The following is a 72,089-nucleotide window of genomic DNA, read 5'->3' on the forward strand; positions in this document are numbered from 1 at the left end:
TTCACAAAAAAACTGTCAAAAATGTTAAAAATGACAAGAGACAGTTTTTGACAATTCCTTGGCCCTTCTCCCCATCAACATGGGGACAAGGTGTTTTGGGGGGCTACCCCAAAGCACCCTCCTAATGTTGAGGGCATATGGCCTGGTACGGTTCAGGGGGGGGGCGCTCTCTTGTCCCCCCTTTTTTCCTGCGGCCTGCCAGGTTGCATGCTCGGATAAGGATCTGGTATAGATTTTGAGAGGGACCCCACGCCATGTTTGTTTTTAATTTTGGCCAGGGTTACCCTTAATATCTATACCATACCTGAAGGGCCTGGTATGGAATTTAGGGGGACCCCCACGTCATTTTTTTTAAATTTTGGTTCGGGGTTCCCCTGTGGGGAATTCCCGTGCCGTTTCTATCAATGAACTTTTATGTGTATTGTCGGACCGACAATTCATTAATAGCCGCGAGTAGTTTTAAATTACTTTTTTTCCTTTGAAATTACATTTTGCTGTCAGACTGTTCTAAAAACGGTAAACATGCGCCCCTTTACAGGCATACTATAGACACCCCCCAGGTACGAAATTTAAAGGAATATTACACTTTTATTGTTTCACTTTAAGCATTATTAAAATCACTGCTCCCGAAAAAACGCCCGTTTTTAAAACTTTTTTTTGCATTGATACATGTCCCCTGGGGCAAGACCCGGGTCCCCAAACACTTTTTATGACAATAACTTGCATATAAGCCTTTAAAATTAGCCCTTTTGATTTCACCCATAGACTTTTAAAGGGTGTTCCGTGGCTTTCAAATTTGCCGCAAACACCCCAAATTGTTCGCTGTTCGGCGAACAGCCAATGTTCAAGTCGAACATGAGTGTCATGGACAAATACTCACCGAGGCCGAGATGCCGAGAGCGGCTCGCCCTTACGACCACGCGCACCCAGACCCCCGAGATGGGTACAGGAGGCTGAGGGCACGTGGAGGCACGGGCTTCCGGGAGGATAGTAGGCTCCGGAGCTGGAAGCGGGTGTCCTGGGATCCGTAGGGAGCAGGGCTGAAAGTACAAGCAGAGGTTAGGGTACAAGCAGGTGATAATCAGGGTATCACAAGATCCAGCAGTGCCGTGGTTAAGTTGGCCAGGGTTTGGTGCACAGATCGGGCAACTAGAATCAGTATAGTCCAGCAGAGTAGTAATTAAACAGGCCAGGGGTTTGGTACACAGGTCAAGCAGGTTATAGGTAGGATTGTCCAGCGGAGTAATGGTTAAACAGGCCAGGGGTTCGGTACACAGATCAGGCAGCAGCACAAAGGGTTAATCCGGGAGAGTGGTAGTTAAACAAGCAGCAGAGGTTCGGTACACAGATCAGGCAAGTAGCACAAAGGGTTAATCCGGGAGAGTGGTAGTTTAAACAAGCAGCAGAGGTTCGGTACACAGATCAGGCAAGTAGCACAAAGGGTTAATCCGGGAGAGTGGTAGTTTAAACAAGCAGCAGAGGTTCGGTACACAGATCAGGCAAGTACAGGGTAAACACAGGCTCAGGGAACAGGGAGAGCTGACGACAAACCAGCAACCCGACTGGGCGCTGGAGCCGTCAGATATAGTCCCCCTGCCCGGCGAGCGCGTCAGTGTGACGCGCTACCGGGCACCCGCACGGGCTACGGCGCGCACACGGGGACCGCCGTGCACCCGCACGCGCCGCACCATCAGGCCGCGGACGGGTGTGCGGCGAAGTGCTCGTCCCGTGCGCATGCGCACCGGAGCCCGGCGAGCGGAGACGCTCCCTGGCTCCTGACAGTGCCCCCCTCCTAAGGGCGGACACTGGACGCCAAGGCTGGTCATCAGTTCCGGATGATCTTGATGAAACTTTCGAATTAACTGTGGAGCATGCAGATTCCTGGCGGGCTCCCAGGAATTATCTTCGGGGGGGTACCCCCTCCATTGAATCAGGTACTGTAGCTGTCTGCCCCTCTTTCTGCAACCAAGAATGGATTCCACTTCGAATTCAGTCTCGCCATCGATTCTGACTGGCGGAGGAGGGGGTTCTCCTCTTCCCGGGAAAGGACTGGGCACCACAGGCTTCAATAGTGACACATGAAAAACGGGGTGAATCCGGTATGTCTTGGGAAGTGTCAATTCCACAGCCACAGGGTTGATAATCCTCCTGACTTGAAAAGGCCCTATGAATTTAGGCCCGAGCTTTCGAGAAGGCAGCGGTAATCTCAGGTTAACGGTGGACAGCCAGACCTCGTCTCCTACATCGAATTTTGAGTTTGCCTTTCTGCCCCGGTCGTACTGTCTCTTGTAGTCCTCCTGGGTTTTGCGTAGTGTGTCTTGTATCTTTTGAACGTTAGCTTGTAGTGAATTTATCCTATCCTGGACTGCAGGAACTGCCGTTTCGGGGATGTTGTTAGCGAAGGATGTGGGATGGAACCCACAATTGATCCAGAAAGGGGTCTGGTTGGTGGAGGCATGAATAGAATTATTGTACGCAAATTCAGCGTAGGAGAGGAGGCTCGCCCAATCATCCTGGGATCCCGAGCAGAAGCAGCGGAGGTATTGCTCTAGCGTCTGATTGGTCCTCTCTGTCTGACCATTGCTCTGGGGATGATAAGCCGACGAAAGACAAATGTTGATACCCAAGGCCTTGCATAGTTCCCTCCAGAATTTGGACGTGAACTGGACGCCTCTGTCCGACACGATGCTCCTTAGTATCCCATGGAGCCTAACAACCTCCTTAAGAAAGATGTTGGCCGTGTCTACGGCAGAGGGAGTACCCCTCATGGGCAGAAAGTGAGCCATTTTGGAAAGGCGGTCGACAACAACAAGGATGGTAGAGAAATTCTCTGAGCTGGGTAGATCTACGATGAAGTCCATGGAGACATCAGCCCATGGTCGTTCCGGAATGGGCAAAGGTCTGAGCAGGCCCCAGGATTTTGTGTTTTGGCCCTTGTTTCTCTGACACAGGGAACAGGAAGCCACATATTCTTTACAATCCCTTCTCCATCCCGGCCACCAAAAAGAACGAGAAAGGAGTTCAGCCGTCTTCTTGTTCCCAAAATGTCCTGCCATCTTATGATCATGACACATCTGAAGGGTTAAGGGCCGAGTCACTTGTGGTACGAATATTTTTCCCTTAATCCAGAAAAGATCTTCATATCTTCTCAGGGAATGCACAGTTGGTTCTGTACAAGTGCCTGATGAGGATTTGATGGAGGATATCAAGTCTGCTTGAGTTAGTCCGAGAAAATTTTGAGGAGAGAGGATCGTGCTGGGTGTTGGTATTTGGGAGTCTGCGGAAAACATCCGTGAGAGGGCATCCGCCTTCCCGTTCTTCGCCCCCGGTCTGTACGCTATATGGAAATTAAAGCGTGAGAAGAAGAGTGCCCAACGGGCTTGGCGGGGTTTTAAGCGTCTTGCTGTTCTGAGGTACTCGAGATTCTTGTGATCCGTAAAGATCATCACTGGATGAACTGCCCCCTCCAGCAGGTACCTCCATTCCTCCAAAGCAAACTTTATAGCCAGCAGCTCTCTGTCACCCACGTCGTAATTGAGTTCTGGTGGGCTGAGTTTCCGAGAAGCGAAAGCCACTGGGTGTAGAATGGCCTTTGGTCCCTGTCTCTGGGAAAGAATTGCTCCGGTTGCGATTTCCGATGCGTCTACCTCCAGTATGAAGGGCTGAGTCGGGTCAGGATGGCAGAGGATTGGAGCGGAACTGAATAGTTCTTTTAACTTAAGGAAAGCCTCTTGAGCCGCTGTGGACCACTGAAAAGATTGATGCTGCCGAGTTAGTTGGGTAATAGGTGCCACAATGGCCGAGAATCCTACGATAAATTTTCGATAGAAATTGGCAAATCCAATGAACCTCTGTACTCCTTTTTTATTAGATGGAGCCGGCCATTCCTGAATTGCCTGAATCTTCTGAGGGTCCATGGCAACCCCATTGGTAGAGAGTATGAACCCCAAGAATTGTATGGTGGATCTCTCAAATTCACATTTTTCGGCTTTCAGGTATAGCTTGTGTTGTAGCAGGATAGCAAGCACCGTTTTAACGTGCCTTCTGTGCATCTCTAGCGTAGGGGAGAAAATAAGGATATCGTCCAGATATACCACGAGAAAGTCATCTAGATATTGTCGAAATATATCGTTCACTAGATGTTGGAAGGTGGCTGGGGCGTTGCAGAGACCGAAAGGCATCACTAAATACTCGAAGTGACTGAATCTAGATCTAAAGGCCGTCTTCCATTCGTCTCCCGCCCTGATCCTGACGAGATTGTAAGCCCCTCGGAGGTCGAGTTTAGAGAACACCTTGGCTGATCGGAACCTCTGGAACAATTCAGGGATGAGCGGTAACGGGTACCGGTTCTTAATTGTAATGTTGTTTAGTTGTCGGTAGTCTACGCAGGGTCTCAGGGTACCATCTTTTTTCCCGACGAAAAAGATACCCGCTCCGGCGGGTGAGGATGAAGGGCGGATGAACCCCTTCTCAAGATTTTCGTCTATGTACTGCTTCAGGACCTCCAACTCGGTTTCAGACAGGGGAAATATCCAGCCAAACGGAATCTCAGATCCAGGAAGAAGGTCAATTGGACAGTCGTAGGCCCTGTGAGGTGGTAGGCGGTCAGCCATTTGTTTGCTAAAAACTTCTTGAAACTCGAGGTACTCGGAGGGGACATGTTGCAGATTGCCTGGTGGTACCGCCATTGTGGCACAGACTTTGGAATCCGGGAGCAGGCAGTGCTGAGAGCAATACTGCGAAGAGAAGGATACCGACTTGGTGCTCCATTTGATTAGTGGATCGTGAGCTTGTAGCCATGGTAGGCCAAGTATGATGGGGAAGATGGGTGAACGGATTAGGTCAAGCCGTAAGAACTCCCGGTGGCCGGAGTCTGTGACTACTGGAATAGGTTGGGTCTCCTGGGTGATGGGACCAGAGCACGGAAGGGATCCGTCGGCCAAATGGATTTGTAAATTCTACTCTTTGGTTTGTAGAGGGATCTTCAATCTGTGTGCCAAGGTGGAATCTATGAAACAGCTGCAGGCCCCGGAATCAACGATGGCCTGCAGGCGAATCTCCCTTTCCGGAAGCTGTAGAGAAACAAACAACATCACATAAGCCTTGGGAATGTTATTGTTTGGAAAGTTCAATACGTTTGATTGAGGGAACTTACTGGGCCTGATCGGACAGCTGCGTAGGAAGTGTCCAGTTCCTCCACAATAGAGGCAAAGGTTAGACTGCCGTCTACGTTGCTTCTCTTCGGAGGTTAACGGACCTCGGACCAGACCGAGCTGCATTGGTTCGGCCTCAGGGACCGATGCAGAGGAAACTGAAGATGCATTTGGAGGTACTGTGGAGTGAGGTCTAGGTGACGCCCAGACAGGGCGAGGCAGCTGAAACCGTTCTGAGCGCCGCTCCCGAAGACGCCGGTCGAGCTTGGTAGCTGCTTGAATGAGTTCCTCTAGGGAAGCAGGGGTCTCCATCCTGGCTAACTCGTCTTTGAGTAATTCAGACAAGCCTTGACGGTATTGATAACGTAAGGCCGGCTCATTCCAGTTTGTGTCAGCCGCCCACTTACGGAACTCCACTGTATAGTCCTCAACAGGTCTTCTCCCTTGGGACAGGTGGTGCAAGATAGCTTCGGCTGTGGCCATGCGTTGCGGATCATCGTAGAGCTGGGTCATGCTCTCAAAGAAGGCCTCGATGGTGTTCAGGGCAGGATTGCTTTGTTCCATCAGGCTGTGGGCCCACGCCTGGGGTTCTTCGGATAGCAGGGAAATCACAAACCCCACTTTGACGATTTCTGAAGAGAAGGTTCTCGGCTGTAGAGCGAAGTAGAGGGAACATGCGTTTTTGAAAGCCCTAAACTTCTTACGGTCCCCCGAGAACCGTTCAGGTATAGGGACCCTGGGCTCAGGAAGAGCCATGACCACAGTGGGGTTGGCCGGAGCTTGGGGAAGTGAACCCCCACCGCTGGGTGCAGGAGCTGCGGCTGCGGAAGGTAGTAACCCGGTGATCTGTTGCAGACGGTTATCAATTTGTGTATAACCTTCTTGTAACTTCTGTACGGAGTCCGCAAGGGTAGATACTTGTTGACACAGGATCTCCAGAGGAGAGCGCGCTCTGTCGGCCTCAGACATCTGGCTGGTTTGTACTGTCACGGACAAATACTCACCGAGGCCGAGATGCCGAGAGCGGCTCGCCCTTACGACCACGCGCACCCAGACCCCCGAGATGGGTACAGGAGGCTGAGGGCACGTGGAGGCACGGGCTTCCGGGAGGATAGTAGGCTCCGGAGCTGGAAGCGGGTGTCCTGGGATCCGTAGGGAGCAGGGCTGAAAGTACAAGCAGAGGTTAGGGTACAAGCAGGTGATAATCAGGGTATCACAAGATCCAGCAGTGCCGTGGTTAAGTTGGCCAGGGTTTGGTGCACAGATCGGGCAACTAGAATCAGTATAGTCCAGCAGAGTAGTAATTAAACAGGCCAGGGGTTTGGTACACAGGTCAAGCAGGTTATAGGTAGGATTGTCCAGCGGAGTAATGGTTAAACAGGCCAGGAGTTCGGTACACAGATCAGGCAGCAGCACAAAGGGTTAATCCGGGAGAGTGGTAGTTAAACAAGCAGCAGAGGTTCGGTACACAGATCAGGCAAGTAGCACAAAGGGTTAATCCGGGAGAGTGGTAGTTTAAACAAGCAGCAGAGGTTCGGTACACAGATCAGGCAAGTACAGGGTAAACACAGGCTCAGGGAACAGGGAGAGCTGACGACAAACCAGCAACCCGACTGGGCGCTGGAGCCGTCAGATATAGTCCCCCTGCCCGGCGAGCGCGTCAGTGTGACGCGCTATCGGGCACCCGCACGGGCTACGGCGCGCACACGGGGACCGCCGTGCACCCGCACGCGCCGCACCATCAGGCCGCGGACGGGTGTGCGGCGAAGTGCTCGTCCCGTGCGCATGCGCACCGGAGCCCGGCGAGCGGAGACGCTCCCTGGCTCCTGACAATGAGTTCGACTCGAACTCCAAGCTCACCAATATTGGGCAGGTTAAATTCCTTTTGGAGGTCAGCCAGCCGAGTACTGGCATTATATGACCTGCGGAAATGCACACAGACTTTCCTGGCCTGCCTCAGGACATCCTGTAAGCCCGGGTACCTGCCCAAGAACCACTGCACCACCAAGTTAAGGACGTGAGCCCATTGTCCCTGTCTGAGGGCGGAGAGGAGGTTGGTGCCATTGTCGCAAACCACCATAACTGCCTTAAGCTGGCGTGGCATCAACCACCTCTGAACCTGCCCCTGCAGAGCTGACAGAATATCTGCCCCAGTGTGGCTCCTGTCCACCAAGCACACAAGCTCAAGCACCGCATGGCATCTTTTGACCTGCGTGCTTGCGTAGCCCCTTGAACGGCACCGCTGGTTCCGAAGACAAATCAGCACAGGAAGAGACCATGGAGGAAGAAGAGGAGGGGGTGGAGGAGAAAGGTGTGGTAGAATCACCACTAGTAGTATTTTGGAGGCGTGGTGGCGGAACAACCTCCAACACTACTGTACCCTGTCCTGCATCCTTCCCAAATGCCAGAAGAGTCACCCAGTGTGCGGTGAAAGATAGGTAACGTCCCTGTCCATGCCTTCTGGACCATGAGTCAGCGGTAATATGCACCTTACCGCCCTGTCCAGCGAGGCCAAGACATTGCCTTCCACATGCCGGTAGAGAGCCGGTATCGCCATTCATGAGAAAAAGTGGTGTTTGGGAACCTGCCACTGAGAAACCGCACATTCCACAAACTCACGGAAGGGGACAGAGTCTACCAACTGAAAAGGCAGCAGTTGAAGTGCTAGCAATTTAGTCAAGCTAGCATTCAACCGCTGGGCATGTGGATGGATGGGAGCGAACTTCTTTCGGCGGTGCAGCAGTTGGGGCAGGGAAATTTGCCTGGTACAATCTGACGTCTGTGTACCGATAGCAGATTGCCCCAAGTACTTGGCTGTGACACACCTAATTCTACACCTTCATTCCTCTCAGTGCAGGTCTCAGAGAGGACTGAAGGTATAGTGGGGTTGGAGATCCCAGCTGATGAGGAGCAAGGAGAGGTCCTCTTTGTTCTTTGGTGTGGGTCTTTTAGGTACACTTGCCAACGAACTGCATGGCACGTCAACATATGTCTGGTCAAGCATGTGGTGCCCAAGCAGGAGATGTTTTGGCCACGCGAGATACGCTTAAGACATATGTTGCAAATAGCAGCGGTGGGATCTGATGCACTCATCTCAAAAAAGGCCCACACCAAAGAACTTTTGGAACAACGCGCAGAGACAGCAGAACACCACCAATTTTCTTCAGGTGGCTTTAGGTGCACACTGTGCAGAGGACACACTACACTAACTGTAAATACTGCAGCTGCCTGTGGTACTGTACTAATAGGATCAGAAAAACACCACTAATTTTCTTCAGGTAGCTTTAGGTGCACACTGTGCAGAGGACGCACTACACTAATGCCCTGTACACACGGTTGGAATTTCCAATGGAAAAAGTGCAATCGGATTGTGTTGTCGGAAATTCCGATCGTGTATGGGCTCCATCGGACTTTTTCTGTCGGAATTTCTGACACACAAAGTTTGAGAGCAGGATATAAAATTTTCTGACAACAAAATCCGATTGTTTAAATTCCGATCGTGTGTACACAAATCCAACGCAAGTGCCACGCATGCTCAGAATAAATTAAGAGACTAAAGCTATTGGCTACTGCCCCGTTTATAGTCCCGGCGTATGTGTTTTACGTCACCGCGTTCAGAACGATTGGATTTTCCGACAACTTTGTGCGACTGTGTGTATGCAAGACAGGTTTGGGCCAAAATCCGTCGGAAAAAATTAGACTGATTTTGTGGTCGGAATGTCCGTTCAATGTCCGACTGCGTGTACAGGGCATAACTTGTAAATACTGCAGCTGCCTGTGGTACTGCGCTAATAGGATCAGAAGAACACCACTAATTTTCTTCAGGTAGCTTTAGGTGCACACTGTGCAGAGGACACAGTACACTAACTGTAAATACTGTAGCTAATAGGACTGATAGGATCAGAAGAACACCAGCAATTTTCTTCAGGTAGCTGTAAATACTGTAAAAACAACTGCCTGCCTGTTAGTAGTAGGAAGAGAATAACAGAAAGGGTTCTAGCTAAACTGAATACAGTGTATATATATATATAACACCTTGGATGCATATATATACACAATACACTGTAAGTGCAGCTAACTGACTGACTGTCCTGTCTAATCTATCTAACTTAAATCAAATGACACTGTCTGTCTCTCTCTCTGTCTCTCTCTCTCAACGCCGGAACACACTACACAGGGCCGCCATGTAGGCGGCCTTATATAGTGTGGGGCGTGTACTAAATCCCCTGAGCCATAATTGACCAAAGCCACCCTAGCTTTGGCCAATTACGGCTCTCTGTACAGATGGTGCTTTGATTGGCCAAGCATGCGGGTCATAGTGCATGCTTGGCCAATCATCAACCAGCAATGCACTGCTATGCCGCAGTGAATTATGGGCCGTGACGCGCCACTCGAATTTGTCGCAAACGACCCACATCATTCATAATTTGGCGAACGGTCGAACACGCGATGTTTGAGTCGAACATGGGTTTGACTCAAACACGAAGCTCATCCCTAGTAGTGTGTGTGTGTGTATATACTGTATGTATACTGTGTGTGTACTGTAGGTGTACTGAGTTTGTGTGTGTGCGTGTATACTGTGTGTGTGTACTGTATATATACTGTGTGTGTGTATACTGTATGTGTACTGAGTTTGTGTGTGTGTGTATATACTGTATGTATACTGTGTGTGTGTATATACTGTATGTATAGTGTGTGTGTGTGTATATATACTGAATGTGTGTGTACTGTATGTGTACTGAGTTTGTGTGTGTGTATATACTGTATGTATACTATGTGTGTATATACTGCATGTATACTGTGTGTGTGTGTATACTGTATGAATACTGTGTGTGTACTTTATGTGTACTGTGTGTATATACTGTATGCATACTGTGTGTGTGTATATACTGTATGTATACTGTGTGTGTGTACTGTATGTGTACTGAGTTTGTGTGTGTGTGTATACTGTATGTATACTGTGTGTGTGTGTGTGTGTATATACTGTATGTATACTGTGTGTGTGTGTGTGTGTATATATATATATACTGTATGTATACTGTGTGTGTGTATATATACTGTATGTAGACTGTGTGTGTGTGTGTACTGTGTGTGTGTATACTGTATGTATAGTGTGTGTGTATATACTGAATGGGTGTGTACTGTATGTGTGTGTGTGTATATACTGTATGTATACTGTGTGTGTGTGTATATAGACTGTATGAATACTGTGTGTGTGTACTTTATGTGTACTGTGTGTGTATACTGTGTGTGTATATACTGTATTAATACTGTGTATACTGAATGTATACTGTGTGTGTATACTTTGTGTGTATATATATATATATATATATATATATATATATATATATATATATATATATATATATATATATATATATATATATATATATATATATATATATACGGTATGTATACTCTGTGTGTGTGTGTGTGTGTATATATATACTGTATGTATACTGTGTGTGTGTGCGTGTGTGTATATATACTGTATGTATACTCTGTGTGTGTGTGTGTACTGTATGTATACTGTGTGTATATACTGAATGTATATTGTGCATGTGTATACTGTGTGTGTACTGTATGTGTACTGAGCTTGTGTGTGTGTATATACTATATGTATAATGTGTGTGTGTGTGTGTGTGTGTATATATACTGTATGTATACTGTGTGTGTGTGTGTATATATATATATATATATATATATATATATATATATATATATATATATATACTGTATGCATACTGTGTGTATACTGTATGTATAGTGTGTGTGTGTGTGTGTGTATACTGTGTGTGTGTGTATATTGTGTGTGTGTATGTATACTGTGCATGCGTGCATCTGTGTGTGTATACTGTGTGTGTGTGTGTGTATACTGTATGAGCCATGTGTGTGTGTACTGTGTGTGTGCTGTGTGTGTGTGTACTGTGTGTGTGCTGTGTGTGTGTGTACTGTGTGTGTACTGTGTGTGTGTATACTGTATTAGCCATGTGTGTGTATACTGTGTGTATGTATACTGTGCATGCATGAGTGTGTGTGTATACTGTGTGTGTACTGTGTGTGTGTGTGTGTATACTGTGTGTGTACTGTGTGTGTGTGTATACTGTATGAGCCATGTGTGCCCACTGCCTCTCAACAGAAGTCGATCAAACAATCCCATGAAAAATCCACTTGTTGCCATTTGGAGGCAGCTGATTGGTGCACTGCTGAGCTTGGCCTGAGATCAGGTAGTGGGGCAGGTCTGGGTACACACCTGTGCAGTGACATCATGGCACACATCAAGCAGGGCTTTTACCCACATGCCCCACTACCAAATCTGAGGCCAATCACAGCAGTTCACTATTCAGCTGGCTCTACGACTCACTTGCACAGTCCAGAGGCTGCAACAAGTGGGGTTTTTTTCTAATTAAAAGCCTTTTCCCGCCAGTTGCCTGTCACTTCAAGCACTAAGGTGCAAAGATCTGTGTAAGGGGACACTGATGGAAGGTGACACTCTGGGGACTCTGTCATAGGGTGGCACACTGGGGGACTCTGTCATAGGGTGGCACACTGGGGGGGGGCTCTGCTGTAGGGTGGCACACTGGGGGGCTCTGCCGTAGGGTGGCACACTAGGGGGGCTCTGCCATAGGGTGGCACACTGGGGGGGCTCTGCCGTAGGGTGGCACATTGGGGGGGCTCTGCCGTAGGGTGGCACACTGGGGGGGCTCTGCCATAGGGTGGCACACTGGGGGGGCTCTGCTGTAGGGTGGCACACTGGGGGGGCTCTGCCATAGGGTGGCACACTAGGGGGGCTCTGCCATAGGGTGGCACACTGGGGGGGCTCTGCTGTAGGGTGGCACACTGGGGGGGCTCTGCCATAGGGTGGCACACTGGGGGGGGCTCTGCCGTAGGGTGGCACACTGGGGGGTTCTTCCATAGGGTGGAAAACGGGGGCGGGGTTCTGCCATATGGTGGCACACTGGGGGATTTTCCATAGGCGGGTTCTGCCATAGGGTGGCACACTGGGGGGCTCTGCCATAAGGTGGGACTCTGAGGACTGTGATGTATAGGGAGAATGTTGGGACTTTGGTGTAATGAAGGACTCTGATGGGAGTGTAGCGCTCATCCTGACTCCTGTACTCTATATGTTGTTTTACTTGTTAATTCCTCCTGACCCCCGCACTCTGTACATTATACTGTACTGTACATAGACCTGACCAAGGTCTTCATTGTCTCAACAGTTGCTGGTCTTAATTAAGTTCTTCTGTAAGGTAACCTCAGCAAGACAAAAATATCATTTTTTTGTGCATAAAAAACATATATAATGGAAAAATGTATTTTAAAAACAAATGATCCTCTGACTGAGATTTATTTGTGTGGTGAGATGATCAGTTGTGACCCAGTAATTGGAGATTTATGGGTAGAAGGTCTGTGGAATGTTTGCATTGTATACAGCAGATGCAGATTCTGTTCAATCCTCCTTTAACCTTTATTCGACAGCCCGCCATCGTTTGACCCCTGTGCAAATCACCGCAGCTGTACGGCGGGTGTTTTAAGAGTATAGGGAGCGCCCATCGGGTCACTGAGGAGCCAATGTGCGTGCCTGGGGGCCGCGATGTCTACCGGGCACACGCAATCGCTCATGACAGAGCAGGAACAGGGATCTGTGTGTGTGAACACATAGATCCACGTTCTGTCAGGGGAGAGGAGACAGATTGTGTGTTCCTAGTATATAGGAACACCGATCAGTCTCCACCCCCAGTCAGTCCCATCCCCCCACAGTTAGAACACTAAGTGAGGGAACACATTTAACCCCTTGATCGCCCCCTAGTTTCAACCTCTTTCTTGCCAGTGACATTTACACAGTAATTAGTGACTATTTATAGCTCTGATCGCTGTATAAATGTCAATGGTTTCAAAAAAGTGTCAAAAGTGTCCGATCACCGCCATTAGTAGTAAAAAAAAATGGCATAAATCAATAACCTATTTTGTAGGCGCTATAACTTTTGTGCAAACCAATCAATATACGCTTACTGCGATTTTTTTTTTACCAAAAATATGTAGAAGAATACATATCGACCTTAACTGTTTTTTGTTTTTGAAATTTGAATATTTGCTACAGAAAAAAGTAAAAAAATATTGTGTTTTTTTTTCAAAATTGACGCTTTTTTTGTTTATAATGCAAACAATAAAAAAAACGCTCTATTTGTAGGGGAAAAAAAGACGCCAATTTTGTTTGTGTACAGCGTTGCACGACCGCGCAATTGTCAGTTAAAGCGACGCAGTGCCGTATCGCAAAAAATGGCCTGGTCAGGAAGGGATGTAAATCCTTCCGGGGCTGAAGTGGTTAAGATTCTCCCACTGGCCATGTCCATTGTTCTCCATGGTGCACTCTGAATGCCGCAGGTCATCATCTCCCTGGTAGTGGTCCCAGTGCAGTATTTTGCCCAGGTGCCCATGATGCTGTTATGGTGGCACTGCCCATGAGAGGCTCCTGGTGCCTTTACTGGGTCACCAGCTCTAAGTCTCCTGCCACTCTGCATGTCGCCCAGCTTGGTGCCCCTCCCCTTCACATGGGTATGCCCACATTTATGTTGCATAAAAAATATGGCCGCCTGGGGGCCCTATTATCTTCTATTGCCCGGGGGCCCCCATGAGTTGTCAGTCCGCCCCTGGTCCATAGGGTTCAATATTGAGTTGGCCCACCCTTTACAGCTACAACAGCTTCAACTCTTCTGGGAAGGCCATCCACAAGGTTTAGGAGTGTGTCTATGGGAATGTTTGACCATTCTTCCAGAAGAGCATTTGTGAGGCAAGGCACTGATGTTGGATGAGAAGGCCTGGCTCGCAGTCTACACTCTAATTCATCCCAAAGGTGTTCTATCGGGTTGAGGTCAAGACTCTGTGTAGGCCAGTCAAGTTCCTCCACCCCAAATTTGCTCGTCCATATCTTTATGGACCTTAGCGTGGGCCAACTCAATATTGAACCCTACGGACTAAGACTTGTATGCCATTAAAGTTCATGTGTGTGTAAAGGCAGACGTCCCAGTTGGGGACAATATAGTGTATATAGAAGTGATAGTTCTACTGCCTCTGTAAATTTATCCTGGAGTTGGGCTTTAAGTTTGGCTACTTTAAAAGTATTTGTATTACTTTTATTACAACGTTATTGCTGAATCTAAAGGTTGATAGAGAAATGTGAGCATTGCTCTGGGCCATAGGCGGTGTACAGGAGTGAGAACTGCAGTGGATAAGAAGATAATAGCAACAAAACTTCCATCTATATTACAGAACCTTCTTCAAAAATCACAAGTCCATTATTTACTTTATATGTGTTACATTTATTATTATTATTATTATTATTATTATTGCTATTGTATCTTTAATTATCAAATACATTTTCTAAATATTTTACATACTAATAACAATTATATTATTTTGTAATTTTTGTATCTACAATATATTCAGAATATATTAAAATAAAAACAACTAAACTTTATAAGGATTATTTCTCTCGGCATTTCTACCTCTAACACAATCTGAACTTGTTAAAGAATATATAAAGCTGAAGACAGCAGATATACAAGTAAAACTTATGTAGGGAGATTTGTTTAATCTCTGTGTATCATCTGAGGCTGTTCACCTCACTGGGTATATGGAGGGTTTACATCCCCTTTAACCTCCGTGACATTTCCAGAATTTGCCCCTTCCTAAATAACGACACCACAAAACAATGTATTTACTCTTTGGTTATATCCCACCTTGTCTACTGCAAGTGTCTCCTCACTGGAGGACCTTTACACCTCCCCCCTTCAGTCTATTATGAATGCTACTACCAAACTAATACACCTTACTAACCAATGAGTGACTGCTGCCCCTCTCTGTTACCTCCTCCCATGATCAACTTCAGGACTTCTCCAGAACCTCTCCCATCCACTGGAAGTCCTTACCCCAGTATGTCCAGTTAGCTCCTACCATTTTTATATAATCCTGTATAAAAATAATCTAATTTCTCTATTGATATGATTTGGTAACGAGAGTTTGTAGGCATGAGTGAAAGTATCAGCACAACAACAAAAATGTATTAGTAAATAGTAAAATGACTAAACAGCAATACATTTAGTTACAGGGAAATTATTACAGAAAGAAATGATGAAGCACGTGCTAACATAGTATTAACCACTTCAATAAAGGGCACCTATACCCCATTCCTGCCCAGACCAATTATCAGCTTTCAGCGCTCTCACACTTTGAATAACAATTACTCAGTCATGCAACACTGTACCCATATGAAATTTGCGTCCTTTTTTTCACATAAATAGAGCTTTCTTTTGGTGGTATTTAATCACTAGGGATGGGCCGAACACCCCCCGGTTTGGTTCGCACCAGAACATGCGAACAGGCAAAAGATTTGTTTGAACACCGTTAAAGTCTATGGGACACGAACATGAAAAATCAGAAGTGCTAATTTTAAAGGCTTATATGCAAGTTATTGTCTTAAAAAGTGTTTGGGGACCCGGGTCCTGCCCCAGGGGACATGTATTAATGCAAAAAAAGTTTTAAAAACGTCCGTTTTTTCGGGAGCAGTGATTTTAATAATGCTTAAAGTATAATATTCCTTTAAATTTCATACCTGGGGGGTGTCTATAGTATGCACTATAAAGTGGTGCATGTTTCCCATGTTTAGAACAGTCCGAGAGCAAAATGACATTTCTAAAAGGAAAAAAAGTCATTTAAAAGTACTCGCGGCTATTAATGAATTGTCAGTCCCGGCAATACACATAAAAGTTCATTGATAAAAACAGCATGGGATTCCGAAACAGGGGAACCCTGCACAAAAATTTAAAAAAAATGGTGTGGGGTCCCCCCAAAAATCCATACCAGACCCTTGTCCAAGCACGCAACTTGGCAGGCTGCAGGAAAAGAGGGGGGACAAGAGAGCCCCCCCTCCTGAACCGTACCAGGCCACATGCCCTCAACATTGGGAGGGTGCTTTGGGGTAGCCCCCCAAAGCACCTTGTCCCCATGTTGATGGGGACAAGGGCCTCATCCTCACAACCCTTGCCTGGTGGTTGTGGGGGTCTGCAGGCAGGGGGCTTATCAGAATCTGGAAGCCCCCTTTAACAAGGGGACCCCCAGATCCCGGCCCCCCCTGCCAAGTTGTGTGCTCGGATAAGGGTCCAGTATGGATTTTTGGGGGGACCCCCACACCATTTTTTTAAACATTTTGGCATGGGGTTCTCCTTAAAATCCATACCAGACCTGAAGGGTCTGGTATGGATTTTAAGGACGACCCCCACGCCATTTTTTTTCAATTTTGGCACGGGGTACCCCTTAATATCCATACCAGACCTAAAGGGCCTGGTATGGAATTTAGGGGGAACCCCACGCATTTTTTCTTAAATTTTGGTTCGGGGTTCCCCTGTGGAATCCCATGCCGTTTTTATCAATGCACTTTTATGTAGCACGCCGCACAGCCGTTTTTTCCTATGTTATGTTTGGTGCACATGAGCACCTTATAAATGTGAGTACCCCATGTGGGGATTGGATGTGATTTTAATAAAAGTATCCTACGGTATTATACTATATTAGCCTTTTTCTTTTATATGGTCTGATGTGAGTGGAGCCATAAAGAATCTAGTATGGGAATCAGCTGTACCTAATACTGAGCCCAGGGGTGGCTCCAAAAGCGTGTATTGACACAATTAAAACCTGTGTCACACGCTCCAAGGTGAGCGCAATCACATTGGGGGTCACCAAGGCACTTCACAGCATGTTTTTCTTTGGGCACGTTTGATTCAAAACCGGAACTTTTTCTTTGAACCATCACCATTACACTGACTTTTATTTGAACTTGGTCACTTTATGTTATTGGATTGGAAGATTCTTTCACGGATGTGATTTGAACACTTTTATTAGGGCGATTATAGTTTCAATTCGCCCATGCATGTGATTGATTTACTCTGTTTGTGTCTTACAAATATATATATTGTTTTATTTAATTTTTTTCTTTTTCATTTTAATCACAGTGTATCTACATATGTGTAACATTTTTCAGCATATACACCTTATTAGGAATGATTATATTTTAATCACTGTGGATTGTATATTTATCTTATTACGTTTTTCTATGCACATTGCACTTTGTGTTTTATTGCACTAGTTATTTTTTAGTGTGTTTGGTCATAGGATTCACACAGCAGGTGATCTTAGTAAGTGATCAGAGCTTTAGGACTCACACAGCAGGTGATCTTAGTAAGTGATCAGAGCTGTAGGCTCTATTTGATTTGCACGCTTTATTATCTATGATTTGTACTTAGATTTACAGTTATTTAGTTACACCCCTAGGCGCGGCGCATTTTTTTCATATATCACTTTTATGTGTATTGCCAGGACTGACAATTCATTAATAGCCTTGAGTAGTTTTAAATGACTTTTTTTCCTTTAGAAACGTCATTTTGCTCTCGGACTGTTGTAAACACGGGAAACATGCACCAATTTACAGGCATACTCTAGACACCCCCCAGGTTTGAAATTTAAAGGAGTATTTCACTGTTAATTTTTCACTTTAAGCATTATTAAAATCACTGCTCCCGAAAAAACGGCCGTTTTTAAAACTTTTTTTGCATTTCTCCCATAGACTTTTAATGGGTGTTCCTTAGCTTTCTAATTTGCCGCAAACACCCCAAATTGTTCGCTATTCGGCGAACAGACAAACACCCCATGTTCAAGTCGAACTTATGTTTGACTCGAACATTGGGACCATCCCTATTAATGACTAGTGGGTTTTTATTTTTTGTGCTATAAAAAAAGACTGTGAATTTTGTGAAAAAAATGCCATTCTCTTTGTTTCTGTCATAAAATTTTGATAATTTTTATCAATTTTCACTCATTTTTTTTTCTTTAGAAATGTCATTATTGCTGCAGCAGGTTCTATACATGGTACAGGTGCGCCACTTTACAGACAGACTAAGGGGACCCCCCCAGGCACTATATTTTTCATTTTTATGGTATTACTTTAAGCATCATTAAAATCACTGCTCCTTTAAAAATTACTGTTTTTTTTTTAATGTTTGCATTGATACATGTCCCACAGGGCAGTACCCGGCCCCCCATACCCCTTTTAATGGCTAATTACTTGCATATAAGCCTTCCAAATGGGCACTTTTGATTTTTCCAGTTTGGCTCCCATAGACTTCAATGGAGTTTACTGCTGCTTAACAACCAGCAATTCTTCACACAGAATTTTAATTGTTCCATAAATTTGGAATTTGTTAGCAAATGAATGAACAAAACAAACTTTAACGAATTTCAATGAAATTCGTTACTATCATTCGGAGATTTGGATACATCTGAATCTCCGAATAACCAAAAATTTGTCCGAATTTGTATTCGATCCAAAACGAATTGAACGTGTCTAATTAGTGTGATAGCCATTGGGAAGAATGATCCTTACACCCGTGGTCATTAGCCCCTTACAGATAGCCAAAATGATCAATTGCATCAGTGGAAACTTATCTGAGAGGCAGAAATTGCTCATCGCTAAAGGAACCCCTAGCAACCTCTGGAGGAACCCCTAGTAACCTCTGGAGGAACCCCTAGTAACCTCTGGAGAAACTCTATTTGAGAGCCCCTGATATAGACCATAGTCAAATATTTTAGTGCTTTGTCCCTGTTATTATTATTATTATTATACAGGATTTATATAGCGCCGACAGTTTAGGCAGCACTTTACAACATTAGGGCAGACAATACAAGTACAATACAATTCAATACAGGAGGAATCAGAGGGCCCTGCTCGTTAGAACTTACAATCTAGGAGGGAAGGTCAAGTTATACAAAAGGGTAATAGCTGTGGGGGATGAGCTAATGGAGAAAATAGTGCAGTTGTTAGATGGAGGCAGGATAGGCTCCTCTGAAGAGGAAAGTTTTCAGGGATCGCCTAAAGGTGGATACATTTGGAGACAGTCTGACGGATTGGGGTAGGGAATTGCAGAGGATGGGCGAGGCTCGGGAGAAGTCCTGGAGGCGGATATGGGAGGAGGTGCTGAGGGAGCTAGAGAGCAGGGGGTCTTGGGAGGAACGAAGAGGATGATTAGGTTGGTATTTTGAGACTAGGTTAGTGATGTAGCTGGGGGCAGAGTTGTGGATGGCTTTGTAACTTATTGTTAGTATTTTGAATTTAATTAGTTGGGTGAGTGGTAGCCAATGGAGGGATTGGCAGAGAGGGGTAGCAGACACTGAGCGGTTTGTAAGGTGGATGAGTCTGGCAGCCGCATTCATGATGGACTGAAGGGGGGAGGAGTCTATTTGAAGGTAAGCCAATGAGGAGTGAGTTGCAGTAGTCAAGGCGAGAGATAACCAGGCAGTGAATCAGGAGCTTTGTGGTTTCATTGGTTAGAAAGGGACGTCGTTTAGAGATGTTGCGGAGGTTGAGGCGGCAAGCTTTGGAAAGTGATTGGATGTGGGGCTGAAAGGAGAGTTCAGAATCCAGGATAACACCTAGCACCCTGAAAAGGTGGGGATGGGTGGATGGTTTTGCCATTGCTCTTAACAGAGAAGTCAGGTGAAGAGGCACGTGGGGGAGGAAATATTATAAGCTCGGTTTTGGACAAGTTGAGTTTGAGGAAGTGGTGTGACATCTATACTGATATGTCGGTTAGTAAGTTAGTGATGCATGAGGAGACTGATGGAGTGAGTTGAGGGGTGGAGAGATAGATTTGTGTGTCATCAGCATAGAAATGATATTGATAGGGATGAGCTTGAACATCGTCTGTTCGCCCATTCGCCGAATTGCGAACGATATGGGCCGTTCACGCCAAATTCGTGTGGCGCGTCACGGCCCATAATTCACTGCGGCATCGCAGTGCATTGCTGGCTGATGATTGGCCAAGCATGCACTATGACCCGCATGCTTGGCCAATCACAGCGCCGTCAGTAGAGGGAGCTGTAATTGGCCAAAGCCAGGGTGGCTTTGGCCAATTATGGCTCAGGGGGTTTAGAACACGCCCCACACTATATAAGGACGCCTGCACGGCGGCCCTGTGTAGTGTGTTTCGGCGTTGAAAGAGAGATAGATAGACAGAGAGACAGTGTCATTTCATTTGAGTTAGATAGATTAGGCAGGACAATCAGTGAGTTAGCTGCACTGTGTATTGTGTATATATATGCATCCCAGGTGTTGTGTATATATATATATATATATATATATATATATCTCTATTAGGGATGAGCCGAACACCCCCCTGTTCGGTTCACACCAGAACATGCGAACAGGAAAAAAGTTTGCTCGAACACACGAACACCGTTAAAGTCTATGGGACACGAACATGAATAATCAAAAGTGCTAATTTTAAAGGCTAATATGCAAGTTATTGTCATAAAAAGTGTTTGGGGACCTGGGTCCTGCCCCAGGGGACATGTATCAATGCAAAAAAAAGTTTTAAAAACGGCCGTTTTTTCAGGAGCAGTGATTTTAATAATGCTTAAAGTCAAACAATAAAAGTGTAATATCCCTTTAAATTTCGTACCTGGGGGGTGTCTATAGTATGCCTGTAAAGGGGCGCATGTTTCCCGTGTTTAGAACAGTCTGACAGCAAAATGACATTTTGAAGGAAAAAACTCATTTAAAACTACCCGCGGCTATTGCATTGCCGACAATACACATAGAAGTTCATTTATAAAAACGGCATGGGAATTCCCCAAAGGGGAACCCCGAACCAAAATTTAAAAAAAAATAAATGACGTGGGAGTCCTCCTAAATTCCATACCAGGCCCTTCAGGTCTGGTATGGATATTAAGGGGAACCCCGGCCAAAATTAAAAAAAAAAATGACGTGGGAAGCATTTAAATAAAGGAATTGTCAAAAACTGTCTCTTGTCATTTTTAACATTTTTGACAGTTTTTTAGTGAAATGGTAGGGGTAAGTACCCCCTTACCATTTCACACAGGGGGGGGCCGGGATCTGGGGGTCCCCTTGTTAAAGGGGGCTTCCAGATTCCGATAAGCCCCCCGCCCGCAGACCCCCACAACCACCGGCCAGGGTTGTGGGGATGAGGCCCTTGTCCTCATCAACATGGGGACAAGGTGTTTTGGGGGGCTACCCCAAAGCACCCTCCCAATGTTGAGGGAATGTGGCCTGGTACGGTTCGGGGGGGGGCCGCACTCTCGTCCCCCCCTTTTCCTGCGGCCTGCCAGGTTGCGTGCTCGGATAAGGGTCTGGTATGGACTTTTGGGGGGACCCCACGCCGTTTTTTTTTTTTTTGGCGCGGGGTTCCCCTTAAAATCCATACCAGACCTGAAGGGTCTGGTATGGAATTTAGGGGAAACCCCACGTCATTTTTTTTTTAAATTTTGGCCGGGGTTCCCCTTAATATCCATACCAGACCTGAAGGGCCCGGTATGGAATTTAGGAGGACTCCCACGTCATTTATTTTTTTTTTAATTTTGGTTCGGGGTTCCCCTTTGGGGAATTCCCATGCCGTTTTTATCAATGAACTTCTATGTGTATTGTCGGCAATGCAATAGCCACGGGTAGTTTTAAATGAGTTTTTTCCTTCAAAATGTCATTTTGCTGTCAGACTGTTCTAAACACGGGAAACATGCGCCCCTTTACAGGCATACTATAGACACCCCCAGGTAAGAAATTTAAAGGGATATTACACTTTTATTGTTTGACTTTAAGCATTATTAAAATCACTGCTCCTGAAAAAACTGCCATTTTTAAAACTTTTTTTTGCATTGATCCATGTCCCCTGGGGCAGGACCCGGGTCCCCAAACACTTTTTATGACAATAACTTGCATATTAGCCTTTAAAATTAGCACTTTTGATTTCTCCCATAGACTTTTAAAGGGTGTTCCGCGGCATTCGAATTTGCCGCGAACACCCCAAATTGTTCGCTGTTCGGCGAACTTGCGAACAGCCAATGTTCGAGTCGAACATGAGTTCGACTCGAACTCGAAGCTCATCCCTAATCTCTATATACACTGTATTCAGTTTAGCTAGATCCGTTCCTGTTATCTTCTTACTGACAGGCAGGCTTGTCTTGTTACAGTATTTACAGCTACCTGAAGAAAATTGCTGGTGTTCTTTTGATCCTATTAGTACCACAGTCAGGCAGCTAGACTATTTACAGTTAGTGCAGTGCGTCCTGCTCACAGTGTTCAGGTAAAACTACAAGTTAGTGTATTGAGACCACTGCACAGTGTTCATCTAAAGCTACAAGTTAGTGTGGTGCGTCCTGCTCACAGTGTTCAGCTAAAACTACAAATTAGTGGGGTGGGTCCTGCTCACAGTGTTCAGCTAAAACTACAAGTTAGTGTGGTGCATCCTGCTCACAGTGTTCAGCTAAAACTACAAATTAGTGGGGTGGGTCCTGCTCACAGTGTTCAGCTAAAACTACAAATTAGTGTGGTGCGTCCTGCTCACAGTGTTCAGCTAAAACTACAAGTTAGTGTGGTGCGTCCTGCTCACAGTGTTCAGCTAAAACTACAAGTTAGTGCGGTGCGTCCTGTTCACAGTGTTCAGCTAAAACCACAGATTAGTGCGGTGCGTCCTGCTCACAGTGTTCAGCTAAAACTACAAACTAGTGGGGTGGGTCCTGCTCACAGTGTTCAGCTAAAACTACAAGTTAGTGCGGTGCGTCCTGCTCACAGTGTTCAGCTAAAACTACAAGTTAGTCCGGTGCGTCCATCTCACAGTGTTCAGCTAAAACTACAAGTTAGTGCTGTGCGTCCTGCTCACAGTGTTCAGCTAAAACTACAAGTTAGTGCTGTGCGTCCTGCTCACAGTGTTCAGCTAAAACTACAAGTTAGTGCTGTGCGTCCTGCTCACAGTGTTCAGCTAAAACTACAAGTTAGTGCTGTGCGTCCTCCTCACAGTGTTCAGCTAAACCTACAAGTTATTTTTTTGCGAGCTCTGCACAGTGTTCAGCTAAAGCTACCTGTAGAAGGTTGGTGGTGTTCTCATACTACAGGCAGGCAGTTGATTTTGCTAGCTGCAGTATCAGTATATATATATATATATATATATATATACACATATATATATATATATATATATATATCCCAGCTTAGTGCAGCTACAGGCCATTAGTATCTCTGGAAGGCCAAGAAGGAGAGGCAGACAGTCACAAGCCAATAAGAGAGGGCAAGCAGGCTCTGTGTCTAGTGCTGGTCGTGGAGATGCTGTATCCTCATCAGCACGTGGCCGTGGGACACGCTTGGCCTTTTTTTCGGCAGCTGGCCGTGTTGAGCCGCAACCTGCGGAAGACTTGGTCGAGTGGATGACCAAGCCGTCCTCATCCTCCTCATCCTCTCTCACCCACGCCCAGGGTACTTTGTCTGGCAATGCAGCGGCCTCTTCCCTCGGCTCAATGTCATCAGTGACTCCTTCCCTAGCCCCACCATGTCCTCCTGAGGAGCCCCTCGAACTGTTTGACCACAGTGTTGGGTACATGCTCCAGGAGGATGCCCAGCGTTTGGAAGGTTCTGATGATGATACTGAGCTCGATGAAGGCAGTAACATGAGCACGGACAGAGGGGGTGCCCAAGAAGGACAGCAATCTGGCAGTCATACTCCCCCTGCTGCAGCATACTGCCAGGTTTGCTCCAGTGATGAGGAGGGAGGGGATGATGAGGTCATTGACTCAATGTGGGTGCCTGATAGGAGAGAGGAGGAGGAGGAGGCGGCACATCACCAATGAGGCAGGATGCCCTCCAGGGGCCAGCCTAAGGGAAGCACATTGACTGCATCACACCCTAAAGCTCCACATGTGCAGGGCGCTGCAGTCTCTGCGCGTTATTCAAAAAGTTCTTTGGTGTGGGCCTTTTTTGAGACGAGTACATCAGATCGCACCGCTGCTATTTGCAACATATGTCTCAAGCATATCTCGCGTGGCCAAAACATCTCCCACTTCGGTACCACATGCTTGACCAGACATATGTCGACCTGCCATGCAGTTCGTTGGCAAGCGTATTTAAAAGACCCACACCAAAGAACAAAGAGGATCTCTTCTTGCTCCTCATCAGCTGAGATCTCCAACCTCACTATACCTTCAGTCCTCTCTGAGACCTGCACTGAGAGGAATGAAGGTGTAGAATTAGGTGTGTCACAGCCAAGTACTTGTGGGCAATCTGCTTTTGGTACACCGACGTCAGATTGTACCAGGTAAATTTCCCTGCCCCAGCTGCTGCACCGCCGAAAGAAGTTTGCTCCCAGCCATCCACATGCCCAGCGGTTGAATGCTAGCTTGGCAAAATTGCTAGCACTTCAACTGCTGCCTTTTCAGTTTGTAGACTCTGCCCCCTTCTGTGAGTTTGTGGAATGTGCGGTTCCTCAGTGGCAGGTACCCAAACGCCACTTTTTCTCACGGAAGGCGATTCCGGCTCTCTACCGGCATGTGGAAGGCAATGTCCATGCCTCGCTGGACAGGGCGGTCAGCGGTAAGGTGCATATTACCGCTGACTCATGGTCCAGCAGGCATGGACAGGGATGTTACCTAAGTTTCACGGTGCACTGGGTGACTCTGCTGGCAGCTGGGAAGGATGCAGGACAAGGTGCAGTAGTGTTGGAGGTTGTTCCGCCACCATGCCTCCAAAATGCTAATGATTGTGACACACCTCTCTCCTCCACCCCCTCTTCTTCTTCTTCCTCCATGGCCTCTTCCTTTGCTTTGTCCTCAGAACCAGCGGTGCTCCGTAGCTGTTCAAGGGGCTACGCAAGTACGCAGGCCAAAAGATGCCATGCGGTGCTTGAGCTGGTGTGCTTGGGGGACAGGAGTCACACTGGGGCAGAGGTTCTGTCAGCTCTGCAGGGGCAGGTTCAGAGGTGGTTGACGCCACGCCAACTTAAGGCAGGAATGGTGGTTTGCAACAATGGCACCAACCTCCTCTCTGCCCTCCGACAGGGACAAATGACCCATGTGCCCTGTTTGGCTCACGTCCTTAACTTGGTGGTGCAGCGGTTCTTGGGCAGGTACCCGGGCTTACAGGATGTCCTGAGGCAGGCCAGGAAAGTCTGTGTGCATTTCCGCCGGTCATATAATGCCAGTGCACGGCTGGCGGACCTCCAAAAGGGTTTTAACCTGCCCAAGAACCGCCTAATCTGTGACATACTCACCAGGTGGAACTCAGCGTTGGCCATGCTGCAGCGGCTGCACATGCAGCAGAGGGCCATCAATGAGTACCTGTGCGACTATGGCACCAGGACAGGGTCAGGGGTGCTTGTTTTTTTTTTTTTCCCCTACGCCAGTGGGCCATGATCAGGGATGCATGCACTGTCCTGTCGCCATTTGAGGAGGCCACGAGGATGGTGAGCAGTGACAGTGCATGCATCAGTGACACTGTCCCCCTTGTCCACCTGCTGGAGCACATGCTGCATGGAATAATGGACAGGACACTTGAGGCAGAACAGAGGCAGGAAGAGGAGGACTTCCTTAGCTCTCAAGGCCCCCTTTATCCAGACAGTGTTCCTGCGTGCCCGCTGATCACACAGGAAGAGGACGAGGAGGAGGAGGAGGAGGAGGAGAAAGATTGTGTCAGTATGGAGGTGGAGCCTGGCACTCAGCATCAGCAGCAGTCTTTAAGGGATCAGTCCCAAGAAACACATGGACTTGTACGTGGCTGGGAGGAGGTGGCTGCGGACCATGTCGTCCTTAGTGACCCAGAGGACTCCGGACCGAATGCCTCAGCAAACCTACGCTGCATGGCCTCCCTGATCCTGCAAAGCCTGCGTAAGGTTCCTCGAATTCGTGGTATCAAGGAGAAGGACCAATACTGGCTGGCAACCCTCCTTGATCCACGTTACAAGGGTAAGGTTGTGGACCTTATCTTGCCATCGCAGAGGGAGCAGAGGATGAAACATCTTCGGGAGGCCTTGCAGAAAGGTCTGTGCAACGCGTTCCCAGAGACTGGGAGGTTACAAACTCCTGTTTCTGGACAACGTGTTGCTGAGGCTTCGGTCAGTCAAAGAAGGAGCGGTGGAGAAGGTGGCCGTCTGACCGATGCGTTCAGACAATTTTTTGGTCCGCAGCCCCAAGGTATGATCGGTTCCAGCAACCATCGCCAGCGTCTGTTTTACATGGTGTAGGAATACCTAGGGGCAAGATCTGACTTGGACACCATTCCCACCGAAAATCTTCTGGGTTACTGGGTCTTGAGGCTGGATCACTGGCCAGAGCTTGCACAGTATGCAATTGAGCTACTGGCCTGTCCTGCATCCAGCGTTCTTTCGGAACGCACATTCAGTGCTGCTGGAGGCTTTGTAACCGATCACAGGATGTGTCTGTCCATCGACTCGGTCGATCGACTGACCTTCATAAAAATGAATCAGTCTTGGATCACCACCAGCTACCAAGCACCTGATGCTGATGTAACCGAATAGTTTTTTTTGAAATCTCAGATCCCTTCAAAGACTGCCTATGCTGATGCTGAGTGACTATCCCTGAGTAATTATCCTCTTCCTCCTCAATGATCACGCTGATAGCTTGTAAGAACTTTTTTGGTTCTGGGCGCCACCACCAGTGCCTAAGGCCCAATTTTTCAGCCCCTGTTTAACAGGGGCGTGTAATTACAATATTTGATGCAATACTTTGCAGCAGGGCTCGTTTCTGTGTTACAACTAGAGTATCTGTGAGGGGTTGCAGTGTTGTGGCACCAGCACCAGTGCCTAAGGCCCAATTTTTCAGCCCTTGTTTAACAGGGGCGTGTAGTTACAATTTTTGATGCAATACTTTGCAGCAGGGCTTGTTTCTGCGTTACAACTAGAGTATCTGTGAGGGGTTGCAGTGTTGTGGCACCAGCACCAGTGCCTAAGGCCTAATTTTTCAGCCCCTGTTCAACAGGGGCATGTAATTACAATTCCTGATCTAATATTTTACAGCAGGGCCCATTTCTGCACCCACCAAGAGCGAGTGAGGACTTACAGTGTTGTGGCACCAGCACCACCACCACCACCACCACCAAAGGCCCTATTTTTCTGCCCCTGTTCAACAGGGGCATGTAATTACAATTTTTGATCTAATATTTCACAGCAGGGCCCTGTGAGGGCTTACAGTGTTGTCGCCACAACAACACCTAAGGCCCAAATTTCTGCTGAGTATATAGGGCAGGCCCCTACTTTCAAACATCCAACTTACAAACGACTACTACTTGCAAACGGAAGGAGACAACAGGAAGTGAGATGAAATCTACCTCTAGGAAGGGAAATTCTCTCCTGTAAGAGTTAATATGGGAAAAACATTTCTCCTTTCCACTGATGCTTTCCAATCCTTGTTCCACAAAAAAAACCCAAATTTTCAAAAAACATTTGTCATTGGGACTGAGGTGACTTCTGAGGTGAAATCTTCCAAAGAGGTGCACAGACAGCAAAACAAATGTCACAGGGGTGATAACCCTTCCCTATGTTTTCCAAAAAGCTTAAAATAGATTTTTTGGCTGGAGCTAAACACATTAAAAATGTACCCGTTCAAAATTACAAACAGATTCTACTTAACAACAAACCTACAGTCCCTGTCTTGTTTGCACCGCCTGTATACTGCTGTTCAAAGTATATAGGGCCTGGTGGCCCCACACCTTTCCTTATTTTAATTTGGGTGCGGGGTTCCCCTTAATATCCATACAAGACCCAAAGGGCCTGGTAATGGACTGGGGGGTACTCATGCTGTTTGTCTCACTGATTTTCATCCATATTGACAGGACCCGACATGACATTAAATTAAAATTTTGCTGTCAGACTGTTCTAAGCACGGGAAACACGCGTCACTTTACAGGCATACTATAGACACCCCTCAGGTATGATATTTAAAGGAATATTTCACTTTTTTTTTTTTACTTTAAGCATCATTAAAATCACTGCACAGTCCCCTGGGGCAGGACTCGGGTCCCCAAACCCTTTTTAGGACAATATCATGCAAATTAGCCTTTAAAATGAGCACTTTTGATTTTGAACGTTCGAGTCCCATAGACGTCAATGGGGTTCTAACGTTCGTGCGAATTTTCGGTCCGTTCGCAGGTTCTGGTGCGAACTGAACCGGGGGGTGTTCGGCTCATCCCTAGATATTGAAAGCCATGATAGGCTTTCAGCTGACCCAGGGAAGAGGTGTAGATTGAAAATAAAAGAGGTCCAAGAACAGAACCTTAGGGGACCCCGACAGAGAAGGGAAGAGGAGTGGAGGAAGTGGAATTGTAAGTGACACTGAAGGTGCGTTGGGATAGGTAGGATGAGAGCCACTGAAGAGCACAGTCACGGAGACCAAGGGAGTAAAGTTTTTTGAGGAGGAGGGGGTGGTCAACCGTGTCAAAGGCAGCTGAAAGATCCAGAAGTAGGAGTACAGAATAGTGTCCGTTGGTTTTTGCAGTTAGTAGGTCATTTGTGAGTTTTAAAAGAAAAGTTTCTGTGGAGTGTTGAGGGCGGAATCCAGATTGAACGGGATCAAGAAGGTTGTTTTTAATGAAGTGGTCACTCAGTTGGTTATAAACCAGGCGTTTAAGTAGTTTAGAGGAAAAGGGGAGCAAGGAGATAGGGCGTAGGTTGTTAAGATTGGTAGGGTCCAAGGACGGCTTTTTAAGTACGGGGGTGACCAGTGCATGTTTTAGAGCATTGGGGAAGATGCCAGAGGTGAGGGAGAGATTGAAGATGTGGGTTAGAGAGTGTAGGATGGGGTCAGAGGGCGACCGTAGCATTTGAGAGGGAATAGGGTCCAGGGGACAGGTGGTTAGGTGGGCGATTGAAAGGAGTTTAGCAACTTCGTCTGTAGTAGCAGATTTGAATAGGGGGAGTGTCAGTTGTACCTGTTGACATAGGGTCTTAGCTAGGGGAGATACCTGTAGAGTGGAGATTTCCAATAGGCATTGCTTATAAATTAGGATCGGTATATTGAGTATATAGTAAGTAAATTGATGGTGGCATTTTTTAAACAGATAGAAAGACTGCAGAAATGATCTGCCAACCCTGTACAATTGACTTCTACTAGGTTCAGTAATTCTGTACAAATACAGATGCTTAATCAGCATGCCCCCCCCCAAACATCATAGTAACTCTTTTCATCATTTACCAATTTTTGGTTGCAAATTTTGCCTAGCAGAGGGAGTTTGAGGGTCAACAAATCCATCAAATCAGAGTGAATTTTGAATGAATCATTGCGATAATTTTTTTAACGTTTTTTACAACAAATTTACAAAGTAACAGTGGTATACAAAGGAGTGGGATACAGTGCCTTGAAAAAGTATTCATACCTCCTTGAAATTTTCCGCATTTTGTCATGTAACAATCAAGAACATAAAATGTGTTTTGTTGGGATTTTATGTTATAGACCAACACAAAGTGGCACATGATTGTGAAGTGGAAGGAAAATGATAAATGGTCTTCCAAATTTTTTACAACTAAATATCTAAAAAGTGTGGCATGGATTTGTATTCAGCCCCCTTTAGTCTGATACTGACGTGGAGATTTCGCTTTACGCTATGCGCAAAGCATGTCTCCTGCGCTACTAAGCGCCCTTTCAGCCTTCTGGTATCATGCATCTCATTAAACCTGTGTCTCCCGCAATTAAACTGACATAGTCACCGTCTTAGCTCCATCACTCGACTGCCTCTTCTGAGCACAGCCACTTGGCTTTTATTCATGGACAACAAAAGGAAAAAAATACAAACAGGAAGTCATGGCCCCAACAGCCAATCGCTTCCTCCATGCAAAATGACATCACAGGAAATGACTACACAGTAAATGACCACACTAAAGGGGAGGGCATCCACCATCTTGGTCAGCATGGAGCCCACTCAATACTGCTCAGAGTAACCAGTATCTAGTGAGATCATTCTACTTGTTCTTACAGGCTTGAGAAGATCTGTGGGGACATTGCTACTGCTGTTGTCAATATACGGTACAAGTACATTAACAAGGCAGATATCAATGTCCTCTTATTAAAGCAGATATGTATCCAAAAGGGATAGCGTAGCCACAACAGAGATATAATATGTTTCTCTTGTTATGCGGACTTAGTTTCTCTAATGTGCATAGACATTTGAAGGCAAGAAGCCCAGCGCATTGTGCTTGATACTTACAAACCGGCAAATGTCCACACACACAGAGAACACGTCTCCAAGCCCATGAGAAGGTTTTCATACTGACGGTTTTACCGCTGGTCCCAATTCAACCCAAGTGCGCTGTGCTAGAGCGCTCCTTGGTTAAATCAGACACAGGGAGACAGGTGACAATCTATAAAACACACATAATAAAATTTCCACAACAATACCCCTAACTAAAATCTAGTAGAACCAATTGCCTTCAGAAGTCACCTAAATAGTAAATAGATTCCGCCTGTGTATAATTTAATCTCAGTATAAAAACAGCTGTTCTGTGAAGCCTTCAGAGGTTTGTTAGAGAACCTTAGTGAACAAACAGCATCATGAAGGCCAAGGAACATACCAAACAGGTCAGGGATAAAGTTGTGGAGAAGTATAAAGCAGGGTTAGGTTATAAAAAAATCTCAGAAGCTTTAAACTTCTTACGGAGCGCTGTTTAATCCATCATCCAAAAATAGAAAGAATATGGAACAACTGCAAACCTACCAAGACATGGCCATCCACCTAATCTGACCAGCCGGGCAAGGAGAGCATTCATCAGAGAAGAGCCAAGAGGTCCATGGTAACTCTGGAGGAGCTGCAGAGATCCGCAGCTCAGGTGCGAGAATCTGTCCACAGGACAACTATTAGTCGTGCTCTCCACAAATCTGACCTTTATGGAAGAGTGGGAAGAAGAAAGCCATAGAAGTCCTGTTGGCAGTTTGCAAGAAGCCATGTAGGGGACACAACAAACATGTGGAAGAAGGTGATCTGGTCAGATGAGACCAAAATGTAACTTTTTGGCATAAAAGCAAACGCTATGTGTGGCAAAAAACTAACACTGCACATCACCCTGAACACACCATCCCCACCATGAAACATGGTGGTGGCAGCATCATGTTGTGGGGATGCTTTTCTTCAGCAGGGACAGGGAAGCTGGTCAGAGTTGATAGGAACATGGATGGAGCCAAATACAGGACAATTTTAGAAGAAAACCTGTTAGAGTCTGCAAAAGACTTGAGACTGGGGTAGAGGTTCACCTTCCAGCAGGGCAACAACCCGAAACATACAGCCAGAGCTACAATGGAATGGTTTACATCAAAGCATATTCATGTGTTAGAATGGCCCAGTCACAGTCCAGACCTAAATCATATTAAGAATCTGTGGCAAGACTTGAAATTTGCTGTTCACAGATGCTCTACATCCAATCTGACAGAGCTTTGGCAAAAATGTCCCTCTCTAGATGTGCAAAGCTGGTAGAGACATCCACAAAAAGATTTGCAGCTGTAATTGCAGAGAAAGTTGATTCTACAAAGTACTGTCTAGGGGGGGGGGGGCTGAATACAAATGCATGCCACACTTTTCACATATTTATTTTAAAATAAATGACAAAACAATTTATCATTTTCCTGCCATTTAACAATTATGTGTCACTTTGTGTTGGTCTATCACATAAAATCCCAATAAAATACATTTACGTTTTTGGTTGTAACATGACAAAATGTGAAAAATGTCAAGGGGTATGAATACTTTTTCAAGGCACTGCACATTATTGAACAAACAATAAAGTATGTAACTTAGAATAGATCAAGTCACATATGTCTTATTTAGATCATAAGAGATACAGCAACATCTACATGTAGAAAAAGAAGATAACCCCCATATGGCTGTATCAGAAATAATTGGGTTATGTGTATATCTATCCAGATTTGTTGAGGAAGTCTCAATGTTTGCTGCTCTAATAATCCATGGAGGTAACATCATTAGCATAAACCATATAACGAGTAATGCTATAGTAACTGTCACCTTGCACCCAATTATGAGTATGAACAATAAAGAAACACGTGGGGTCAAACAAGTTGGCATATGGTCAATAGAAGTGCAAGTGTTCAGGGTTATTTGGGGACGTAAGGTGGATAGAGGGGGGGGGGAGGGGGGGGGGGAAGGGAGAGGGGGAAAAAGGGAGAGGGGGGAGGGTAAGGGTCAGTTAGCAAAAGGTAGGGGATGGAGATTCTACCTTCATTTGTGGGTATGGATTAAGGTGCCGAGGAGTTTTCCATCTCTTGGAAGTGGAGCCCGCAGACCTATGTGTGAGTACATTTTGTGGGAGTGTCACAGGCTATGTTGATCAGCTCCTCCATGTCAGACATTTTTCAAATGCAATTAAACCATTTGAATAGCATTGGTGGTGTTGTAAAGCCACACTTAGGTGTCCTTTTATGAAAGTGCGGTAAAATACCGCAATTCAGTTCTCAGGCATTCTCAGAGGAGATCGCTCTCCTGTGAGTGCCTGTTTATGAGGGTCTGTAGATCGCTCTCCTCTGAGTGCCTGTTTATGAAGGTCTGTAGATCGCTCTCCTCTGAGTGCCTGTTTATGAAGGTCTGTAGATCGCTCTCCTCTGAGTGCCTGTTTATGAAGGTGTGTAGATCGCTCTCCTCTGAGTGCCTGTTTATGAAGGTCAGTAGATCGCTCTCCTCTGAGTGCCTGTTTATGAAGGTCTGTAGATCGCTCTCCTCTGAGTGCCTGTTTATGAAGGTCTGTAGATCGCTCTCCTCTGAGTGCCTGTTTATGAAGGTGTGTAGATCGCTCTCCTCTGAGTGCCTGTTTATGAAGGTCTGTAGATCGCTCTCCTCTGAGTGCCTGTTTATGAAGGTCTGTAGATCGCTCTCCTCTGAGTGCCTGTTTATGAAGGTGTGTAGATCGCTCTCCTCTGAGTGCCTGTTTATGAAGGTCAGTAGATCGCTCTCCTCTGAGTGCCTGTTTATGAAGGTCAGTAGATCGCTCTCCTCTGAGTGCCTGTTTATGAAGATGTGTAGATCGCTCTCCTCTGAGTGCCTGTTTATGAAGGTGTGTAGATCGCTCTCCTCTGAGTGCCTGTTTATGAAGATGTGTAGATCGCTCTCCTCGGAGTGCCTGTTTATGAAGGTCTGTAGATCGCTCTCCTCTGAGTGCCTGTTTATGAAGATGTGTAGATCGCTCTCCTCGGAGTGCCTGTTTATGAAGGTCTGTAGATCGCTCTCCTCTGAGTGTCTGTTTATGAAGGTGTGTAGATCGCTCTCCTCTGAGTGCCTGTTTATGAAGGTGTGTAGATCGCTCTCCTCTGAGTGCCTGTTTATGAAGGTCTGTAGATCGCTCTCCTCTGAGTGCCTGTTTATGAAGGTCTGTAGATCGCTCTCCTCTGAGTGCCTGTTTATGAAGGTGTGTAGATCGCTCTCCTCTGAGTGCCTGTTTATGAAGGTCAGTAGATCGCTCTCCTCTGAGTGCCTGTTTATGAAGGTCAGTAGATCGCTCTCCTCTGAGTGCCTGTTTATGAAGATGTGTAGATCGCTCTCCTCTGAGTGCCTGTTTATGAAGGTGTGTAGATCGCTCTCCTCTGAGTGCCTGTTTATGAAGATGTGTAGATCGCTCTCCTCGGAGTGCCTGTTTATGAAGGTCTGTAGATCGCTCTCCTCTGAGTGCCTGTTTATGAAGATGTGTAGATCGCTCTCCTCGGAGTGCCTGTTTATGAAGGTCTGTAGATCGCTCTCCTCTGAGTGTCTGTTTATGAAGGTGTGTAGATCGCTCTCCTCTGAGTGCCTGTTTATGAAGGTGTGTAGATCGCTCTCCTCTGAGGTCCTGTTTATGAAGGTCTGTAGATCGCTCTCCTCTGAGTGCCTGTTTATGAAGGTCTGTAGATCGCTCTCCTCTGAGTGCCTGTTTATGAAGGTCAGTAGATCGCTCTCCTCTGAGTGCCTGTTTATGAAGGTCTGTAGATCGCTCTCCTCTGAGTGCCTGTTTATGAAGGTCAGTAGATCGCTCTCCTCTGAGTGCCTGTTTATGAAGGTGTATAGATCGCTCTCCTCTGAGTGCCTGTTTATGAAGGTGTGTAGATCGCTCTCCTCTGAGTGCCTGTTTATGAAGGTCTGTAGATCGCTCTCCTCTGAGTGCCTGTTTATGAAGGTCTGTAGATCGCTCTCCTCTGAGTGCCTGTTTATGAAGGTCAGTAGATCGCTCTCCTCTGAGTGCCTGTTTATGAAGGTCTGTAGATCGCTCTCCTCTGAGTGCCTGTTTATGAAGGTCAGTAGATCGCTCTCCTCTGAGTGTCTGTTTATGAAGGTCTGTAGATCGCTCTCCTCTGAGTGCCTGTTTATGAAGATGTGTAGATCGCTCTCCTCTGAGTGTCTGTTTATGAAGGTCTGTAGATCGCTCTCCTCTGAGTGTCTGTTTATGAAGATGTGTAGATCGCTCTCCTCGGAGTGCCTGTTTATGAAGGTCTGTAGATCGCTCTCCTCTGAGTGTCTGTTTATGAAGGTCTGTGGATCGCTCTTCTCTGAGTGCCTGTTTATGAAGGTCTGTAGATCGCTCTCCTCTGAGTGCCTGTTTATGAAGGTCAGTAGATCGCTCTCCTCTGAGTGCCTGTTTATGAAGGTCTGTAGATCGCTCTCCTCTGAGTGCCTGTTTATGAAGGTCTGTAGATCGCTCTCCTCTGAGTGCCTGTTTATGAAGATGTGTAGATCGCTCTCCTCGGAGTGCCTGTTTATGAAGGTCTGTAGATCGCTCTCCTCTGAGTGCCTGTTTATGAAGATGTGTAGATCGCTCTCCTCGGAGTGCCTGTTTATGAAGGTCTGTAGATCGCTCTCCTCTGAGTGCCTGTTTATGAAGATGTGTAGATCGCTCTCCTCGGAGTGCCTGTTTATGAAGGTCTGTAGATCGCTCTCCTCTGAGTGCCTGTTTATGAAGGTCTGTAGATCGCTCTCCTCTGAGTGTCTGTTTATGAAGGTGTGTAGATCGCTCTTCTCTGAGTGCCTGTTTATGAAGGTGTGTAGATCGCTCTCCTCTGAGGTCCTGTTTATGAAGGTCTGTAGATCGCTCTCCTCTGAGTGCCTGTTTATGAAGGTGTGTAGATCGCTCTTCTCTGAGTGCCTGTTTATGAAGGTCAGTAGATCGCTCTCCTCTGAGTGCCTGTTTATGAAGGTCAGTAGATCGCTCTCCTCTGAGTGCCTGTTTATGAAGGTCTGTAGATCGCTCTCCTCTGAGTGCCTGTTTATGAAGGTGTGTAGATCGCTCTCCTCTGAGTGCCTGTTTATGAAGGTGTGTAGATCGCTCTCCTCTGAGTGCCTGTTTATGAAGGTGTGTAGATCGCTCTCCTCTGAGTGCCTGTTTATGAAGGTCTGTAGATCGCTCTCCTCTGAGTGTCTGTTTATGAAGGTCTGTGGATCGCTCTTCTCTGAGTGCCTGTTTATGAAGGTCTGTAGATCGCTCTCCTCTGAGTGCCTGTTTATGAAGGTCTGTAGATCGCTCTCCTCTGAGTGCCTGTTTATGAAGGTCAGTAGATCGCTCTCCTCTGAGTACCTGTTTATGAAGGTCTGTAGATCGCTCTCCTCTGAGTGCCTGTTTATGAAGGTGTATAGATCGCTTCTCATGTTGAGTTGAGGAGCGATCTACAAACGCCGGGAACTCCTGAGAACGGCTCCTCTCACTATAATCTCGTGTGATGTATCGGGATTACAGTATGAGGAACCATAAAATACAAAAGTGTAACACGAATCAGCACACATTATTCCCCAACATATTAATAAAATAATAAAGTTAAATCCCCCCTACACAATATACATTAACCTAATTATAAAAAAAAACATTGTTTTTATCAATATTTAAAGATCATACATGTCCCTATTTAAATGTGAATGGTGTATAGTAAATGAATGTAATGCACATATGTAATGCAGCTATACACCATTCATATAAATGCAAAATACATTTATAATCATTACAAAATAATTTGAATAAAGTATACAAGTATAAATATTTATTAATAAATTAAAATAAAATATATTTCATAATTGATAAACATAAAAATTGATAAACTGGTGCAATGCGAGAACACTGCGAATCCACTGCGGGTTCCCGCATTGCACTGACTCGCATGTCTGTTCACACTACCATATGCGAATCGCTGGGGAGTGTCAATACATTGTTAACGACACCCCCAGTTCAGCTTGCATATCGCACTGCGAACTGACAGTCCGGACATGAATCGGATCGCATATGTGTGAACACACATGCGATCCGATTCTGGTCTGAACAGAAAAAAGGGTCCTGTGTGTGTTTGCACCGAATGCGGTGCGATATCAGCCATACTATCTGTACGGCTGATATCGCACCGCACAGACATCGCATGTAATGTGAATGGCAGTGTGCTGCGAATTACATGCGATGCCTGTGCGATGTCCGGCATCGCACAAGTGTGAACTGGGCCTAAAAGTTAACAACACCCCCAAATCAGTTCGCATATCGCAGTGCGATCTGCAAACTCGGACAGTAATTGAATCGCATGGGTGTGAACACCCATGCGTTCCGATTCTACTGTGGACCAAAAAAAGGGTCCTGTGTGAGTTTGGTCCGAGTGCAATGCAAATTCAGCAATACTATCTGTATGCCTGAAATCGCATCGCACAGAGATCGGATGTAATTTTGCACTGCAGTGCGGTGCGAATCACATCCGATCTCGGACACCGCAGCGGTGGGAACTGGCCCTAAATCATATTGCATTTGCACCAAAATGGTACAGGACCCTTTATTTGGTCCGCACTGGAATCGGATGGCATGGGTGTGAACACCCATGCCATCCGATTCCTGCACCATTACATAGTTCGCACTGCGATCTGTGAAATGATCTGGGGGTGTCATTAACTTTACATTGACATCTGCGCACCACTGCGGGTGTCAATGTAGGTGCGATGTGAAAACCCACACAGGAATCACGCTGGTTCACGCATCGCACAAGTGTGAACCCAGTCAGAGACGTGAACATCTAAAAAAAAAAAATATATATATATATATATATATATACACACACACACTAGAAAATTCCTATCCTGCTGGTTTTGGGGTGTGTAATGGTGGGGAAGATGTGCTCTGACTGTTTGGTGAAAGAAAGAAGTCAAAAGACTTCTTGCTTCCTCCAGAATACTCATCCAGCTTCGCGCTTCTCTCTCTGATTCTCCACCTCTGAAATGGTGAATCAGAAAGTGAGAATTCTGTCACCGATCGCCAGTGAGGTGCTGAGATCGCACCTTCATAAACTGCCCGTTTCTGTGACAGTCAGTTACAGATTCTCACTGTGCTGAGATAATCAGCGGAGAACATGTTCTCCGCTGATTATCTCAGTTTCATAAACTGGTAATGAGCTGAGATCAGCGGCGAGACTCGGATCGCCGCTGATCTCAGTTTCATAAAAGGAAACCTTAGTATACAGTGTCTGCCTGCATTTACAAGATGCATAGCTAAGGACCTATGATATACAGATTTTGTAAGTGAGGAATTGTGCAACAAGTATTGTGCTGGGGCGAAATCAAGCGTATAACTGGTTATTTTAGTTATAGTATTGTGTAATTCTTTCCAAAAAGAATGGGATATTTGTATGCGTTTTGTGTGTATGTAGGAAAAGATTCCCAGCTCCAGCCCCCTATGTGCCAAACCTACATTGGCACAAGTGGAAAAATTGTTTGGGACCCGTGGGCATACCCACTTTTCCAAAAAGGTTTACCTGGATAACTCCTATACCAGTCTGCATTGGCCTGTATTACCTCCAGAAAAAACAGGAAGGGTGTCACGATCAAGAGGTCAGGCTCAAAGACCAGTTGCTACAGCAGTGGAAGTTCACACAGGAACCAGCAGGATAGAAGCACAGGCAGGTCACCCTGGAAGATGACACGGGCTCACCTGAGGTGTGGACTCTAAGTACTAACTGGTGTTCACCAGAGCTCCTGATGGTGTAGATGGATTTTGCACCAGGTCGTGGTCCTCAGGATCACCCAACCAGGAAGTGAGCAAGCCGGGGTCCAGTAGCAGATATAGCAGATAGAGATCAAGCAGAAGCATAGTCAAGGAACAAGCCAAAGATCGGTAATGAATAGTTGCAGGTTGGGATTAAGCAGAAGTGTAGTCAAATAGCAAGCCAAATGTCAGTAACGAATAGTAGCCAAGATACGAACGGCATGAGAAGAGACAAAAGCAAGATATTTGCTGGAGAAGGCACAATATTCTGGGAACCAGGAAGTGCAGAGACATGGTTTAAATTAGGAAGTTCATGGGAGGAGCAAAGATTTCAAGGTTCAAGACAAATAGGATTCACGGCAGGATCATTCAAGGAATTGTCCAGGGAGCTGTCCAGTGTTCCAGGTGTCTCAGCAAGCAGAGTTATTGCCAGATACAACAGAGGTCCCAGGTTCAAGTCCAGGTCCTGACAAACAAACTTTAGTGAACACAAGGCTACATAGGGGGAAGCAGTAAGTGTGAGAAACAATCAAGTGGAAGGATAGGAGAGATGTCCTGGATGGCTTAACTCCAATGTAAAAATGCATATAAAAGCAAAGGAGAACTTGAAAAAATACAAGGTTGAGGGATCATCATCAGCATTCAGACTTTATAAAGAATGCAACAAGAAATGTAAGGGTGCAATTAGGGTGGCTAAGATAGAACATGAAAGACACATAGCGGAGGAGAGCAAAAAAAAATCCCAAGAAATTATTTAAGTATGTAAACAGTAAAAAAGGGAGGACAGACCATATTGGCCCCATAAAGAATGAAGAAGGACATCTGGTTACAACAGATGGGGAGATGGCAAAGGTATTGAATTTATTCTACTCCTCAGTCTTCACAAAGGAATTGGGGGGCTTCAGTAACCAAAACTGCAGTGTTTATCCTCATGACACATCACAGGAAGCACCCTCGTGGTTAACAGAGGTCAGAATTTAAATTAAACTTGGGAAACTTAACATTAATAAATCACCGGGACCAGATGGCTTGCATCCGAGGGTACTTAGGGAACTCAGTCAGGTAATTGTCAGGCCATTGTTTCTAATTTTTACTGACAGTCTACAGACTAGAATGGTACCAGCTGATTGGAGAAAAGCCAATGTAGCACCAATGTTTAAAAATGGCCCAAAATACATCCCTGGGAATTACAGACCAGTCAGTCTAACATCAGTAGTATGTAAGCTCTTGGAGGGGATGATAATACTATATACAAGATTTTAGTAATGAGAACGGTATCATTAGCAGTAATCAGAATCGATTAATGAAGAATCGTTCTTGTCAAACCAATCTATTAAAAGAGAAGTATGTTTTTTTTTTTTTTTGCTAATCATACTTACCTCAGTGGATGAAGCATCAGACCGATGCTGCAGCTGTCCCCTGGCATCGCTGCACTGAGAACCGAGCCATCGTACACCACGATGGCTCGGTTCTCACTCCTCCCCGAGCAGAGCGATGCTGACTGTCAGTCAGCATTGCTCCTGGTCTGCTTCTCCGCACTCATTGGAGCGATGAGCTGTGGAGGGGCGGGGAGAGGCCATCTCAGCAGCTCACTGAGACTGCCATCAATCAAGGCAGCAGGCGGATCCAAATTTGGGAAGTCGGGATGACGCGCTGCCTCGACTGATGGCAGTGACGTCAGTGGAGAGCAGACTTCTGACCACTCTCCACTGAAAACAGGTCACATGAGTGCAAAACGAATTGCACTCTTGTGGCCCTTAAGAGAAGCCCAGCCTAAAAAGCTTAGGTTGGACTTCTCCTTTAACCTTCTATGAGGAGGTGAGTTGCCGTCTAGATAAAGGAAGGCCCGTAGACGTGGTGTATCTGGATTTTGCAAAAGCATTTGACACAGTTCCCCATCAATGTTTACTGTACAAAATAAGGTCCGTTGGCATTAACCATAGGGTGAGTACATGGATTGAAAACTGGCTACAAGGGCGAGTTCGGAGGGTGGTGATAAATGGGGAGTACTCGGAATGGTCAGGGGTGGGTAGTGGGGTCCCCCCAGGGTTCTGTGCTGGGACCAATCCTATTTATTTTGTTCATAAACAACCTGGAGGATGGGGTAAACAGTTCAATCTCTGTATTTGCGGACAATACTAAGCTAAGCAGGGCAATAACTTCTCAGCAGGATGTGGAAGCCTTGAAAAAAGATCTGAACAAATGAATGGGGTGGGCAACTGCATGGCAAATGAGGTTTAATGTAGAAAAATGTAAAATAATGCATTTAGGTGGCAAAAAAATGAATGCAATCTATACACTGAGGGGAGAACCTCTGGGGGATCTAGAATGGAAAAGGACCTGGGGGTCCTAGTAGATGATAGGCTCAGCAATGGCATGCAATGCCAAGCTGCTGCTAACAAAGCAAACAGAATATTGGCATTAAAAAGGGGATCAACTCCAGAGATAAAACGATAATTCTCCCGCTCTACAAGACTCTGGTCCGGCCGCACCTGGAGTATGCTGTCCAGTTCTGGGCACCAGTCCTCAGGAAGGATGTACTGGAAATGGAGCGAGTACAAAGAAGGGCAACAAAGCTAATAAAGGGTCTGGAGGATATTAGTTATGAGGAAAGGTTGCGAGAACTGAACTTATCCTCTCTGGAGAAGACACGTTTGAGAGGGGATATGATTTCAATTTATAAATACCGTACTGGTGACCCCACAATAGGTAGAAAACTTTTTTGCGGAAGGGAGTTTAACAAGACACGTGGCCACTCATTAAAATGAGAAGAAAAGAGGTTTAACCTTAAACTACGTAGAGGGTTCTTTACTGAAAGTGCATCAAGGATGTGGAATTCCCTTAGGCGGTGGTTTCAGCGGGGAGCATCGATAGTTTCAAAAAACTATTGGATAAGCACCTGAACGCTTGCAACATACAGGGATATACAATGTAATACTGACATATAATCACGCACAAAGGTTGGACTTGATGGACTTGGGTCTTTTTTTAACTTCACCTACTATGTAACTATGAAAGAAGACTTAACTATGTAACTATGAAGAAATCGCCATATCCCTCATCTTCCAGCAAAGATACCCCCAAGAAAACCTTCACTGTGATGCTGTTAACAGACTTCGTGAGTGCCATTCCACCCACAGAAGCACCCGAAAGACAAAGTATCCCCAGTGTCCCTCCTAACACGGCCTAAAAGGCTGTGTCACACTGACACAGCCTTCGATGCACCAGATGACATCATGACAGCTTCCTTCTGTGCCTCCTCCATCTATCACGAGACTCTGGAAACCACGTCACCACCGGGAGTGATGACACCATGCTTCCCAGCTGCAGTCACGGATCTCTGCACCCAATATGGCTGTTAACCATTGATGTGCCTATACTTATCCACCATCCAGTGAGTGTATTACCTTCAATAAAAGCCATTTGTATCATTGCTACACTTAGATTGGCACTGCTCCTCTCTCCTTTTTCTTCCACATATACAGAGTCTCTTCTACTCTCCAGCAGGTTGCCTAAGTGTGCGACGAGGGGTTTGTCCCCCCTGTTGGTATTACCCAGGACTAATGGACCACTACATCCTGTAAGGAATTGCCCTTGTCCCTCAGCTTTTGGTTCATTGCTTTTAATTTATCCACTTTTGTATGCCCTGCTAGAGGTGCTCCTGCCCTAGCTACAGAGTTCCTAGTGCTTCAATCATCCTCCCGATTGTTTATCCACCACATTTCTGCCTTTCATGTGAACTGACATTGGCCTGTTAATCCACCATGTTTTTTGCCTGCCACTTGGACTGATCTTTTGCTCTGCTACTGTAGTAGTGGGATTCATGATAACATATGGGTCTTTCATATGTGAGGGGCTCCAGAATAGTTTTTTCTGGATAGAGAAAACAATTTTTTTTGTTTTGGGTAATGGGTATTTGCATTTATGCCTGTGCCGTGTGAGAGAAATGACCTGTTATTACAATGTACTGTAGCAACAGTGGATTACCGTTATATTACTATGCAGACAATCCCCTGTATTCTCCGTCTATTCCAGTGTTCCCCTAGTGCTGGGCTCTAGTAATTGTCATCATATCAGTGAGCCAAACGGGAATGATTGTGGGACTAGTAGTCTTTTGGATTAGCTTTTTGAGTGTTCTGATATTACCCTTGGACTACACATCCCAGAGATCCTACTGGAACACAAACAGACCACTGGGAGGGACTACCAAAGGCCTGGCAGATCCACCCCGCGCTCTCTCTTCCCTGGGTCTGATGGTGTGATCACCTCTCTGCTGCTAAGAGAGAGGGCTGCAGCCTACCACGCGGTGATTGAGTGACTCCAGCCGGGCCCCGGAGGGCCCAACTCTGCTTCAGGGGACCTCACTGAAGGAGCTAGTTAAGCATCCCAGAGGAAAACTGCACTCCAGAGCTAGGAAGGAATCAAAGAAAAGGGGAAAAAAATAAGTCATCTGCTACCACTTCCCCTCCCTTGCCTGTTAAAAAGAAAAATGGGCCCCCAGGGAAGCATACCTCCCAACAGTCCCGGATTTGGCGGGACTTTCCCACTTTGACACCTTTGTCCCGCTATCCCGCCATACAGGTGATTTGTCCCGCATAATGCTGTTGACTACAAGCTAATTTTTCTCTCAATAGGACCTGCAGCAGTGTGCACATCCAGTACAGCCAGGGATTGCCTAGCAAGTCAGCTGGATGTGCACTGTGCAGCCCCAATGAGAGACTTCACCTGTCAAAAAAGAGAGTGTGATGTCGGGTAGGGCGGGACTGCTATCCAGACCTGCCCCTCTGTCAAACCAGTGCATAGCGAAAGAGCCAGTGACACCACACCGGCATTCATAGATTGCTGGCCAGGATCAGCTATCTATTCCTCTCCCCCAGAGTTTTTTCAGCCTCCATTAGCCCTGCACTCACAGGCAGCGCCCCACTTTCACCTAAATACAGAAGCCTGGTTTCTGCAGTTGAAAGTGAAAGTAACAGCTCAGCTCGGCTCCTTCAACAGGCTCTCTGCTCTGCAGTCTGCACTAAAGTCGGGACAAGTGAAAGTCTGACTGCAGCGCGTTTGAGGAGGGAGGAGGGGGGTGAGCTGCCCCCTAATCCTTATCTCCTTCCGGCTCCAGGAGTCGAAGATACACAGTGCACTGAAAGGAGAAGGAAGCTGTGGCTGCACTGGATAGAAGACATCTACAGAAAGGTGCTACTTTTACAAAAGTGTGTGTGGTGTGTGTTATGTATGTATGTGTGTTATGTATGTGTGTTATGTATGTGTGTGTGTTATATGTGTGTGTGTGTGGTGTGGTGTGTGTTATATGTGTGTGTGTGTGGGGAGGGGGGGTTCAGATGTTATAGTTGAGGAAAAGGGCAATAGTGACATGTGGATGGATGACTGCACTCTGTACCTAGCGCTCTTGAACCCTTGCACTCTGTACGTAACGCACTCCAGAACCATGCTCTGTGCCTGCACTCTGTACATAACACATGCCAATACCCTGCACTCTATATGTAACTCCAGAACCCTGCACCCTGTGCATAACACACTCCAGAATCCTGCACTTTGTATCTAGCCCTATCCTGAACCCTGCACTCTGTACATAACGCACTCCTGAATCCTTCCACACTTTGTGTAATGCACACTTCCATAGTTTATGCAAAATCATTTGTAATGGAAGCTTTTTATTCTTATTTTTCTAAATGACTGTGCTGGGGTTTTTGTATGCATCAGTGAGAATCTTTCTTTTTGCCGCAGTGCACGTAGCGCGCGGTCAGTCGCTTCCTCCCATAAGTGTCCCTCTTTCTGAAGTTAAAAAGTTGGGAGGTATGGGGAAGGGAAGACGGACACAGGAAGGAACAAGGAAGCTGATCAGGGCCCAGACTATAGAGTCACCAGCTGGAAATCTGCCAAGGAACTTGGTAGGGCCTTCTCCAATAGTTTTGTTACAAGTAGAAGGTATTTATACTCAAGCTTTCCTGGACACAGGAGCTCAGATGAAGCAGGAAAGTTCTCACCGCACTGGTATAGATCCACACCAGGTGTAAACTGAAGAGCTGTCTCCGAGAATAAAAAGCCCCAGGTGCTGGCTAATGCTGAGTCATGTTGAGAGTAGATAAGAAAATCCGGACAGCCGCACTCCAGGAAGATATAATTCAAAAACCATTTATTGTAAACTCAGGAGCATATGGGATACAGGACACTGTGGCAGAAGGTACAGACAATCACTAACGCGTTTCACACTTATGCTAAGTGCTTACTCATGACCTTGTTGTATCTGGACTTCTATAACAAGCACTTAAGGCACATCCCTTTGTGTAAGCTTGAAGAGTTGGAGATCTGGGGTATAGGTACCCGGAAGTGCCCATATGACGGATATATCCCTATCAAGATAACATTTGATCCTTCCTTGGCTGGAAAGCCAGAGTCTTTCAACACTTTGGCCATTGTCTGTCCTCGACCGCCTGGGGCAAGCCACAATTTTTTGCTGATAGGCACCAACACCAATCTTGTGAGAAGATTACTCAGGCCATTGGCCCTGGAGGGCGCTCTGGTAGGGAAGATCCATCCTCTGTTGAGACAGGCTTTTCAGCATGTGTTGCAGGAAAAGAAGGCCCCCATCGAGGGTGTAGGGAGACTGTGGCAATCGAGTGCCACCACCCCAGTGACGGGGGGCGACTTAATCCGGAGGGAAAATGGGAGAGAGACCACTGCCCAGTGCCCTAATATGTCTCCCAGATGGGAAGAGAGGATCAAAGCTCAGCTAGCTTGATGGAAGAAGATGTTCTCCAAAGATGACTTTGATGTGGGTTGCGCCAAGAGTGCCCAAAACAGAAGTTGGCTGAGTGAAGACAAGCCTTTCAGAGAAAGAGATAGATGAATCCCTCTGTGTGACCTGGAAGACCTTCAGGAACAGTTGGCTGAATTGAAGAAGTCGGGGTTATTTGAGAATCCACTCCCTATTTTGGTAGTGCGAAAGAAAAATGGATTCCTCTGGATGTGTATTGACTACAGAACTGTGAATCGGAGGACTATCCCAGATCAGTATATAACTCCTCATATAGAAGAGGCCCTGCAATGCCTATCAGGACAGGAGCTACAGTAAATGATTCAGTGTTCCCGGATCTGAAGAGTGGATACTATCAGATACCAATGCATCCAGTTGACAGAGAGAAGACAGCCTTTGAATTCGACCACATGCCACAGGGGTTAACAGGGGCCCCCACCACCTATCAGAGATTGATGGAGAACACGGTGGGTGACATGAATTTGATAGAGGTGCTTGTATACTTGGATGACCTCATCGTTTTTGGCAAGATGTTGGAGGAGCATAAAGCTCGATTAGAGAAAGTCTTTCAACGATTACACACTGAAGTTGTCATTAGAGAAGTGTCAATTCTATCAGACTTCAGTCACCTATCTCGGACATGTAGTCTCAGCTGAGGAAGTAGCCACGGACCCTCAGATGTTGGAAGCTGCTACCTCCTGGCCTCGAACAAGCACTGTCACTGAATCAAGGTAGTTTTTGGGGTTCTGCTCCTACTATAGAAGGTTTGTAAATAATTTTGCACATATTGCAAAACCTCTAAATGAGTTATTGCAAAAGCAGACAGAGGAGGACTTGCAGAAGACCAATGCCAGGGGTTCAAGGAAGCCTCGTGAGTCTATTCAAGAGCAATGGACAATGAAGTGTGAAAAGGCTTTTGTGTCAGAAACCATGATATCAGGCCGAAACAGAAGTACAATTAAATCACACTTGTTTAATATTAAAAGTAAAGAGAACAAAAACGTAATCAAGACATAGCCAAAGTTCAGTAACCGAAATGGATAGTCATCCAAGCCAGAAGTCAGGGATCAATGTATTGGACCAGCAAGCAGGATCTGGAGCCAGGGGAGGATGAGACCCAAGAGCGTTCCTCCGGACCGTACCCTTTTCAATGCAACAGGTACTGTATGCGCCCACGGAACCTACGGGAGTCAACAAAGGACTGTACTTCATACTCCTCATGGTTCTCAACCTATACAAGGTGAGGACGTGGCACCAAGGTGGTAAAGCGGTTGCAGACCAAAGGTTTTAATAAGGAGACATGAAATACATTTGAAATACGCATATTAGAAGGATGGTCTAATGCGTAAGTCACTGGGTTAATCCTGCGAAGAATACGGAAAGGCCCAATAAACCGAGGTGCAAACTTCAGTGAGGGAACATGGAGTCGGATGTTGCGAGATGACAGCCAGACCCTGCCCCCAACCTGGTAGGAAGGCGCAGGCAGGTGTCTGCGGTCAGCATGGAGTCTGTACCTATCATTAGCATGTCGCAAAGCCACCTGGACTTGTGCCCAAGTGGAACAAAGACCACGGAGATGCTCCTTTAACGCAGGAATACTCTGCGGAACAAACGAGTCAGGCAACATGGAAGGTTGGAAACCATAATTCACCATAAACAGGGACAATCGGGAAGCAGAATTCAAGTCACTGTTGTGAACAAACTCTGCCCACAGTAATAGGTTTGACCAGTTGTTATCATTGTCAGAAAAATAGCAACGTAGGAATTGCTCCAAGGACTGGTTGGCTCGTTCTGCGGCCCCATTAGACTGTGGGTGATACGCAGAGGAGAAAGCATGCTGAATTTCTAACTGTGCACAAAAGGCTCGCAGAACCGGGACATAAACTGACTACCCCTGTCTGAGACAATTACCTTGGGTAGCCCATGTAAGTGAAAGATCCCCTGAGCTAAATGGGAAACCAGTTCCTTAGAAGTGGGCAACTTCTTAAGTGGAATACAATGACACATCTTTGAGAACCGGTCAACCACCATAAGGATAACTGTGTTGCCCTGGGAGTTGGGTAACTCCACAATGAAATCCATATGCAGGTGGGTCCAGGTCTCTCTCCATTGGGTATGGATTGTAGGAGGCCCACTGGAAGGTGTCGTGGAGTCTTACTCTGAGCACACACGGAACAGGCAGCTACGAAGGCAGTTACATCAGCATGTAGACTAGGCCACCAGAATTGTTGGGAAATGGCCCAAAAGAGTTGATTCTTCCCAGGGTGGCCAGCAGCCTTGGGAGAATGGTAAGTCTGGAGCACGGCAGTACGGATACTCTCTGGGACAAAGCAGCGGTCATATGGTTTCTCAGGCGGAGCATGGACCTGAGCAGCAAGAATTTTGTCACCCAAAGGAAAAGTGAGACTGGTGCGAACCATAGCCAGAATACGATCCGGAGGAATCACATGGAACTGGAACTGACTCCAACTTGGAAGTGGAGGAAAATTGTCGTGACAAGGCGTCAGCCCTTACATTCTTAGTGCCGGGTAAGAATGAGACAATGTAATTGAAACTTGACAAGAAAAGAGCCCATCGCACCCTTCTGGGAAAGAGGCTGTAACGACACCCTGAATATGAAAGGGGTTAAAGCCGTTTAGGACATTCCATTTCCGAACACAAAGGCAGCTACCGAACACTCCAATCAGCCAAACAAGAAACCCATACGAATAATTCTTCCCCCCAAGTACGAGGCGAGGCTCTGTACGGAGGGTCAAACAGGAATCAGACTCTTTATTAAAACCAAAATTACAAGTCTTTATATAGAGTTAAACAGGAGGTTCCCCCCTCCTGCTCATATTACTCTAACAATACAACTGTAACCAGAAACCTAATTAACAGCTAGTTTGCTAAATCATTTACCCAGACTAGGTGACTCAGAGACATGACCGTTAGGACAGACTTGTGGTCCCCGAGCTTCACACATTAGTATAAACACAGGACACCTTCTCTCAATAGCAGGAGCTAATTACAATTAACAATAAAAACAGTGATCTCCCCCCTCCTCAGCCTAGTAGGCAACAAACTATAGTAGGAGTAGACTGTCCGGCTCCTACCCAGTTCTAGAGGCCAATGTGATGAACTCTCCCAACTAACATGTTGAGTTCAGAATCAAACAAAACAAGAATAGTCTTTACATATATCCTGGGAGATATTGTGGATAAATATTACTGTCCCATTTTAAGTAATCCAATCATATTCTCAGGGTTCATTCTTTTCTTGGTCACCCTGCGCCCAACAGTGATCCCCGTCACATGGCTCCTTCCTTGTGGGACACTCCAGCAGACCTGGCTTGATCCTTCTCAGGTCAACTTGGGTATATCCGGAACTAGGAGGCCGGATCAACGTCTGTTTGCCGGGCCAACCCATCAGCATTACCATTTAGCTTTCTTGGGTCAGTAGCTGGTGGTGAAATTGTAAGGTTGCAGGGATAAGCTCCACCGCAGCAACCTGCCATTGTCTCCTGAGACTCGGTTAAGCCAGACCAATGGGTTGTGGTAGGTGACTAATGAAAATTCCTGTCCGTACAAATAAGGGTTCAACTTTTTAAGGGCCCAGACCAGGGCCAAGCACTCCTTCTCCACTGCCGCATAGCTCACTTCCCAGGGTAAAATCTTTATGCTCAGGTATGCGACAGGGTGTTCTCCTCCATCCTCCCTGATTTGGCTCAGCACAACCCCCAGTCCAAACATAGAAGCGTCTGTGTGGACAAGGAAACGCTTGTTAGGTACTGGGGCAGCCAAGACAGGGGCATTTACAAGTGCTTGCTTGAGGGCTAGAAACACGGCTTCACAAGCTGGAGACCACAGGACCTGTCTAGGTAAATTCTTTTTCGTCAGGTCAGTCAGGGGCTTGGCCATAGCACTGTGATCAGGGACAAAACGTCGGTTGTACCCTGCAGTCCCCAAGAAGGCTAATACCTGGGTCTTAGTACGTGGTGTGGGCCAGTTAGCTACTGCCTCTACCTTGGCTGGCTCTGGTCTGTGGTTTCCACACCCTACTCGGTGTCCCAGATACTGCACCTCCGCCATACCTAGATGGCACTTGTCTGGTTTCAAGGTCAGGCCTGCTGCCCGAATCTTGTCCAGAACCACCCCTACATGAACCAGGTGCTCCTCTCACAACCCACTGTAGATCGCAATGTCATCCAGGTATGCACATGCAAAATCCTGAAAGCCATCGAGGAGCCTATCCACCATACCTTGGAAGGTAGCCGGGGCATTTTTCATCCCGAATGGCATGACCTTAAACTGGTACAGGCCAAACGGGGTAACAAATGCTAACTTGGGGATAGCATCCTCAGCCAGGGGAATCTGCCAATAGCCCTTACACAGGTCTATTGTAGTTAAATAACGTCCCCTGGCTATACAATCTAGCAGTACGTCTACCCTGGGCATCGGGTAGGCGTCAGTTGTGGTATTCTCATTGCGTCACCTGTAGTCCACACAGAAGTAGTTCTGTCTTTCTTTCACCAGGACTACAGGCGAGGCCCAAGGGTTGTCAGGGGGCTCAATGACTCCTAACTGAATCATCTCCTGTATCTCCTTCCGCATTCCTTCTCTGACTGCTTCAGGATACGGTAGGGGGGCTGTAGAAGGGGTGCTTGTCCAGGGGTCTCTACCTTATGCACAGCCAGGGTCGTGTAGCCCGGTTTTTGGGAGAAAGTAACCTGTTTCTCCCACAGAAGCCGCTTAGCCTGTTCCTTCTTTGTGGGGCTTAACCAGTCCCCTAGCTGTACGAGGCTAATGAGGTCAGTCTGGGGGTCTCTCTCTAGTAAGTCAGGGAGGGGTAAACTTTCAGAGTCGTCCGCAGCAGGGGCACATACTGCAGCAACATCCTCCTGCCGTTCTGATACTCCTTCAGCATGTTCACATGAAAGGTTCGCTGGATTCTTTCATCTGCACAGCTGGCAATAACATAGGTAGTATCACATACCAGGGCTACTACTTTATACGGGCCCTGCCCAGATGCCTGCATCTTGACGGTCTTCACAGGCTTGAGCATTAAGACCTTCTGCCCAACCTGGAAGATACACTGTCGGGCCCCCCGATCGTACCATCTCTTTTGTCTCCCCTGGGCTGCAAGGAGATTCTCCTTTAGAGACAGTTGTTCCATGCAGTCTCTGAGTTCTAGAACATAGGGCACTATGGGGGTCCCCTCCTGCTCTGTCTCTCCCTGCCAGCATCCTCTAATGAGATCGAGGGGTCCACGGACCCTTCTCCCATAGAGTAACTCGAAGGGAGAGAACCCAGTAGATTCCTGGGGTACCTCTGTACGCAAATAAAAGGTGAGGCAGGAATCTCTCCCAGTCTCTGCAAGCGTCCAAAAAGGTCAGCATTTGCTTGAGAGTCCCGTTAAAGCCCTCGCAGAGACCATTAGTCTGGGGATGGTAAGGTGAGCTCAGCAAGGGCTTAATATTGCACACCTTTCACAACTGCTGGGTGAGCACAGCGGTAAACTGGCTTCCCTGGTCAGAGAGAATCTCCTTAGGGAACCCCACTCTAGTAAATATCTTAACCAGGGCATCAGATACTGTCTCTGCTTCAATGTTGGACATAGCTACTGCCTCTGGGTAACAGGGGGCGTAGTCCACCATGGTGAGAATATACTTCTTCCAGGATGGACTAGGCCTGGCCAAGGGACCCACATTGTCAACAGCTATGCGGTAAAAGGGCTCCCCAATAATAGGCATGGACATACGTCTGGCCTTAGGGTGGTCCCCCGCTTACCCATTCGTTTACATCTGTCACACGTTTTACAGTACTGTCGCACATCCTGGTTAAAATTGGGCCAGAAGAAATTCTGTGTAATTCTATGGGCTGTGCGATGGGACCTTAGATGTCCTGCTAGTGGCTAGTGGTACATCATGCCCGATTCGCAGAATCTCCAGCTGGTTTTTCTTAGGTACCACCAGCTGTGGTTTCTGCGAAGGGGCTTTACTTCTAGGGGATGGCTTAGGGATCCTATACAGTCTATCCCCCACCCATTCATAAAGCTCCCCATCTATTCCCTTTTCCTGAGTATCTGCCTTAGCCCTATACTTGTGTAAGGCCGAGTCCTCCCGGGTTTCCATCCCAAATGCCTCTGGGGTATCCCAACCTAGGGGAGCCTGATCTAAGGTACATGTCGGGGAAGATAGTCTTACCTGGGTCTCAGCAGCAAGCCGGTTCCAACAGCATGGGTCTGGGCACGGGTAGTCACTGGGTTGGCTTCAGCGGGGCCCATCGGGGCGTAAGCAGAAACGAAGGGGGTCAAATCATTCCCCAGTAGTATATCCACTGGCAAATCCTTCATCACCCCCACATTCACGTGTCCCGAACCAACCCCCCAATCCAGGTGAACACAGGTAACGGGTAGCCGGAAGACGGTGCCTCCTGCTACCCTTACAGCTACAGTGTCTCCGGTGTGTTGACTCTCTGGGATGAGGTTCTTCTGTAGTGTGGTCATGGTGGCGCCAGTATCACGTAGGCCATTGGCTACCTTTCCATTAACCCGGACAGTCTGCCTGAGTTGCTGCATATTGTCCTGGTTAGCTGCTTGTACTGTATCAGCCTCGTGCAGGACACCCCAATGTTCTTCCTCCTCAACACAGTGAGCCGAAGGCATGGATGTGTGGAATTTTCCCCTGCTGGCTTTCTCTACTGGGACTGCCGGGCTGAATTCAATGGACAGTCTGGCTTTTTGTGCCCTAGCTGTTTACATCCGAAATGCTTAATGATGGGTTGTGAGTACTCCTGGGAGTTGAACCTGGTCTGCTGAGAATAAGTGGCCGCTGGAGGTGGTGCTGTAGGGCGGTATGACTGTGGTTGGTAGGCGCCAGCTGGTGGGGATGCCACTGATCGATAATCCACCCGAGCTGTTGTCTTGACCACAGGGTTATCCAGTTTGTGAGTGTCTGTGTATTCGTCCGCCAGGCGAGCTGCTTCAGGCAAGGTGAAAGGTTTTCGGTCCCGGACCTACTCTCTGACTTCTGGGTACAGCTTGTTAAAGAAATGCTCTAGCAGGAACAGCTGCAGCACCTCTTCCCCGGATACTGCGTGGCATCCAGCGACCCAGGGGGATGCGGTGCAGTGTAGGCGGCATGCCCACTGTGTATATGAGTCTCCAGTCTACTTGCTCGTCTCTCGGAACCGCTTCCGGTGTGACGGCATACCTGGCCAAAAGTGCTGCTTTTACCAACCCATAGTTCATAATCTCCTTGTCTGAGATGGTCCTGAATACTTCACTGGCCTGGCCGGACAATTTCCCAGACGAAATGGTAACCCATTCCTCTGTGGGCACCTGGTGTAGGGCGCATTTCTGTTAAAAATTGGCAAGGTACTCATCAATCTCCCCTTCTGTTTCGATGAAATTTTTAAAAGCAGCAAAATGTACCTTTCTCCTTTCAGTTGGTGCTGCTGTGACTCCTGCTGCTGCAGCACCTCTTTGCTGTAGCCAATTTGCCTCCACAGCCACTATACCTCGGTCTATGATCTCTGCTGTAGGGTTAGGGCAATAATGTGCCAGTCTTATGTTAACAGCTCGATCAAAACTTGCCTCTTCGGGTGTCCTGTCATTACAGTGGGCCTTCTCGTTATGTTGGGTCTTTCAGCTCTATCCATTTCGACTAGTTCTGCGATAATGTCCCTCTTCTTACGGTTGTTGGCCGGTCGGCCCCAGTTCTCCAGTAAGTCCTTAAGGGTAGAGCGCTTTATCCGTTCATATTGTGCTTCCATTGGCCTGTGTCCTCTTGTAGTTGTCCTTCTGGGCTGTGGGAATCATCCCGCTGCTTGCCACCAATTGTAAGGACACCCAGAGTATGAAAGGGGTTAAAGACGTTTAGGACATTCCATTTCCGAACACAAAGGCAGCTACCAAACACTCCAATCAGCTGAACAAGAAACCCATACGAATAATCCCCCCCCAAGTACAAGACGAGGCTCTGTACGGAGGGTCAAACAGGAATCAGACTCTTTGTTAGAACCAAAACATTCTTTCCATTCCTTTCCATTCCATTCTTTCAGGGCTAAAATGATCGCCAACAGCTCTCTGTCACCAATCTCGTAATTGCAATCTGCAGGTGACAATTTCTTGGAAAAGTAGCCACAAGGATGCATAGCGCTCTCAGAGGTAGGACGTTAAGACAGAAGGGCGCCAACACCAGTCTCAGAAGCATCAACCTCAAAGATAAAAGGTAACGTAGGATCAGGATGTGCCAACACAGGAGCAGAAACAAAGGCAACCTTGAGACTTTCAAAGGCCTTAATGGACTCCGGAGACCAACTCTGTGGGTTACGGTCCTTTCTGGTCATATCAGTCAGGGGCTTGACCAGAGATGAGAAGTTACGAATAAACTTACGATAATAGTTGGCAAAGCCCAGGAAACGCTGCAGAGGATGTAAACCCACAGGTCGGGGACACTGTAGAACTGTCGAAAGTTTCTCTTGGTCCATGGAAAAACCAGCAGTGGAAATGACATAACCCAGGAATTTAACCTGTTCACAATGAAAATCGCACTTCTCCAGTTTACAATAGAGATTGTTCTATCGTAGTTTCTAAGGCACACGACAGACATCTGTGTGGTGACTCTCCAGGGACTTAGAAAATATGAGGATATCATCAAGATAAACCACCACACACAACTGCAACAAATCTTGGAGGACATCGTTAATAAAAACTGCCGGGGCGTTACAAAGGAAAAAAGGCATTACGTGGTACTCATAATGGCCTGTTCTGGTATTAAACACAGTATTCCACTTGTCGCCCTCCTTAATCCTTACAAAATTGTATGCCCCTCTCAAATCAAGCTTCGTAAAACCGTTGCTCCTTTGAGGCGGTCAAATAATTCCGTTATCAATGGAATCGGATAGGCATTCTTAATCATGAAACGATTGAGACCCCTATAATCAATACAAGGTCTCAGTTCATCACTCTTCTTCTTCACAAAGAAGAAACCAGCATCAGCAGGAGAGGAGGATTTGCGGATGAAACCTCGAGAAAGTGCATCTGCCACATACTCCTCCATGGCCTTATCCTCCAAGACCGACAAAGGATAAACCCGGCCACGAGGGGGTATGGCATCAGGTTGAAGGTCAATTGCGCAATTATGCGGCTGGTATGGAGGCAAACTACCGGCTTGACCTTTGTCAAAGACATTGCTAAAATGGTGGTACTCCTCTGTCAGGGAGGAGAGTGAAGAGGTGCACAGGACCTTGGCTACCTTCTGGAAGCATGTCTCACTACATTGTGGTGACCAGGAGAGAACCTCAGCATGGAGCCAATCAAAAGAGGGGTTGTGCCTCTGTAACCAAGGATAACCAATAACCAGCGGAAACTTAGGTGAGGAAATAACTTGGAATTGGATTATCTCATGGTGAAGAGCCCCTACGGCCATGGACAAAGGAACCATCTCATGAGTCACATGGGCAGGCTGTAGAGGTCTTCCATCAAGAGCCTCAATGGCAAGTGGAGTGTCACGCAGCTGCAACTGAATCGAGTGCTTCGATACAAATGCAGCATCAATGAACAGGCCTGCAGCCCCAGAGTCGATTAGAGCCTGTACCTCGACGGACGACTCAGCCCAAGAAAGGGTAACCGGGACCAGGGGCTTATCCTCCTGGATAACTGGGGATGAAACAATGCCACCTAAGGTTTGTCCGTGACAGGACCTCAAGTTTCGGGCATTCCCTGGACGGGTAGGACAAGACTTTAAAAAGTTACTTGCCTGGCCACAATAAAGGCACAATCTCTCCCTCCTCCTAAAGGTTCTCCCATCCGCAGAGAAACGCGTGAAGCCCAAGTGCATGGGTTCACCTTCACTGACCGACTCGGTACCAGGAGGCATGGGAGGTGAGGGAGGCACAGGTGGGACTGCAAAGCTCGGAGACAAACGTACAGGAGTCTTCCGCAAGCGCTCCTTAAAAGAGAGTCTTTCTCTGAGTCTGGAGTCAAAGAGGATGGCAAATGTGATCAACTTCTCCAGCTTAGTGGGTATATCTCGGGCTGCTATGTCATCCTTGATGGTATCTGAGAGACCATGAGAAAAAGCAGCCACGAGGGCCCCATTGTTCCAAGCAACCTCTGCTGCCAGAGTATGGAATTCAATGGCGTAGTCAGCAACAGTTCTCGTACTCTGTTTGATGGACATGAGGCACTTGGCAGCAGAAGCTGAGCGTGCGGGAACGTCAAATACCCTGTTAAACAAAGCCACAAACTCAGGGTAGCTCAAGACAACAGGTTTTTGCGTCGGTTTGCCCAGGCCAAGGCTCTCTCAGAAAGCAAATATTTCACGAAACCTACTTTGCTTCTGTCCGTGGGAAATACCTGGGGCAGCATCTTCAAGTATATCTCAAGCTGGTTGAGAAACCCTCTGCATTGGACTGGATCACCCCCAAATCGCTGGGGAAGCGGAGCGGAACCAGACATACCTCTTATAAAGGTAATACTTGAGGCGGGTGCCTGCACAGAGACTGAAGCAGCAGCAGGGTCGGCCTGGAGCATAGGTTGCACCGGGGAGGCCACAGTGGGAGATTCCAGATGAGCCGTAGCATTTGTAACGCCAGGGCAAACTGATCCATGCGGTGATCCAGTTCATCCAATCTGGAAAAAATATTACCAAGTGGATTGACTGCATCTTCTGAATTCATGACCTTCGTCTACTATCAGAAACCATGAAATCAGGCCGAGACAGAAGTACAGTTAAATCATGCTTGTTTAATAATAAAAGTAAAAAGAACAAACATAGTCAAAACATAGCCAAAGTTCAGTAACTGGATCGGATAGTCAGCCAAGCAAGAAGTCAGGGATCAATGTAGTGGAACAGCAAGCAGGATCTGGAGCCAGAAGGGATGTCAGCAAAGCAAGTCTTGAACAGGATCGCAGGAGAGCGTCTCAGTTTCTGTGATGTTGACCAAGGCGAAGGCAGAGCTCCTCTGGACTGGATGGCTTAAGTAGGCAGGACTGATGAGCAGGATATCATCAACAGCTGAGTAACTGTGAAGAGATAGGAGCTGGCAATTAGCCGACAGCTGAGCAGCCAGCTCAGAGAAGGAAGGGCTGAGCACAGCCCTGACATTTTGAATGTTTGAAGGGGAGCCTTATTGAAGCGCCCATGTTGGCCAATGCTGATCCCTCCAAATCTTATGAACTACATGTGGATGCTAGCAGAGATAAGCTAGGGGGAATGTTATATCAGGAATCAGAAGGAAAGCTTCACCCAGTGGCCTATGTGAGTCGCAGCCTCACTCCCTGAGAAGAATTATCCGGTGCACAATTTGAAGTTCCTGGCTCTTAAGTGGTGTCAGGTCACCTTGAGGCTAGGTGACAAATGCACACCATTGGGATCAGGAGTACACCGCAAGGTAGTGGACCCTACGGCTGACTGCTTCGGATGGGAGTCAAGGTGGTAAGGAAGGCAGGGCCACTGGAACACCAAGACGGATCCCACCAGGGTTAGAGCGTAAGATTCCCTAGGGCGCGGAGTCTAAGAGCCAGCAGGTGTTCACCAGACCCTCTAGTGGTGAGAATGGACTGAGCTGCAACTGGCTCGAGGTCGCGACCCCCAGGGTCCCCCAGCTCACACCCACAGTAGGCAACAGGTGGATAAGGATAGTAAGGGAATAAGCCAAGGTCGGGGCCACAAGCAGACAAGGACAACAGAGTTCACGCCAAAGGTCAGGGTCACAAGCAGACAGGAATAGTTGAGAGCACGCCAAGGTCGGTAACAGAAATAAACGTGGAGCACACGGCAAGCAGGAACAGGAAGCCAAACACACAAAGGATAAACAATAGTTGATCAGCACTGCTGGCTTGCAGTGCACAGGTTAATATAGGGTTCCCTGATAGGGCCTGGGGTGGGGCCATGCTTAGAGGAGAGGTTTTAAAACCAGCCAGGTGTGAGTGGCTGGCCTCTTAGTCTGAACACATGAGGAACAGGTAAGCTAACAGAGAAAGATTACTGCATAACCAGGACAGTACCCCACCTCTTATGAGGCCTCCCCCTTCCCCGCCTGGGCCCAGGCTTAAAGGGAAACTCCAGACGAACCTCCTCAACAGACGAGGTGCAAAGATCTCAGATGCAGTGATCCAAGACCTCTCCTCAGGAACAAACCCTTCCCAATGTACGAGGTACTGAAGAATGCCTCTACGGCGCCAGAAATCCAGAACTTGACTAACCTTGTACTTAAGATTATCCTCAGAGACCGAAACCGAGGTAGGGAGAGGACAAGAGGACTTATTGAGGGCTATCAGGAGTCTGAGCAGGGTCCCCCAGACCCTTAAAGATGAGCTGGACATCCAGCACAGGATCATCAGACTGGGCAGAAGTCAGTGGATCCCTGAGACCAGGTTGGTTAGAAAGTAATGTGTCACAGAAGTCAACCTGGATAGCTTCACTGGGCATAGACTGAACTGGTGCCGAGGCCGACTGAACAGCATTGCCAGGTGCAGCGACCACCAGAATCACATCACAGGGCGTAGCGACTGTGGAACTGGTGGACGAGTCAGCCTGGGTGTGCGTCCAAGGAGATCCAAGGACAGGCAAAGGTAAATGACCATGCAAACTGGAGTGAATGATCGCCTCAAGTTCACAGGTGGGCTCCTCGTCCAGAGTGCCACACGACCCAGAGAGTGCCTCAGCCCGACTACCCGACTATTGCAGGAGACATTCCAGAAATCGCTTTATGTAGCGGGAAGAGCAGAAGATACTGGGATTGTGGCAAAAGGAAGTTTCTCTTTTGGGGTAACCTTGAGTAGGCAGCTAGAGGAACAGAAGGAACCCCAAGCCAGGATCCGTCCAGCAGTCCAGTCAATGTGTGGAGAATGGAACCGTAACCAAGGAAGACCTGATATGATAGGAGATGAAGCCTTAGGTAAGACAAGGAAGGATATCCACTCCTGGTGAAGTGTACCTACCGACATCTTAACAGGGAGGGTCTGGAAGCGGATAGGGCCCGCTGGGAGAACAGTGCCATTAACCGCCAGGACCACCAATGGCGTTGAAAGGGGCAAAAAGGTAAGTCTCATGGAAGATGCAGTTTCCCAATCCATGAAATTGCCAGCGGCTCCAGAATCCAGATGAGCCGAGACCGAACGAGAGGAAGCGCTGACATGAAGGAACACAGAAAGAAGAAGACGAGAAGGTGAAGGTGATATTTCAGGGTCTAATACTCCACCTTCCAGATGTATTAGCCCCGAGCGTTTTTCCGGACGAAGAGAACAAGTGTCACGAAAATGACCTTTGGCCCCACAATAGAGGCACAGGCCCAGAGTTCTGCGCCTAGTTCTTCGGGAGATAACTTGGTCCAGCCCAGCTGCATAGGTTCCTCAGCAGGCAGGGGGTTCTCCTCGGAGAGAAGGGACTGGGAGCTCAGGCTGCCTAAGGAATGGGGTGTGCTGGCGTCTTTTTTCCAGGGCCCTCTCCTGAAAGCGAATATCGATCTGGTTACACGAGGTGATGACACCGTCCAGATTAGCAGGAAGGGATCTTCCTGCTAATTCATCCTTCACTCTATCAGAGAGGCCATGTAAAAAGGTTGCAACTAGGGCCTCACTATTCCAGCTCAATTTGGCGGTGAGGATACGGAACTGAAGAGCATACTGTCCCACAGAAGCGGACTCTTGACGGTGACGTAAAAGAGCGCTAGCCGCTGAGGAGACACGGCTCGGTTCCTCGAAGATATTCTGAAAAAGTTTCAAGAAATCAGAGAGGCTAGAAACCACTGGATCGTTCCTACAGAGGGGCAGCCCAAGCTAGCGCCTCGCCGGATAGGAGAAATATAATATAGGCTACTTTCGCCTGATCGGACAGGAAGTTTTGGGGCTGAAGTTTGAAATGAATTGTGCACTGGCTAAGGAACACCCTGCAAGCCTTGGAGTCCCCAGAGAAACAGGTCGGAGCTGGCAGTTGTAATGAATGTGTGGCTGCGACTGGTGCGATAGGTGCAGCAGCAGATAGCGGTTGAGGTTGTTGAACGGGGGGTCCTAATGAGGCCTGAACCTGTTCAAAACGGGATGCCAAATCCTAAAGGAATCGCATCACCTGGGTTTGATGCGATTTCTGGGTCTCAAGTCTGCGGTACATCAGCCAGGTCAATGGCTGATCAAACTGTCAGGTCACCTTGAGGCTAGGTGACAGATGCACGCCATTGGGATCAGGAGTGCACCGCAACGTAGTGCACCCTATGGCTGACTGCTGCGGATGGGAGTCAAGGTGGTAAGGAAGGCAGGGCCGCTGGAACACCAAGACGGATCCCACCGGGGTTAGAGCGTAAGATTCCCTAGTGCGCGGAGTCTAAGAGTCAGCAGGTGTTCACCAGAGCCTCTAGTGGTGAGGATGGACTGGGCTGCAACTGGCTCCAGGTCGCGACCCTCAGGTTCCCCCAGCTCACGCCCACAGTAGGCAACAGGAGGATAAGAATAGTAAGGGAATAAACCAAGGTCGGGGCCACAAGCAGACAAGGACAACAGAGTTCACGCCAACGGTTCAGGGTCACGGGCAAACAGGAATAGTCGGGGACACACCAAAGGTCGCCAAAGGAAGCCAAACACACAAAGGATACACAATGGTTGATCAGCACTGCTGGCTTGCAGTGCACAGGTTAATATAGGGTTCCCTGATAGGGCCTGGGGTGGGGCCATGCTTAGAGGAGAGGTTATAAAACCAGCCAGGTGTGAGTGGCTGGCCTCTTAGTCTGAAAACATGAGGAGCAGGTAAGCTGACAGAGAAAGATTACTGCATAACCATGACAAGTGGGCTGTGATACACAAACTACGAGACTACCTATATGGGGCCACATTCATGGTTCAAATGGATAATAATCCTCTTACATAATTGCTGTCTACTGTTAAACTGCCGTTGCCACTGGATATGCGGTGGTTGGCCGCCTTCTCTGGGTTTCAATTCAGTTTAAAAAATACTGGCCAGGAGTGGGAAACCTACAGGCTGATGGCCTTTCCCGAAGACCTTACGCCACTGATATTGGCTGGATCCATTTGCCTCTAGAGGGAGTACTCGCTGTATGCCAAGGAGTAGAGAATAGGCATAAGGGGGCAACAGGGGCCAAAGCTGTTGGGGTCACTCACACTGGAGTACTAAGATACTACTGTGATTTTACACAAGTGCGTAGTCAAGAACTGCCTCAAATGACTAAGGAGGATGTGAGAAGAGATCAACATAAAGACCCACTGGGCAACCTTATAAAGAAGTCCTTGTCAGTTCGGGAACCTCAGATGCTGTTAAATAGTTCTATTGATTTATTAGTACATAAAGAATGATAACAAATACGGTTGGAAGACAAAGTTATATACCAAAAAGGCCCATCTGAGGAACCAAAGGGTGATCGCCAAATATTCCTCCCTGAGAAATATCGACTAGTAGTGTTGGCTGCTCTCCATGATGACCATGGCCATTTAGGTCCAGATAGAACCCTCAAGCTGGTTAGGGACCGATTTTATTGGGCGTACATGAGGGTATAAGTAGAAAACTACTGTCACTCTTGCATCCAGTGCATTCAAAGAAAGACTTTGCCAAGCAGGGCAGCCCCGATGGGCCATCTACAGAGTCAGGGACCAATAGAATTGATGAGCATTGATTTCTTGTGTTTGGAACCTGACCCGAGTGGGTGGAGTAATGTCTTGGTTGGGACAGATCATTTTACTCGTTATGCCCAGGCTTTCCCAACCAGGGACCAGCAAGCTAGTACTGTAGCAAAGACCCTAGTGGAGAAGTTCTTCATCCGTTATGGGCTGCCTCAGCTTCTACATTCAGATCAAGGTCGGGACTTTGAGAGCAAGCTAATCTAAAGATTGTGTGAACGTTTGAATTTTCAAAAAACAATAACCATCCCCAAGGGGACCCACAACCTAACATTTTAACCGTACTCTGTTGAACATGCTAGGAACCCTTCCTTTTGGAGAAGAAACAACATTGGGGTGACTACATCACTGCAGAGGTTCATTCTCACAATAGCACAGCGAATGACTCTACTGTACTGGGCACTCCCCTTACTGATTGATGTTTGGAAGGAAAGCTCGCTTGCCGGTGGATCTGGCTTTTGGAACGTCATTAGATCACACATCTCTTACCGAGGGTACGTCTACAGACTTTGAAAAAACTAAAAGACTGCTTATGAGAAAGCTAAGGAAGCATCTACTGCCAGGGAACAGAGAAACCAGAAAAACTTTGATCTTAAAGTAAGGGTTCAAGACCTGCAACCTGGAGATCAGGTACTGTTGCGCAACCTAGGGGTGGCGGGAAAGCAAAAGCTGACTGATCGATGGTGCCCACAGCCCTATATTATTTACAAATGCTTACCTGTGCTTCCCGTATATCAGAACTGCCCTGAAGGAAAGATTGGACCCCTAAAAACTTGGCTTCAAAACTATTTGCTGCCTATATCTAAAGCTATCCGAGTGCTCCCACCTCCTTGCTCAGAAACCAGAAACCAACAATCAGTCTTCTATGCTAAGATCGAGGATTCGTCGGGGTCGTGAACCCATACCTCAAGAGGAGGAGAGTGATGAGGAAGAACTAACCCTTGATTGGCTATGGGTTCCCTCATCTGAGGACGACCCTACCTGGAGAAAACAGTATTGAAACATCCCCCTGGAGAAAGACCAGACTTCTGCTGTCTGAAGATGAAGTGCCTGTGCTCATCCCTGCAAGAGAGAATGAGGAAGTTAAGATGGAGTCAAATCTAGCTTAGAGGCATTTGATGCTGTGGAAACTCCTGCTCCTCCTAATAATGAAATAGTAAGTGGGAAGGTTCCTGAAACCCTGGAGGAGCCAGAACCTGAGACAAAATCCAGATGTAGTTTTTGGGGAACAAATCATGAGCCATTGGAAAGTATATATTCTAGGTTGAGACAGAAGATCTGCCCTCCTAAAAAACTGAAATGATACCTTTGGGGAAAATTCTGAGAATGTATTACTACCGCTCAACATTCTAATCAAGCACTTGCCTCCTTTATCAAACCTTTGATAGAGAATGACCTTGATCTGTCTCCTGACACTACTGGGTGGGCCACAAATTTACTACTGGCCTGTCACCAAAATGATATGACCCTACCTGATAATGTATATAGTTTATCATTGGAAAACCCTTTTTAGGTCAATTCTTGACTGTTGCAGCTTTTGGTTTGTAAAATAACTAACTGTTTACTTTTCTTGTGGTACAATAAAGTGATTTCACAGGTTGTGTTCTGTCTTTGGGGACCAAAGACTTTCAAGTTGGGGGAGGATGTAGCAACTGTGGATTACTGTTACTTTACTATGCAGAAAACCCCCTGTATTCTCCGTCTATTCCAGTGTTCCCCTAATACTTGTCATCATATCAGTGAGCAAGACGGGAAGGATTGGGGGACTAGTAGTCTTTTGGATTAGCTATTCGCATGTTGTGATATTACCCTTGGACTACACATCCCATAGATCCTTCTGCAACATAAACGGACCTCTGGGAAGGACTACAAAAGGCCTGGCAGATCCGCCCCGCGCTCTCTCCTCCCTGGGCCTGATGGTGTGAGCACTTCTCTGCTGCTGAGAGAGAGGGCTGCGGCCAACCACGCGGTGATCAAGTGACTCCAGCCCGGCCCCGGAGGGCCCAACTCTGCTTGCTGTTCGTCAGACATCCACGCGGCAAGAAAAAGGTAGGGTCATTTATAGCGCAAAAAACCCAGTGGAGATTAAATGCCACCAAAAGAAAGCTCTATGTATGTGTAAAAAGAATAACTGTCATTCAAAGTGTGAGAGCACTTAAAGCACTTAAAATCATCAACAAATAAAAGAGGGGTTAGCAATACAGCAGAAAACTTGTGGCCCAGGGTTAGACAAACCTATCTGTTCTCAGATTCCTCCTGTATTTGGGAGTCTCAAGAGTCCTTTCTTGGTCACCGGTGGACTGGAGAAGCAGTAGGACTGTGACCCTGGTATACTCTGTGTGGATCTGGGGGTGGTGAGAAGATCTACAGCATTGTTGTTTGGGGAATTGCACATCCACCTGGTCATCAAGACGTAAAGAGATCTTGTGAATGGGACCGAGTGGTATTCACAGTACCTTTATGGAACCTGGTTTAGAGGAATGTCCTGGCATTTGCAGAAATGGGAAAGGTCCTCCAGGACTCTCAAGAGGACAGTGCAGCCTGCTACAGAGGCAGAAAGGCCGAAGTGGAATTTCCATGTGTAATGGATTCCTCAAGCCTGTAGAATATCCATCAGGAGTCAGAGGTCTTTTTGGTGTTGCAGAGTCATGGGGGACAAATCCTGGTAGATCTTGATGTCAGCATTCTCATGAGTTGGATCTGATTACATGCTTTCCTGAGGATATCTTCTTTGAAGCAAAAGCTGGTCAAGCAGCACAGTCTGTCTAAAAGATTACTGAAGATGGCCGTGACAGCTTGCCGCAGTTGATCTTGTTCCACCGTTTCTGGGAGGACGAGGACTAACAGATTGTTGCAATGCCTGCGGTTATCCAGGTCTTCTAGATGTCTATGAAGATCCCGCAGTTGCAGGGTATGAGCATCCTGGACAGTAAAGAGCTTATGTATGTAAGCTTCCTGGTGTGTGGTCATCATAAAAACTTCATGTACCCTATCTGCTATGGCTTGTATGTCATGGTGGAGGTCCACAATAGCTGCTGAGATGTCCTTTATGTCAGCTGCCACGCTGTGTAGGTCGCCCCCAGCTGTTGCAGGATGAGTTCCACATATGTATACCTGGTGTGTCTTCTGACCAACTATTTTGTCAATATATTTATTTCACTCCTCTCTATTAAGATGGAGGTTTATTATATGTATATATCTTACAGGATTGCACTGCATCAGCTCCTGATGAGTGGAGAAATCCATCCACGAAACGCGTCGAGCTACACTTGATGCTTCAACCTTAACTATTTGCATTTTGATGATGTCATCATTACTTTTAATATCATTATCAGTATTTTGTTATTTTAATACCAGGTACCGGGCACATCACCTCTGGCACCTATTATGACTACTATCATTACTATGCGATTATAATTCCAGCTACCAGGTCCCGGGTATGCCACTTCTCGCACCTATTATGATTATTATCATGACTATGCGATTTTAATTCCAGCTACCGGGCATGCCACCGCTGGCACCCTAGGCTACTGTTGTCCTGTACCAACATTATCTCAACTACCATCTACCTAGTATGATTATATATTTATTGCATGTATTTTTCCATACTATATGCCTCATTTTTATGCTAATTATATATGTGTGTATATATGTGAAATCCTTGTACTATATCTACTATGATTATAAAATTAATATTTTTCAACCCTCCGCATTCCAACCGCTTCATTTAAAGTCCCAACGCCCCTTTTGCATATATGTATGCCTGGCTGGGTCTTGGCTGGAGTAGAAGAGAATTCCTCTCTCGGCTGGAGCTCCGGGTCTAAGTGGCCATTTGGGTCTTCGGTCAGGCCACGCCTGACTCTTTCATTCCTATTGGATTTACACTTTCTGTCCTGCAATATAAAAATATAATTTTTTCAGAAAAATATATATTTTTTTTAGGAAGTATATCTTGGAAATGAAGAAATATAATTCTGACTAAAACATGACTAAAAGTGTGATGAATATGAAATAAAAGAATAAACCAACTTTATTAGCTCAGTTACACTTTATAATATATATTTTATATTTTCATACTGAAGTTACTATTATTCTGTTCTTTGTTCTGTAGTGTAAATCGGTCGCAGTTGATGTGTATAAAGTTCCGGTGATTGCGTCTCCTCCTGAGCAGAGCTGCCGGTGACTGAGAAGATCTGCTGTGTGACATGAAATGTTCTCCGGTGTTCTGTGTCTGTTACCTGCTGATACTCCTCCTTCCCATCACCTACTATGGAGTAGTACTGACCCAGAGCTCAGCGCCTGGTTGTAGAATTAATATGGTAAAGCCAATATTTGAGTATGAATATTACCAGGAGGGAGATTTCATTATCGGAGGATTAATTTCTGCTCACATGAGAAACTGGTATGACAATGATTTGAGCAAAGCCTTAAATGATACGTCTGGCTCATTTAGAGCCTTTTCTTATTGTGAACAGTAAGTTTTGTTTTATCATCTTTGCTCTCTCTGTATAACCCAACAAAGAGAAAATATAACGGTTTATCTTCATTTTTACTGTAATATTTTATGAAAGTTTGCAAATGTTTCTACTGTTGTTTTATATTTTCTCATTATTAGACTCAAGTCTTTATACCACCAATATACAAATACTACTAAACAAAGAAAATAATCTGCGCTTTGTGTTGTGATATAAAATCAGTGATGAATGATTAATAAACAGCTGCACTCATTGTATTGTACATCCCAATACTAAAACATAACCATAAAAAAAAATAGTGTTGCTCTGTGAATATACTCAAACAAGCATATACAGGTACTCCTCACTTAACGACCAGGTTCCGTTCCAATGACCAGGTCATTAAACTAATTGGTTGTTAAACGAGGAATCACAAGTAATCAATATTTTAAGCATTCTTAACTACTGTACTGTATTGTATTGTGAAAAAAAAAGGTCTAAACATAAAACTGCAGCTCAATGACGTTGTTTTAATTTGCATAAGTACAGAACAAACATGAAAATTCTGTACTGTACAATACAATGATGTATATAGGTGACGTTAGAGGGGGAGAGCTGGTCGTAAGTCCGAATGGTCGTTAAATGATGAGTATCTGTATTCAAATAATCAGAATCATATAGAGCTCATACACTGATGAGAAAAAAGTGCTATAAGTTCAAAAAAGGAAACTCATCCATATATACATGTAAAGGTGTAAACATGTGCATTCATCAATAATAATATTCTATAAAGTGCCAGGTGAGGTATACAGATTGAATATTTTCTATTAACCACTTCTGGACCAAGCCTATATCTGACCCTTGTTGTTTACACATTAAAATCAGTATTTTTTTTTGCTAGAAAATGACTAGAAATGGCTAGAAATTGAAGCTCCTTTTTCACAGCTAATTGACAAAGTATTTCAGCGTTTCACATCAGTTTTTGATCAGGATCAGGTCAGAATTACATCAAGATCAGGTCAGGATTTTATCCTGTTCACAACGGAATGCATCTGCGAATCAGATGCGTTCTCATAGACGATAATGTGCTTGCAATTCGCCCCTAAATGCCCAGAAAACACACACACGTTTTTTGGGCAATGCAGAGTTCGAATACAACGCACATATGTGAACCAACAAATTTTTCATTCATTCATTCATTCATTCAACCTCATTCAAATGAACGTATTTTAAAATGTCATGCAAATTGCATGCTGTGTAAGCCACATCCAATAGGTGTGAACCGGGCCTCAAACATTATAAATAATTTTTTTCGCAAAGACCCTGGTGAATAACATGGCGGTCGTTGCAATATTTTTTGTCACTTGGTATTTGTGTCTTTCAAACCCATTTTTTTGGAAAAATACACTTCACTGAATTAAAAAATAAGAAAACAGTAAAGTTAGCCCAATTTTTTTGCATATTGTGAAAGATGATGTTACGCAGAGTAAATAGATACCCAACATGTTACGCTTTTAAATTGCGCACACGCGTGGAACTATGGTACTTAAAAATCTCTATAGGTATAGTTTAAAAATGTTTAATGGTTACCAGTTTAGAGTTAGAGTCGGTTCACACTGAGGCAGCAAGACTTGCAGCGCGACTGCCTCTGACGACTTGAACACGACTGCAGCGGAGACTTGCAAAACGACTTCTGTATAGAAGTCTATGCAACTCGCCTCAAGTCGCCCCCAAAGTCGTACAGGAACCTTTTTCTAAGTCGGAGCGACTTGCATCACTCCGATTAGAACGGTTCCATTGTACAGAACGGGACACAACTTGTCAGGCGGCTAAGTCACCCGACAAGTCGCCCCAGTGTGAACCGGCTCTTACAGAGGAGGTCTTTTATAAGAATTATTACTCTAACGATCGCAGCGATACCTCACATGTGTGATTTGAACACCGTTTACATTTGCAGGCGTGATTTAGGTATGCATTTTCTTTGGTGCCTGAGAACGCGGGGACGGGGCGCTTACATTGTTTTTTTCGTATTTATTTTTTTATTTAACATGGTCCCGGTTTAAAAAAAATCTGATCACTTTTATTACTGTCACAAGGAATGTAAACATCCCATGTGACAGAAATAAGTGGTGACAGGTCCTCTTTATGGGGGGATCGGGCCTCCTGGTGGGACGGAGGACCCGGGCAGAGCGGTGGAAGGAGGTGGGAGGCTATCCCTTCCTGTGATAACGGCTGAACAGCTGCTGAGCCACATCGTTTGTTATCAATAGATAGCCGACCACCCGCTCTAAGAAATGGTCCCGGGGTGAAGCCTGCAGCTGCATATCATCCCGGTACAACCACTTCAACACAATGACGTGCAGGTACATGATTTTGTGTGAAGAGGTTAAAGTGCCAATTATTCTGTGCAAAGCATAAAAAACCTCAAATAATGTCCATAGACAGAGGAATCCCAACTCCAAATACCGGGGGTGACACAGGTGCTCCACACGGCTTAATTACAGTCCAAAAGTTCTCCAAGTGACCCCTTGTCTGTTCTCCACCATATATAATAATGAATGGAGGCTTACCAGATGAGGAGACCCCGAACAAGGTCTAGCCACAGGACCCCCCCCCATTGTAAGTATGAAGGTAACACTTCCTTCACAACCCTGGGTTGGAGGACATAGCGGTGACGCCAGCGTGTCCGCCGGGAAGACGGGTGATCATTTCTGAATGTATGATGTATTCATTTTATTTGTGAATGACTACAACTAAGAGGGCACATTATCGGTGATCTTTGGATGTCACATCTATAATGCGGGTCCTGTGAAGGGAGTGTTACCTACATACCCACAGTGGGGGGTTGTTGCCCACTAATGTGTGGATAGACCTCGTTTGGGGTCTCCTCATCTGGTAAGCGTCCATTCATTATTATATATGGTGGAGCACGGTCAAGGGATTACTTTTGGAATTGGGATTCCTCTATCTATATGATTTACCAATTTTATGCTACATTTGAAGATTTGACATTCTGAATGAACATTATTTGAGTTTTTTTATGCTTTGCACAGAATAACTGGCACTTTCATTGAAAATATTCAATCTGTATACCTCACCTGACACTTTATTGAATATTATTATTGATGAATGCACATGTTTACGCCTTTACATGTATATATGGATGAATTTCCTTTTTTGCACTTATAACACTTTATTTTCATCAGTGTATGAGGCTACACGATTTTGTGTATTTAAATATACACTATATTGTCAAAAGTATTGGGACACCTGCCTTTACACACACATGAACCTTAAAGCCTCATGTACACGGCTGCTGGTAAACGGACGTTCAGAGGCAGTTGGCTGTTTTTTTCAGCTGCCCCTGAACTCCTCCAATGTTATCTTATGTGTACATGTACACAGGTTCGTTTAATGTCGTTTTTTGGAAAGCAAAAAAATGAGTTCAGACGCTGAGTTTAGAGGCATTTCAAGCGCCAAACGCATCTAAGTGCGGCTAAATGCGGTTACTCACGTTTAGCCACGTTTCGTTTACAGGCGTTTTTCTTTTTTTTTTCGAACGCTTCTAAACGCCAACGCGGCTAAATGCGGCTTGTAAATTCGGCAAAACAGATGTTTTAAACGTGGGTTACTATCTTTTAAGTTAAATCGTTCAGGAGAGGTTGTAAAAAGGTCCCGTGTACATTAAGCCTAATGGCGTCTTAGTCTGTAGGGTTCAATATAGAGTTGGCTCCGCCCTTTTCAGCTATAACAGCTTCACCTCTTCTGGGAAGGCCGTCCACAAGGTTTAGGAGTGTGTCTATGGGAATGTTTTATTTTTTTTTTATGTCCATTATTATATAGCGCCGTCAGTTTACGCAGAGCTTTTACATATACATTGTACATTTACATCAGTCCCTACCCTCATGGAGCTTACAATATAAGGTCCCTAACTCACATTCATACATACTAGGGACAATTTAGACAGGATCAAATTAACCACTATCCACTACCAGCATGTCATTGGAGTGTGGGAGGAAACTGGAGTACCTGGAGGAAACCCACGCAGGCACAGGGAGAACATGCAAACTCCAGGCAGGTAGTGTTGTGGTTGGGATTCGAACCAGCGACCTTTCTTACTGCTAGGCGAAAGTGCTACCCACTACACCACTGTGCCACCCCTTCTTCCAAAAGTGCATTTGTAAGGTCAGAAACTGATGTTGGACGAGAAGGCCTGGCTCACAGTCTCCACTCTAATTTATCCCAAAGGTGTTCTATCGGGTTGAGGTCAGTTCTCTTTGCAGGCCAGTCAAGTTCCTCCACCCCAAATTCGCTCATTCATGTCTTTATGGACCTTGCTTTGTGCTCTGGTCCAAATCATTTGGTGGAGGGGGGATTATGAATTAGAATGTAGACTGCGAGCCAGGCCTTCTAGTCCAACATCAGTGCCCGACCTCACAAATGCACTTCTGGAAGAATGGTCAAACATTCCCATAGACACACTCCTAAACCTTGTGGACGGCCTTCCCAGAAGAGTTGAAGCTGTTATAGCTGCAAAGGGTGGGTCAACTCAATATTGAACCCTACGGACTAATGCCGCGTACACACGGTCGGACTTTTCGGCTACAAAAGTCCGACAGCCTGTCTGACAGACTTTCGACGGACTTTTGGCAGACTTTTGGCGGACTTGCAGCGGACTTGCGGCAGACTTTCTTACGAACGGACTTGCCTACACACGATCACACAAAAGTCCGACGGATTCGTACGTGATGACGTACACCGGACTAAAATAAGGTAGTTGATAGCCAGTAGCCAATAGCTGCCCTAGCGTGGGTTTTTGCCCGCCGGACTAGCACACAGACGAGCGGATTTCTGGGTCCGGCGTAGTTACGACGTAAAGATTTGAAGCATGCTTCAAATCTAAAGTCCGTCGGATTTGAGGCTGCAAAAGTCCGCTGAAAGTCCGGGGAAGCCCAAACACGATCGGATTGTCAGCCAGCTTTAGTTCGTCGGCGTCCGTCGGACTTTTGTAGACAGAAAGTCCGATCGTGTGTACGCGGCATAAGACTGGGATGTCATTAAAGTTCATGTGTATGTAAAGGGAGGTGTCCCAATTCTTTTGGTAATATAGTGTATGTGTGTTTGCGTATATATACAGCAGAATACAGTTTTTTTGATTAATATACATATAATAAATGGGGCTTCCATCATATTTTGTCATCAGGCCATGCTGGAACGTCTAATAAATATGTTTTGTCCTTATAGACGGCTCCTGCAGACTGAAAAGTAGACTAGATGGTCCTTGTTTCTGCCAGGAGAGAGGGAGGGAGCTGTGCTGTCATTTATTGCCTTGTGTATGAGATCTCCTACTATTCAGGTCTGTTCACAATAAAGGCTATTCACAGCATAGTAGAAAGTCAAATACATCTACTGTGCAGCACTACATATATACTGTAGACTTGACATCATAATACTGAAAAAAAATAAAAGCAATCAAGAAACATAATGATAGAAGTCCTAAAGGTCCACACTGGGGCAATAATGCGTGAAATGACACTCCACATGCCAGACTGAGAAAGTGATACTCTAAATCCCACACCAGACGTGTCTCCGCCACAAGACAAACATGTTACATAGAAATCAGAATGTACTTATGTCCAATACTCCACCAAATTTCCAACTACCATCCACCGTATTGGAATCAAGGGGGGATATCACTTTAATCATCCATCTCCAATGGTCACTCGAAATACTCATGCATGTCAAAGAGAAAAAACAGACCAAGAGCTCCACACCTGATATGTTTTTTATTAGAAAAGAATAAAATGTACTTACAAGTATAGAAAATGGAACAACACCAGGGATTATTTTCAGCGGGGGAACGCAGTTCTGGCACCTCCAGCACTGACTGTGTGTAATGGTAAGGGGTGCTGGGGTGTGCTACAGGATCTAATAACCATTAAGGACCGCCAGCCATCATTATACGTCACTACTTTGATGTTACATACCGTTGTTATGGCAGCAGCTAGCTGCCATAACTCCGGTATTTTTAAAAAGGCTGGCCGTCCTCTTTCAGATAAAAGTTGTCTCAGCGGCGGATTCCCCGCGAGATCACTTTTACGGGGGACGGGAAAAGACACCCCCTCCCGCCGTGCTCCGGTCATCTCCGCCACTTACCGGAGCCATCGGTCTGTTCTCCTTTTTTTACTGTTTACATACTTAAAGAATTTCTTGGGATTTTTTTTTGCTCTCCTCCGCTATTTGTCATTCATGTTCTATCTTAGCCGTCCTTAATGCACCCTTACATTTCTTGTTGCATTCTTTATAAAGTCTGAATGCTGATGATGATCCCTCAACCTTGTATTTTTTGAAGGCCTTCTCATTTGCTTTTATATGCATTTTTACATTGGAGTTAAGCCATCCAGGACTTTTGTTCGCTCTTTTAAATTTATTACCCAATGGGATGCATTGGCTAATGCCCTTATTTAATATGCTCTTAAAGCAAACCCATCTCTCCTCCGTATTCTTTGTTCCTAATATTTTATCCCAATTTATGCCTTCTAGTAAGGTTCGTAATTTAGGGAAGTTGGCTCTTTTGAAATTCAGTGTCTTTGTATTCCCCTTACGTTTCCTATTTGTGTGATTTATATGGAAGCCAATTGACCTGTGATTGCTGTTCCCTAAATTGCCCCATATTTCCACATCCGTGATCAGGTCTGTATTGTTGGTAATCAGTAGATCCAGTAATGTTTTATTTCTAGTTGGTGCGTCTACCATCTGACCCATAAAATTGTCCTGCAAGACATTTAGGAACTGACAAGCCTTAGATGAATGCGCGGTTCCCTCCACCCAGTCTATGTCTGGATAATTATAATCCCCCATTATGATAACATTTCCCATCCTTGCTGCTAATCCCAATTGTGATAGGAGATCTGTCTCCACTTCCTCCCTCAGGTTAGGGGGCCTTATGCATACTCCCAGTATTATTTTCCCCTTAGCTTCATCCCATTGGAGCTCTACCCATAAGGATTCCACCCAGGGCTGGACTGGGACAAAAATGTGGCCCTGAACTTCATCCAGACCGGCCCAGGGCACAACACATCAGGGTACAGTGCACATCAGAGCACGGTACAGAGCCCAGCACATCAGGGCACAACACTTTAGGGTACAGGACATCAGGGCATAGCACATCAGGACACAGCACATCAGGGTACAGGACATCAGAGTACAGAACCCAGCACATCAGAGTACAGGACATATCAGGGCACAGTACATCAGGGTACAGGACATAGCACATCAGGGTACAGGGCACAGCACA

Source organism: Aquarana catesbeiana, linkage group LG02, assembly GCF_042186555.1.
Source record: "Aquarana catesbeiana isolate 2022-GZ linkage group LG02, ASM4218655v1, whole genome shotgun sequence".
NCBI classification, from domain to species: domain Eukaryota; kingdom Metazoa; phylum Chordata; class Amphibia; order Anura; family Ranidae; genus Aquarana; species Aquarana catesbeiana.